Below are 72,089 nucleotides of genomic sequence, written 5' to 3' on the forward strand. Positions count from 1 at the left end.
CTTTGTGTGGTTTCTTTGACCATTTTGGTTGGAACGGCACATGCAAAAAAAATTTGGTTTCACCCATATTTATGGCCCACATTGCTCAAATTTTTTGAGTCCGTAGTTGCAAGTGGACACCAGTATTGCATAATATGTTCAAAAAATGCAAAAAAACAAACTTATCTATAACGGGGATTAACACTGTTTTGCTATCCCGAACTAATAACACAATGACACGTGGAAAAATTATCCTACATGTCATTGCATTATTGACCGGAGATAGTAAAAAGTGTTATTCCCGTTGCATGAGAATTTCTCATCTAAAAATGAATTATCATTTGGGTAAGAGCACAAGCAATTTCAAACTACTATTTGCTGAGGTATTTCTTTCCAAAGTAAGTCTAGTGTCTACATAAGATAGTTGAAACTTAATCACTCTATTATTTAAGTATAGGTGTTAGTGATTTGCTAGCTCCTCCTTTTTGTCTTTTTGGTCCACATGATTTCCTTTTCTTTCTCAAGAAAATGTTGAAGAAAGTGACTACTTAGAATATATACCATATGTTGAAAGTTGGAGTCTGCCATTACATGACATTCCAACTTCAAAGATATCGTATCAGGTTGGCATGGCTTCAGCGGCGGATCCAGGAATTTTCCTGGGAAGGGGCAACATTTAAAAGGTTAAAAACTCAAAAGAAATACATGAATTATTCAAAAAAGGAGTTAGGGTTTATGGTTACACAAAGATAACCAAATCAGAAAACAAAAATAATATCTCTAAAAAAAACAACAATATTAAAAAACATATTATAAAATATTATATAAAAAAAAAACAGAAGGAAAAAAAACCAGAAGAAAAAAAGATGGGAAAAAAAAACATTCAAACTTGGAGAAGAGGGATGGATCTGGAGCAAAGACTCAGGAGCACGCAAAGCTGAGTGAAGAATAAGACTTCAACAGAAGGCATCCCTTGGTCCATTTAATTCCTACTTGGACTCCAAGAACACGCTCCTCTGTTCTGTGGAAATAAGGCTTCAGGTTTGCTATTTAATTTTTTTTTTTTTTTTTTTTTTTTTGCCTGACCCAAACGACATCGTTTGGCCAGGACTTAAAAAACAGAACACGCACTGCACTCAGTGCAGCATCGCAACAAAGAAAAGGATGGTCGCTGGGTTGCTGAGGCATTTATTCGAACAGGTGGTGGGCACCTCCAAGGTAGAGCTGAGGGGCAAACTCCGGCGACTTCAAAGCTTTTTCCGGCGACCTCCTTGCGCCTCTGTAGATCCGCCAGTGCATGGCTTGGCAACCAAGATATACATCTTGTGGTCAGAGAGCCATAACTTAATCTTTTCCTCTGGGATTTGTTTGTCTGTTTACTTTTCTCCTGCACAATAATGAATATTCGAAAAGCATCAAAGTCCAAATATATCAGGCAGGCGCATGGAATTTGGAATCGGACTATAGTCAAAACATGTGTTGGGATTTAAAAGAGTACAGTGAACTCTTTTTGAATTTTGAAGTTCTTGTCGAATGTTTTGAACTTTTGTCCAATAGGGGGGAGGGTGTGATGTGGACTTGTTGCCCACCGATAATACACAAGAAGATCCAAAATTGTCAATTTTCTTGCTGTGCACGCAAAACCATTTTCACCACCCCACTTCGTGGAGTGCTCGATTAGTTTTTTGAGTTTTAATAATAGCTTCCTTTGTAATTTACTTCAAACCATCGTAATTCTAATATGGACTTCTTAGATATAGGTTTAATTTCATTAAGTATAATGGACGCAGAACATCAATTGTGTTCTCTCAATTGCAGTTCATAGATCTAGTTAGTGACCATTTAAGCAGTTTTTATGTCCATGATTTTTAAAATATTTACTTTTAGTGCCACTGAATAAAAATGAAAAACAGAATAGACACATCCCACAAATTTCTCCTACAATCATGCTCATTTCAAGCTAATCTCTCATAATTTCTTGCTTTTTAATGCCGAATCTCTTAGAGTCATACAACCCTACTGCTAAAAGTCCTCATCTGCGAAAAAATTTCAGCAAAAACTAAACTATACAAAGAATCAACTATGATTATAGGTATGCAAAAATAATTAACCACCTCCAAAAGCACCTTCCGTGAAGGTAAGTTATATTTGGTAAGTTATATATATATTTGCATTATAGGGTACTACAACAGTTTATTACCTACTCTGAAGGCAAAAATCTGCACCCTATATTCACCCTCCCTCTAGTATACAACCAGGGGCGGAGCTGGAATTTCAAGGTAGGCAAGGACAATGTATAAAATACTAGTATAGAAGATATATAAGTATTCAAAAATTACATGTTAAAACTAAACATAATTAAGTTATTCACATATACTTTGTGGGAGCGGGGTCATACTCAAAATTAACAAGGCCTCTTTAAGTTACTATTTGCATATTATAACATGTGAATATAGAGTATAATTTTAAAATGGGGTGGCCTGGCCAAGGCCACCCTTCGTCTAAGAGTGGCTCCGCCACTGTATACAACGTATATACTTGGCAAAATATATACCTGCGCTATAGGTAAATATATAATAGTTCATTGCCTGCTCAAAAGGTAACACAACTTGCACCCAAGACTTATCTTCCCTCTAGGTATGAAAAATAATGATCAATTTTCTAGTGCAGAATAATCTATGCCATGCTTTCTTTGTAGAATAATCAAAACGTATATAACAAACGAAAAACCCTGTCAAGTATATTATCAATGCCAAACGATAGCTTCCCCGTCTTCCGTATTTGCTTTTTCTATTCAATGTCAAATATTGTATGGCTAATTATTATGACATAAATCACTATTACTGATTTAAGTCAAAAAGGGCATCATTGGAACAAAAATAATTTAAAAAAAAAAAAAAAAAAAAGATTACATCAAATATAGTAATGTAATCCTATGTGGCACAAAAGTCAAAGGGCTTAGATCAAAGTCATCAAATCCGAGGATTAAACCTAACTCCTCAATAAGAATTTGGATCTATATAAACTTTTCATTTCTAATTTTCATATTATAATTAAAAAGAACCGTTCTTGGCGCTTCAAAAAAATCATCATGTATTTTTCCCTAATATAATTATTACAAATGATGAGTGCAAGATGACATTTTTGGTTGTCACTAACAGCTCCCATTGACAAAATCTTATTTATCAATTTTCTTATTTGATCAATATCTCATTCATCATTTAAGAAATGAAAAACAACAAACTTACCTTAACATTTTTGTTAATTTTGATCTCATGCCACCCACCCCTTTAATTACAGTCCCGAGTGCCGACCATGGCTATCCATTCCTGAGGCCTGGCATGCCCAAACCTTAACTCCCCAAGTCACTTTGGCAACGCATATAAAATGATTGTTTTGTGATTACATTCCTGCCATGCCCAAACAATTTTACATAATAATTTTCCTAAAAAGTAAACATATACAGAATAATATTAATAATGGATTGAATTTGGAATCTCGGAGTGTACCACTTCACATACTTAGTCAAAACATGTGTTGGGATTTAAAAGATGACAGTGAACTCTTTTTGTTTAAATAGAGTAGTGCATGACCAGTTATAACATACATATCTCCAGTTGGCCAGTGATTTTAACATTTCCATAATTCTGATGCAACTTATTTTTTTGTTCAAATTTTGAACCTACCTCTAAATTCTAATTCTATGTTATATATTGAGGGATCCTTCAAATTATGGAGCTTTTTGATTCTTCAAAGCACGGTACTCTCTCAGCCTTCTTCTCACACTACTCACCATCATTCATAACGTATCCAGGTACCCATTTTCTTCTCAAACCGGTTTTCATACGTGGGTTTTCTGGCTCATTACACCTAGTTTTGATATTTGTGTTGCTCGTCTCTTGGGTGTGGAAGAAATTCAAGGTGGGTGAAGGAGAGGGTCCAAAACAGAGGTTTGGGAGTATTCAAAGTTGGTATTATAAGCTAACTTTACTCTGTTGTCTTGGTGTTTCTGGGCTCAGTCTTGCTTTTTGTTTATTGAACTACTTCTATTGGCATAGAAATGATTGGTCTGAGGAAAAGCTAGTGACCCTTTTTGATTTAGCCATTAGAACACTTGCTTGGGGTGCTCTTTGTGTCTACTTGCATACCCAGTTCTCTAATTCTTCTGAATCAAAGTTCCCAAATTTATTGAGAGTTTGGTGGGGTTCCTACTTTTCTATCTCTTGCTATTCCCTTGTGATAGATATTCTTCTTTACAAGGAACACGTTTCCTTGTCCGTTCAATCTTTAGTTTTTGATGTTGTCTGCGTCATCTTGGGTTTATTCTTTATATATGTGGGGTTTTTTGGGAAGAAAGAGGGCAGAAATACCGTTCTTGAGGAACCCTTTTTGAATTGTAATGGTAATGCAGAGTCAAATAATTCCAAAGGGGGTACACCTGTTACCCCTTATTCAAATGCTGGAATTTTCAGCATCCTTACTTTTTCTTGGATGGGTCCTCTAATTGCTCTTGGCAATAAGAAGACATTAGACCTTGAGGATGTTCCTAAACTATACAAGGATGATAGTGTAGTTGGGTCCTTTCCAAATTTTAGAAATAAACTTGAGGGGGAGTGTGGTGCGGATGGCAGAGTTACCACATTTCATCTGGTGAAGGCATTGATATTCTCAGTCTGGAAAGAGGTTGGCTGGACAGGGTTTTATGCTATATTTTACACATTGGCATCTTATGTCGGTCCATATCTAATCGACACATTTGTTCAATACCTCTATGGGCGGAGACAGTTCAAAAATGAAGGCTATGCTTTGGTTTCTGCATTTATGGTTGCGAAGCTGGTGGAGTGCCTCTGTCTAAGGCACTGGATCTTTAAGGCACAACAGGCAGGAGTAAGAATCCGAGCGGTACTTGTTACAGCGATCTATAATAAGGGTTTGACCCTGTCATGCCAGTCCAAGCAAGGCCACACTAGCGGTGAGATTATCAATTTTATGACTGTTGATGCTGAGAGGGTTGGTGACTTCCCTTACTACATGCATGATCCATGGACGGTCATTCTACAAGTTGGCTTGGCCCTAGTGATTTTGTACATAAATCTTGGTCTTGCAGCCATTGCAACTTTAGTTGCAACAATAGTTGTTATGTTGGCAAATGTTCCTTTGGGGTCCTTGCAGGAGAAGTTTCAGGAAAAGTTAATGGAGTCAAAAGATAAAAGGATGAAGGCAACATCTGAGATCTTGAGGAACATGAGGATTCTCAAGCTTCAAGCATGGGAGATGAAGTTTTTGTCTAAAATTAATGAGCTCAGGAAGACCGAGGCAGGATGGTTACGAAAGTTTGTTTACACGTCTGCCATAACCTCATTTGTTTTCTGGGGTGCCCCCACATTTGTGTCAGTGGTCACTTTCGTCGCTTGCATGCTTTCGGGGATCCCACTTGAGTCGGGGAAGATCTTATCTGCACTTGCAACATTCAGGATTCTTCAAGAGCCTATCTACAGTCTTCCAGACACAATTTCAATGATAGCACAAACAAAGGTATCCCTTGATAGAATTGCATCATTCCTTAGTCTTGATGACTTGCAGCCTGACGTTATAGAGAACCTTCCAAGAGGTAGTTCTGATACAGCAATTGAGATAGTCGATGGGAATTTCTCTTGGGATTTATCATCCCCTAGTCCAACATTGAAGGATCTAAATTTCGAAGTGTGCCAAGGTATGAGGGTTGCTGTTTGTGGTACTGTTGGCTCAGGCAAGTCTAGCTTACTTTCTTGTATTCTGGGAGAAGTTCCGAAGATATCGGGGACTCTTAAAATGTGTGGGACAAAGGCCTATGTTTCTCAGTCACCATGGATACAGAGTGGCAAGATAGAGGAAAACATATTGTTTGGTCAAGAGATGGACAGAGAAAGATATGAGAGGGTGCTTGAAGCATGTTCATTAAAGAAGGACCTGGAAATTCTATCGTTTGGTGATCAGACAATTATAGGGGAGAGGGGAATCAATTTAAGTGGTGGGCAGAAGCAAAGAATACAAATTGCACGTGCTCTGTATCAAGACGCTGATATTTATCTGTTTGATGATCCTTTTAGCGCTGTTGATGCTCATACAGGATCACACCTTTTTAAGGTATTTCATTTCCCTCTTGTAGTGTGATTACATCTAGTTTAAATTGAGTATCCAAAATTATTTACATCATAGAATTATTGGCATATGCATCCGTAAAATTGACACTTCATTATTAATTTGTTTGCTTGATAATTGCACTACAGGAATGCTTGCTGGGTCTCTTGGGTTCAAAAACAGTAATCTATGTTACTCATCAAGTGGAGTTCTTACCTGCTGCTGACCTCATCTTGGTAAAAAATCCAGAGCTTTTCTTAGAATTATATTTTATAAGATGTGTTATTATCTAGTTAGTATCTGTCTGCTTAAACTTATTGTTTGTGATTAGGTCATGAAAGACGGAAGGATTACTCAAGCGGGAAAGTTCAATGACATTCTTAATTCAGGAACTGATTTTATGGAACTTGTGGGAGCACACGCGGAAGCTTTGTCCGTGCTTAATTCTGCAGAGGTGGAGCCAGTTGAAAAAATAAGCGTTAGCAAAAAAGATGCAGAATTTGCTAGTACTAGTGGGGTTGTCCAAAACGTAGAAGGCACTGATGTTCAAAAGTCTAAAACAGATGATTTACCAAAAGGGCAGCTTGTTCAAGAAGAAGAGAGAGAGAAAGGTAGAGTTGGGTTGTCAGTCTACTGGAAGTATATCACCACAGCATATGGAGGTGCTCTTGTTCCGTTTATCTTGCTTGCACAGGTTCTCTTTCAGGTCCTTCAAATTGGAAGCAATTACTGGATGGCTTGGGCAACTCCTGTTTCAGAGGATGTGAAACCTGCTGTTGAAACCTCTACACTTCTAACTGTTTATGTTGCTTTGGCCGTTGGAAGTTCTTTTTGTATCCTCTTCAGATCCATGTTTCTTGCAACAGCTGGGTACAAGACAGCCAGTCTACTCTTTAGTAAAATGCATTTATGCATTTTCCGTGCTCCCATGTCTTTCTTTGATGCCACTCCAAGTGGACGAATCCTAAACAGAGTAAGCAAAATATATTTCTAATGTAGTGCCCTACTGGGATATTCAAAAAGAATTAGATGACTTTTATGTACTTTCCTTCTTTGCTTTAAACAGCTACCACTCCCTCTGCTGCTGTACTGAATGCAGTAATCTCATTCAGTGTAGCTAATTGATTTCTTGTAGGCTTCAACAGACCAAAATGTAGTGGACTTGAACATGCCGGGTCGAATTGGGGCCCTTGCCAACTCAATGATCCAGCTTCTGGGAATTATTGCAGTGATGTCGCAAGTTGCATGGCAGGTCTTCATCATTTTTATCCCTGTGATTGCAATCTGTATCTGGTTACAGGTAACACTTCTTTGTCCGACTGCTCCTATATTGTATGTTGTACCGATACATGAATTTCCACATGAAATCTAATATGGAAATGTTAATGTCCCTTTTGTGTTAATTCTTTGTTGATCATGCACTGTTGATGCTCGTTATTCATGCCTATACATGCCTTACCTTCTATTTGATGTGGAAGTGAGGAACTTGGCTTCCTTATTCACACTAAAGTTCACTAAGTTGATATATTAACATTTTCTTCAACCTTTTTCTGCTACAGTTCTTAGAAACTTCTAAATTGACACAACATGGAAAATGATTGACAATATGAATCCATATAAATAAAAAACCTAACTCCTGTTACAGCCAGCCAGAAATCTATATGAACTATGTTAAATGTGAAGAAAGATGCTCAAAAATTTTATATTCATGCAGCAATACTACATATCTTCAGCACGAGAACTAGCACGGTTGGTTGGAGTATGCAAAGCTCCAGTGATACAACACTTTGCTGAAACAATTTCAGGGTCGACAACTATTAGGAGCTTCGATCAAGAATCAAGATTTAGAGATACAAACATGAAACTGATGGATGGTTATGGTCGGCCTAAGTTTCATACTGCGGCTGCAATGGAATGGCTATGTTTTCGCTTGGATATGCTGTCATCCATCACTTTTGGGTTCTGTTTGGTTTTCTTGATCTCTATTCCAGCGGGGGTGATTGATCCAGGCAAGTGGTATTCATTTAGTGTGTTACTAATTATTCTTTTGAAAGCAAATTGTATGAATTCTCTGTTTTCTTATTTGTTTTTGGTATTTTACTCTGAAGGTGTTGCGGGCTTAGCTGTCACATATGGACTTAATCTAAACAGAATACAAGCGTCGGTTATATGGAATCTTTGCAATGTGGAGAACAGAATAATATCAGTGGAGAGATTACTACAGTACACTACCATTCCCAGTGAGCCTCCTCAAGTATATTATCAATGCCAAACGATAGCTTCCCCGTCTGCTGTATTTGCCTTTTCTATTCAATGTCAAATATTGTATGGCTAATTATTATGACATAAATCACTATTACTGATTTAAGTCAAAAAGGGCATCATTGGAACAAAAATAATTTTAAAAATAAAAAAATAAAAAGATTACATCAAATATAGTAATGTAATCCTATGTGGCACAAAAGTCAAAGAATTTAGATCAAAGTCATCAAATTTGATGATTAAACTCAACTCCTCAGTAAAAAATTGAATCTATGTCAACCTTTTCTATTCTAATTTTCAAATTATAATTAAAAGGAACTGTTTTTGGCGCTTAAAAGAATCATAATATATTTTTCCCTTCTATAATTACAAACGATGAGTGCGAGATGACATTTTTTATTGTCACTAACAGCTCCCATTGACAAAATCTCATTCATCAATTTTCTTATTTGATCAATATCTCATTCATCATTTAAGAAATGAAAAACAACAAACTTACCTTAACATTTTTTTTAACTTTGATCACATGCCACCCACCCCTTTAATTACTGTCCCGAGTGCCGACCATGGCTATCCATTCCTGCCATGCCAAAACCTTAACTCCCCAAGTCACTTTGGGATCGCATATAAAATGATTGTTTTGTGATTGCATTCCTGCCAACTTGCCAAGCCCAAACAATTATACATAATAATCACTACCAAAAAAAAAAAAAAAAAGCGCTGGGCCAAAACGGGCCAGTGTGTTTTAAAAAAGAAGAAGCACGCTTCGCTTCTTCTTCTTCCTCGCACTAACAACCCTTTCCTTCAGTCCATTTATAGGGTCACACAGTCAGGTCAAGAGGACCTTCTAACTTATTTTCATGGAGTTCATAGGGTCGTTTGACCCCCATTGACCCCACTGTGGTACGTCCCTGATGGGGAGTGAGTTCGATGGCTTTATCAAGAAAAAAAGGTTCTGTTAGCTTATCTTCTCTTTTCCTGTAATGTGCATATATAGAGTTAAATTTATTATCTTCCCTGTGGCTCTGATCATTTCCAAGATCCACACAGATGGACTCAATATTCAAGGAGTATCCATTTGTCACGAGGCTACTACAATAATAATAATTTTTTTTTATATAAGTGATATTTTATTTTAATCTAATTTAAACTATGGGAGAGGGATCGAACTCGGGTGAAGAGTGAGGAGCACATCCACTCTAACCAACTTGGCTAAGCATGTCTGCATACAATAATTATTATTCCAACCCTTCCAACCCTAGCCACTCTATCTTGTTTAGTAGCAATATTCCAACCCTACAATGGGAAGGCCTAAATATTTCTTGGGTTTGATATTTGTTTGTCTGCCGTGATAGGCAAATTCAAAGTTTTTCTCTTGTTTCAAGGCTATATCCTACCTTTTGTAGTTTATATATGTTATCAATTTTGGTCAACTTATATATTTCATTGATCTAACAGATCAACTGGTTAATTTAAAATTATAATTAATTAAAAATCTTATTGCCTTTTCTTTTTCTTATAAATCAGTTTAACATTACAAAGTGAGATTTAAAAAAAAAAATCTAAATGGTTAATTAAATTGTAGCAATGCTCTATGAATTATATACCTCTATTTTCATTTTCAAATCTGAGTTCTAATAACAGTTGTTATTGTTCGCGTTTTCGCATTGTATTCTGACATCTTTCACTTAACTTTGTCAAGTTCCGACTTTGTGTGGTTTCTTTGATCATTTTTGCTGGAACGGCACATGCAAAAAAAATTTGGTTTCACCCCTATTTATGGCCCACATTGCTCAAATTTTCTGAGTCTCCAGTTGTAAGTGGACCCCAGTATTGCATAATATGGTCTAAAAATACAAAAAAAACTTATCTATAACGGGGATTAACACTATTTTGCTATCCTGAACTAATAACACAATGACACGTGGAAAAATTATCCTACGTGTCATTGAGTTATTGGCCGAAAATAGCAAAAAGTGGTATCCATGAGAATTTCTCTCCTAAAAATGAATTATCATTTGGGTAAGAGCACAAGCAATTTCAAACTACTATTTGAGGTATTTCTTCCCAAAGTTTTTAAGTCTAGTGTCTACATAAGATAGTTGAAACTAATGACTCTATTATTTAAGTATAGGTGTTAATGATTTCCTCTTCTTTCTCAAAAAAATATGTTGAATGAAAGTAACTACTTATATGCGTGATGACAAAGAAAAAGGATAATTGGCATTATTACGAATTTAGAATATATAAAATAAGTCACCATATGTTGAAAGTTGGTGTCTGCCATTAAATGACATTCCAACTTCAAAGATATCGTATCAGGTTGGCATGGCTTGGCAACCAAGATATACATCTTGTGGTCAGAGAGAGAGCCATAACTTAATCTTTTCCTCTGTGATTTGTTTGTCTGTTTACTTTTCTCCTGCACAATAATGAATATTCGAAAAGCATCAAAATCCAAAATATCAGGCAGGCGCATGGAATTTGGAATCGGACTTAGTCAAAACATGCGTTGGGATTTAAAAGAGGACAGTGAACTCTTTTTGCATTTTGAAGTTCTTGTCGAATGTTTTGTCCAATAGGGGGAGGGTGTGATGTGGACTTGTTGCCCACAGATAATACACAGGCTTCTAGATTTCTTGTTTTCTTATTTTACTTTAGGAAGTCCAACATATGATGATAACACAAGAAGATTCAAAATTGTCAATTTTCTTGCTGTGCACGCAAAACCATATTCACCACACCACTTCATGGAGTACTCAATTAGTTTTTTGAGTTTCAATAACAGTTTCCTTTGTAATTGTTGCATTCCTAAAAGGACACAAATTAATGTGCAAACAACCAATTAAAAATACCCGCAAGTGCACGAATCTATTGAAGTATAGATTATGTAAGTACGGGGTCGATCCCACGAAGAACTTGTCGGCTTCCTATAAGTTCTAATTTGAGTACAAAGAGAACACTTAATTAACACACCACAAATGCACAAATGAAAGAGGGAAACTAGAAATGAGTAAAGAAGTGTAAAAGAAATAAAACAACACAAGAAAACTAAAGAAAAACACAAACAGCACTTTTTATCACCCTTTTATCACCTATGAACAGTGCTAAAGCGACCGGTCGTGAGGTAGAAGCGACCGGTCGTTTTTGGGCAGAGTCGAAACTCAAATTTTGACGTGAAAAGCGACCGGTCGTCAGGTAAAAGCGACCGGTCGTTTTTGGGCAGATTCGTTTTCTCTGTTTTTCAGTTTCGACCTCTGTCCAGTGTTTTGCCTATAACTTTCCAACCGTACGTCCAAAATTCACGTTCTTTATACGGTTGGATTCAGTACAGAAAATTTAAGAACACAACGCGGACCAAAAGTCCAAAACAGTTACGAAAATAAACAGAATTCAGTAAACAAGACACACAATGTAACAAACACACAACTCACACACACATTGGGGGGGGGGGGGGGGGTTTGGTTTGGTTCAAGTGACCTAATTCTATTGCATGAAAGTAAATGGACTTTGAATTTAAATGAGAATGGCAGAGATGAATTATCAAAATGTGAAAGTACCAAGTAACAAACACTAGGGTTTCGGAATCCACCCTAAACAATTCTACCTATGTTCATGGATACTCAAGTGATGAACTCTAAACTTGTTGATGAAGATGTTCGCAATCAAGACCATGGGTCGTGGCTCAAGACGCATTGATTCTCTCTAATATACGTAAAGTGCATGGTTCGTGCCACAATACTTGTGCCCTCCCCATAACCGAACCTAGGTATGGTTCGTACTTCGATTCAATTACAAGGAGAACCCATTAAGTTCAAAGAGAATATGAACATCACAAGAATCCTAATAGCATGGTGTTTACATTAGGTATTCAAGAAACCAAATCACATGGATGATTCTTACTTCATCCATTTATTGCTTAGGATAACATGAAGATACACATAATCCCAACAATCTCAAGAAGCATGCTTTCAAAGATGGCTAACCAAGGAAAAACACACATCAAGGATAGATTAATTTGGTGAATTGGAATTCATCAACAATATCTAGAAATTCATACACTCAAGTATCAAAACAATAAGGTAATCATGTTTAGGGCTTCAACCTAAGCCCTAGCTTTGGAGTTTAGTTGCTCATACTTATTCCAAATACAAACTCAAAATAAAATTAGAAAGAGTTTACAGATTTTGAGAAAATGATGAAAGCTTCAAGGTCATCAATGGTGGAAGCTTTCTTCTCCACTTTGCTTGGCTGCACCTTGGCTTTCTCCTAGCTCCAAGCTCTCCAAAAATCTGCTCTCAATGTGTAGAATCATAAAATGAATTGATTGCCCACGTTCAAAACCTCTCCCACTTCAGATTGCAATTAACTTTCCATTGCCCATAAATTTCCAGCTCACAAATATAATATAAAACTCATACTTTCCTTAAAGCCTTTGCCCTTGTCCCCTTTGCCATGATGAAGTCTTGACTTCACAAAGATGCCAAATGCTTCAGAAAATATCTCATTTACAAAGGTAATTTCTTGTTACCAAGAGTTATGGTAACAAGAAGAATCAAGATGACACAAAGGAGGTAAAAGCTGGCCAAATTCGGATTTCCAGAGCTGTGGTAACATGCTGGATTGGTTGGATAGGCAATACTTGTCCAATGGAGCTCAAATTTGGATATGTTATAGTTAGCATCCATTGGAACAAGTTTCATGAAGATCTTCACCTCATCCGAGCACCAGAGCATGTTGATCCCAGGCCAAGAAGTTGACCTACGAAAATGAACACAATCAGAATTTATAACCAATAATGCACTTTTAGCTCATTTTCATTCTAACCAAGGTAAAACCTATAAAAACACAAAAAGGAAGTAAAAAGCGATAAAATGTCAAAAACTAACTCAAAATAATGGGTGAATAACATGATAAATCATGTGTAAAAATGAACCGAACAGTAATTTACTTCAAACCATCGTAATTCTAGTTTGGGCTTCTTAGATATAAGTTCAATTTCATTAAGATATAATAGATACAGGACATCAATTGTGTTCTCTCAATTTGTAGTCTATAGATCTCGCCAGTGACCATTTAAGCAATTTTTATGTCCATAATTTTTAAAATTATTTACTTCTAGTGCCATTGAATAAAAATGGAAAACACAACAAACACATCCCACAAATTTCTTCTACAATCATGCTCGTTTCAAACTAATCTCTTATGATTTCTTGCTTTTTAATGCCGAATCTCTTAGAGTAATACAATCCTACTGCTAAAAGTCCTCATCCTTCAAAAATTGTCATAAAAAACTAAACTATACAAAGAATTAACTATATATATATGAACACCAAAAATAAATTTACTCGACCTATCATATAGGTAGATAAGTTTAACCTTTTACTAAGTTACAACAATTTTGACCCAAAAAAAAAAGTTGCAACAATTACACCAGCAACAATAGGAACTATAACCATCAAATAACACATATATACCTCAACTAGAGGTTCTGTATAGTTTATCACCTACTGAAAAGGGAACAACTTGCACCCGAGACTCATCTGCGCTATAGGTTAATATATAATGGTTGATTGCCTACTCAAAAGGTAACACAACCTGTACCCAAGACTCATCTTCCCTCTAGGTATGAAAAATATATGATCAATTTTCTAGTGCTGAATAATCCATGCCATGCTTTCTTTGTAGAATAATCATACCTCCACCCAATACTTACCTTCGTTTAGGAAGGACGATACAAAACAAATTAAAAAGGCTTCCCCCGTCAAGTTGATTGTAATTTTAAAGTTCAAATTTAATGGACAAACTAAAAAAGAAACAAACAATCAATTATATCAATGCCAAACGATATAAATAGCTTCCCCCATCTGCTGTATTTGCCTCGACTAGGGCATGGACAAACACGATTTTATATGATTTTATCTTACGTTTTTTTAGGGGAATTTGAATAGATGGTACAAAGTCCTCCAGCCTTTCATACTTTGGAGAACTTCCAGCTATCAAGGAAACTGTGAAGTAAAAGAAGAAAAGGTAGACCACTAATCTATTCAATGCCAAACGTTGTAAATGACGAATTTTTATGACATAAATCACTATTATCGATTTAAGTCATACGGGGCATCAATGGAACAAAAATAATTTTAAAAATAAAAAAAATGAAAAGATTACATCAGAATATATTTTAAAAGGAATGTAATCCTATGTGGCACAAAAGTCAAATGACTTATATCAAAGTCATCAAATCTGAGGATTAAACCCAACTCCTCAATGAGAATGTGGATCTATATAAACTTTTCTATTCTAATTTTCATATTATAATTAAAAGGAACTGTTCTTGGCGCTTCAAAAAAATCATCATGTATTTTTCCCTTATATAATTACAAATGATGAGTGCAAGATGACATTTTTGATTGTCACTAACAGCTCCCATTGACAAAATCTTATTTGTCAATTTTCTTATTTGATCAATATCTCATTCATCGTTTAAGAAATGAAAAACAACAAACTTACCTTAACATTTTAATACATGTAGAACATATTATAGTAAGAGCAGAACATAACGATAATAAGAATTAAGGCCTTCTAATTTTTTGTTAATTTTGATCACATGCCACCCACCCCTTTAATCACAGTCCCGAGTCATAAGGATAATTAGAATTAAGGCTATCCATTCCTGCCATGCTTAAACCTTAACTCCCCAAGTCACTTTGCCATCGCATATAAAATGATTGTTTTGTGATTACATTCTCGTCATGCCCAAAGAATTTTACCATAATAATTTTCCTAAAAAGGAAATATATACAGAATAATATTAATAATGGATTGGAATTTGGAATTTGGAATCTCGGAGTGTACCACTTCATGTGTTGGGATTTAAAAGATGACAGTGAACTCTTTTTGAATTTTGAAGTTCTTGTCGAATGTTTTGTCCTGTAGGGGGGAAGGTGTTATGTGGACTTGTTGCCTACCAATAATAATACACAGGCTTCTAGTTTTCTTATTTTGTTATTTTACTTTAGTAAGTCCAACATATGATTTAACACAAGAAGATCCAAAATTGTCAATTATCTTGCTGTGCACACAAAACCACATTCACCACTTCACATCATGGTGGGTCTTGATCTTAGAGTTTGGTTGGTAGGATGAGTATGGATGGAAGAACTGTAAACTCAGACATTAGCTGGTTGAATCTCTAATTTACTCGTCACACAAGTTGTAGGGCTAGCTTGTGTGACCGAGATTTGCTTACTATCCTCTCTAGCATCTCTAATTTACCCGTCACACAAGTTGTAGGGCTAGCTTGTGTGACCAAGATTTGCTTATTATCCTCTCTAGCATCTCTAATCCTCTTACTATCCTCTCTAGCATACATTAACTTTAGAATTGTTGTCTTAATCAACTAGCTTAATTTACATGTACTTTTTCCTGTTTCTTTTTATATTTTATTTTTGTTGTTGTTGTGTGTGTCAAAGTTGGGTTCAAGTTCTCATTTCCCCACCACAGATAAAAATATCACATATGGAATCTCTTTAGTCAAAGTCAACTATACAGAACAATTTTATATAATAATTTTCCTCAAACAGAAACATATACAGAATAATTTTGTTTAAATAGAGTAGTACATGACCTGTTATAACTGCTTATACATATCTCTCCAGCTAGGTTATTTGTTGGCCAGTGATTTTAACATTTCCATAATCCTGATGCAACTTTTTTTTTTGGTTGAATTTTGAACCTACTTCTAAATTCTAATTCTATATTATAGATATAATCTTAGTCTATTGAGAGATCCTTCAAATAATTTTATTTGAGGGACGTCATTTAGGGTACCCTACTAATTTTTTTTTCCAACGATCCAAACAATCTATTTTTAAAGTCTTCATTCATAGATCATCCGGTGCTTCAAGATAGTATTAAAATTTCAATAATTTAATTAAGTGGTCAAATAATATCGGCTTTAAGTGATTTTTACAGAGCTGATCTTCAAATGAATATCTAAAGGGCCCGTCTAGTAACGTTTTCGAAGAGTGTTTTCAGAGAATATTTTCAGAGAATGAAAACAAGAAAACGAATTTGCATTTTCAGGAAATGAAAATGCGTCTGGTAGATTAATTAGAAAACATCTTCAGAAAACAAAAACAATGAAAACGTGTCTGGTAGTACAATTGTTTTTCAGGTGTATTTTTTATAATTTCATTTCTAATTTTGTTTCATTATGATATTTTAGAGGAATTATTATATGTGAGTTATTTTCAAGAGTATTTTTGCTAATTTCAGCTTTTTTTTATTTTTAAATTCTGCTATTTTTCAAAGACAAAAATTTATAAACAATAAAAAAATGTATAATTTAACAAATAAAAAATTCTAATGTTTTTTTTTAAAGACAAACATTATCTTTATCTCATTTCTTTTTTCTCTTTCTCTCTCTTTCTTTATCCCTTTCCTTCCTTCCTAGGCCCGTGCCCTTCTTCTTTCTTTTTTTCTTTCTCTTTTCCTATTTTCTTCTTCTTTTCTTTCCCAGACAGTTTCTTTTTTCTTTCTTTCTTCCTTTTTCACTCTTTTCTCTTCTCTTCTTCTTCCTCTCTTAATTTTTTCTTTTCTTCTTCTTCCTCTCTTATTTTTTCTTTTCTTCTTCTTCCTCTCTTATTTTTTCTTTTCTTCTTCCTCTCTCTGATTCTTCCTCTTCATACCCATCCTCTTTCTGTTTTCATTTGTTAATGGTTGGTGGTGGTTCGATTGGATGGTGATAGTGGTTCAACTGGGTTTGTGGCAGTTATGGTTCGACTGCTTTGGTGGTGATCGTGCTTTGGAGGTGCCGGTGCGGCAAACTAGACGATGGGTCTGGATCGGTGGATATGGGTTTCCACAGTGGTGCTCCTCAATTGAATTTTTTTTTCTTGGTTTGGTGTGCTTGATAAGTAAATCAAGATCTCAGATATTTTAGAAGAAGAATAGCTATGGAGAATTTCAAAGACAAGAATCGATGTTGATTGGTGAAAGAGAGATGGAAAAAATGAATTATCGTATGGACTGAAAACGAAAACGTTGAAAACGAAAACAACATATTTTCGTTTTCAACTTTTGTTCATGAATTGGATTTGTTTTTGGAAAACATTTTTAGGGAAAACAAAAACGTTCCACCGAACAGATATTTTCCAGAAAACAGGAAATGAAAACAGAAAACAGGCAGTGAAAACGATACCGAACGCCACCTAAATGGTTTGGATTGATGAAATACAATGTGATGGGCTCTACAAGAGAGAGATTATAATGGATTGGGCTATCCCTCTCTATTAGTTCACATATTTCTTGGAACCAACAATTTTCAGTGTCACTTTGCAGCCATCTATGGCTATCTCCGTCATGTGAGTCTTGGGCACCACGTTAGCCTACTTTCCAGGAAAAAGCCACATTGACATTTGACTCGCCATTCTCTGACTACACTCCCTGAGTCGTCCACAAACTAATTTCTCTCTCTCTCTCTCTCTCTCTCTCTCTAACATACAAAAATCTTCATTTTTTTTTTTAGACGATACAAAAATCTTCATTTCATTACAAAACTCAGACCATTCCAACAAAAACCCCATTTACCAGAATTTCAGAGAGCCCCCAACAAAAAGCTCCACAAATTATGGAGCTTTTTGATTTTTCAAAGCACGGTACTCTCTCAGCCTTCTTCTCACACAACTCATCATCATTCATTAATTATCCTGGTACCGATTTTCTTCTCAAACCGGTTTTCATACGTGGGTTTTCTTGCTCATTACACCTAGTTTTGTTATTTGTGTTGCTCGTCTCTTGGGTGTGGAAGAAATTCAAGGTGGGTGATGGAGAGGGTCCAAAACAGAGGTTTGGGAGTATTCAAAGTTGGTATTATAAGCTAACTTTACTCTGTTGTCTTGGTGTTTCTGGGCTCAGTCTTGTTTTTTGTTTATTGAACTACTTCTATTGGCATAGAAATGATTGGTCTGAGGAAAAGCTAGTGACCCTTTTTGATTTAGCCATTAGAACACTTGCTTGGGGTGCTCTTTGTGTCTACTTGCATACCCAGTTCTCTAATTCTTCTGAATCAAAGTTCCCAAATTTATTGAGAGTTTGGTGGGGTTCCTACTTTTCTATCTCTTGCTATTCCCTTGTGATAGATATTCTTCTTTACAAGGAACACGTTTCCTTGTCCGTTCAATCTTTAGTTTTTGATGTTGTCTGCGTCATCTCGGGTTTGTTCTTTATATATGTGGGGTTTTTTGGGAAGAAAGAGGGCAGAAATACCGTTCTTGAGGAACCCCTTTTGAATGGTAATCGTAATGCAGAGTCAAATAATTCCAAAGGGGGTACACCTGTTACCCCTTATTCAAATGCTGGAATTTTCAGCATCCTTACTTTTTCTTGGATGGGTCCTCTAATTGCTCTTGGCAATAAGAAGACATTAGACCTTGAGGATGTTCCTGAACTATACAAGGGTGATAGTGTAGTTGGGTCCTTCCCAAATTTTAGAAATAAACTTGAGGGGGAGTGTGGTGCGGATGGCAGAGTTACCACATTTCATCTGGTGAAGGCATTGATATTCTCAGTCTGGAAAGAGGTTGGCTGGACAGGGTTATATGCTATATTTTACATATTGGCATCTTATGTCGGTCCATATCTAATCGACACATTTGTTCAATACCTCTATGGGCGGAGACAGTTCAAAAATGAAGGCTATGCTTTGGTTTCTGCATTTATGGTTGCGAAGCTGGTGGAGTGCCTCTGTCAAAGGCACTGGTTCTTTAAGGCACAACAGGTAGAAGTAAGAATCCGAGCGGTACTTGTTACAGCGATCTATAATAAGGGTTTGACCCTGTCATGCCAGTCCAAGCAGGGCCACACTAGCGGTGAGATTATCAATTTTATGACTGTTGATGCTGAGCGGGTTGGTGACTTCTCTTGGTACATGCATGATCCATGGATCGTCATTCTACAAGTTGGCTTGGCCCTAGTGATTTTGTATATAAATCTTGGTCTTGCAGCCATTGCAACTTTAGTTGCAACAATAGTTGTTATGTTGGCAAATGTTCCTTTGGGGTCCTTGCAGGAGAAGTTTCAGGAAAAGTTAATGGCGTCAAAAGATAAAAGGATGAAGGCAACATCTGAGGTCTTGAGGAACATGAGGATTCTCAAGCTTCAAGCATGGGAGATGAAGTTTTTGTCTAAAATTAATGAGCTCAGGAAGACCGAGGCAGGATGGTTACGAAAGTTTGTTTACACATCTGCCATGACCTCATTTGTTTTCTGGGGTGCCCCCACATTTGTGTCAGTGGTCACTTTCGTTGCTTGCATGCTTTTGGGGATCCCACTTGAGTCGGGGAAGATCTTATCTGCACTTGCAACATTCAGGATCCTTCAAGAGCCTATCTACGGTCTTCCAGACACAATTTCAATGATAGCACAAACTAAGGTATCCCTCGATAGAATTGCATCATTCCTTAGTCTTGATGACTTGCCGCCTGACGTTATAGAGAACCTTCCAAGAGGTAGTTCTGATACAGCAATTGAGATAGTCGATGGGAATTTCTCTTGGGATTTATCATCCCCTAGTCCAACATTGAAGAATCTAAATTTCAAAGTGAGCCAAGGTATGAGGGTTGCTGTTTGTGGTACTGTTGGCTCAGGCAAGTCTAGCTTACTTTCTTGTATTCTGGGAGAAGTTCCGAAGATATCGGGGACTCTTAAAATGTGTGGGACAAAGGCCTATGTTTCTCAGTCACCATGGATACAGAGTGGCAAGATAGAGGAAAACATATTGTTTGGTCAAGAGATGGACAGAGAAAGATATGAGATGGTGCTTGAAGCATGTTCATTAAAGAAGGACCTGGAAATTCTATCGTTTGGTGATCAGACAATTATAGGGGAGAGGGGAATCAATTTAAGTGGCGGGCAGAAGCAAAGAATACAAATTGCACGTGCTCTGTATCAAGACGCTGATATTTATCTGTTTGATGATCCTTTTAGCGCTGTTGATGCTCATACAGGATCACACCTTTTTAAGGTATTTCATTTCCCTCTTGTAGTGTGATTACATCTAGTTTAAATTGAGTATCCAGAATTATTTACATTATAGAATTATTGGCATATGCATCCGTAAAATTGACACTTCATTATTAATTTGTTTGCTTGATAATTGCACTACAGGAATGCTTGCTGGGTCTCTTGGGTTCAAAAACAGTAATCTATGTTACTCATCAAGTGGAGTTCTTACCTGCTGCTGACCTCATCTTGGTAAAAAATCCAGAGCTTTTCTTAGAATTTTAATTTATACGATGTGTTATTATCTAGTTAGTATCTGTCTGCTTAAACTTATTGTTTGTTATTAGGTCATGAAAGACGGAAGGATTACTCAAGCAGGAAAGTTCAATGACATTCTTAATTCAGGAACTGATTTTATGGAACTTGTGGGAGCACACGCGGAAGCTTTGTCCATGCTTAATTCTGCAGAGGTGGAGCCAGTTGAAAAAATAAGCGTTAGCAAAGAAGATGGAGAATTTGCTAGTACTAGTGGGGTTGTCCAAAAAGTAGAAGACACTGATGTTCAAAATTCTAAAGCAGATGATTTACCAAAAGGGCAGCTTGTTCAAGAAGAAGAGAGAGAGAAAGGTACAGTTGGGTTGTCAGTCTACTGGAAGTATATCACCACAGCATACGGAGGTGCTCTTGTTCCGTTTATCTTGCTTGGACAGGTTCTCTTTCAGGTCCTTCAAATTGGAAGCAATTACTGGATGGCTTGGGCAACTCCTGTTTCAGAGGATGTGAAACCTGCTGTTGAAACCTCTACACTTCTAACTGTTTATGTTGCTTTGGCCGTTGGAAGTTCTTTTTGTATCCTCTTCAGATCCATGTTTCTTGCAACAGCTGGGTACAAGACAGCTACTCTACTCTTTAGTAAAATGCATTTATGCATTTTCCGTGCTCCCATGTCTTTCTTTGATGCCACTCCAAGTGGACGAATCCTAAACAGAGTAAGCAAAATATATTTCTAATATAGTGCCTTATTGGGATATTCGAAGAGAATTAGATGATTTTTATGTACTTTCTCCTTCTTTGCTTTAAACAGCTACCACTCCCTCTGCTGCTGTACTGAATGCAGTAATCTCATCAATGTAGCTAATTGATTTCTTGCAGGCTTCTACAGACCAAAATGTAGTGGACTTGAACATGCCGGGTCAAATTGGGGCCCTTGCCAACTCAATGATCCAGCTTCTGGGAATTATTGCAGTGATGTCGCAAGTTGCATGGCAGGTTTTCATCATTTTTATCCCTGTGATTGCAATCTGTATCTGGTTACAGGTAACGCTTCTTTGTCCGACTGCTCCTATCTTATACGTTTTATCAATACATGAATTTCCACATGAAATCTAATATGGAAATGTTAATGTCCCTCTAGTGTTAATTCTTTGTTGATCATGCACTGTTGATGCTCGTTATTCATGCCTATACATGCCCTACCTTCTATTTGATGTGGAAGTGAGGAACTTGGCTTCCTTATTCACACTAAAGTTCACTAAGTTGATATATTAACATTTTCTTCAACCTTTTTCTGCTACAGTTCTAAGAAACTTCTAAATTGACACAACATGGAACATGATTGACAATATGAATCCATATAACAAACCTAACTCCTGTTACAGCCAGCAATCTATATGAACTATGTTAAATGTGAAGAAAGATGCTCAAAATTTTTATATTCATGCAGCAATACTACATATCTTCAGCACGAGAACTAGCACGGTTGGTTGGAGTATGCAAAGCTCCAGTGATACAACATTTTGCCGAAACAATTTCAGGGTCGACAACTATTAGGAGCTTCGATCAAGAATCAAGATTTAGAGATACAAACATGAAACTGATGGATGGTTATGGTCGGCCTAGGTTTCATAATGCGGCTGCAATGGAATGGCTATGTTTTCGCTTGAATATGTTGTCATCTATCACCTTTGGGTTCTGTTTGGTTTTCTTGATCTCTATTCCAGCGGGGGTGATTGATCCAGGCAAGTGGTATTCATTTAGTGCGTTACTAATTATTCTTTTGAAAGCAAATTGTATAAATTCTCTGTTTTCTTATTGTTTTTGGTATTTTACTCTGAAGGTGTTGCGGGCTTAGCTGTCACATATGGACTTAATCTAAACAAGATACAAGCGTCGGTTATATGGAATCTTTGCAATGTGGAGAACAGAATAATATCAGTGGAGAGATTACTACAGTACACTATCATTCCCAGTGAGCCTCCTCTTGTAATAGAATCGAATCAGCCAGATCGTTCTTGGCCATTACTTGGAAAAGTTGACATACATGATCTTCAGGTACTTGCTGTTCTGGTTTATTTCTTTCATAACATATGGGGTCGGTCATTCATGTGTGACTCGAATTTCATGTTTATATAGGTCCGGTATGCCCCACACATGCCGCTTGTGTTGCGAGGTATCACATGTACCTTTCCTGGAGGAATGAAAACTGGGGTTGTGGGTAGAACTGGCAGTGGCAAATCGACTCTCATACAGACCCTTTTCCGAATTGTGGATCCTGCTTCTGGCCAGATTTTGATAGATGGTATTGATATATCTTCAATTGGACTGCATGATCTAAGGTCTCGGCTGAGCATTATCCCTCAGGACCCAACCATGTTTGAAGGGACTGTAAGAAGCAATCTGGACCCACTTGAAGAGTACACAGATGAGCAAATTTGGGAGGTTGGTTGGTTTTACACTGATGAAAGGAAGCTTCTTCCTACTAAATCTTTTTCGTGGGACTAGTTAAAACATCTTTTGATTTTTTCAGGCCCTGGATAAGTGTCAACTTGGAGATGAAGTTAGGAGAAAGGAAGGAAAGCTGGATTCTACAGGTTTGTTCTATGGCTACTTTAAGATACAGGCTATATGATGCACTAGATTCCATTTTACGTCTTGAAAATTCTTTTGTTTAAGTTCATATGGTTGCTGCAGTTAGTGAGAATGGAGAGAACTGGAGTATGGGTCAGAGGCAGTTGGTCTGCCTTGGCCGTGTGCTGCTCAAGAAAAGTAAGGTCTTGGTGCTTGACGAAGCTACCGCGTCGGTCGATACAGCTACAGATAATCTGATCCAGCAGACCCTTCGCCAACACTTTACTGACTGTACAGTCATCACTATTGCACATCGTATAACTTCTGTTCTTGATAGTGACATGGTTCTGCTTCTGAGTCATGGTTAGTATTGCCAAATGAATGCATTCAACATCAAATTCTTATTCATTTTTTAATGTATCTTTGTTCTGGTTGTAGGGCTTATTGAGGAATATGATTCTCCTGCAACATTGCTAGAGAACAAGTCGTCATCTTTTGCTCAGCTTGTGGCAGAGTACACTATGAGGTCGAATTCCAGTTTTGAGTAGTTTGACTGACAATTGAAATTCCAAATCTTCTTTATGAACTACTCAACTGGTTAGCTGTTTTGATAATGACGAAACATAGGCGGTGAGGTGCAAAGTGATAGAACCGGGTGATCAAGTGCAAAGTGTATTTTAGGATATATTCTGCTGCAAATATTGTATGGTTACGTACATTCAAGTAATATATATATATTATAGGGTACTACAACAACTTATTATCTACCCTAAAGGCAAAAATTTGCACCCTATATTCACCTTCCCTCTAGTATACAACATATATTGATGTAGAACAGCCCGTAGATTTAGAGTAAATACTTGAGTATTAGAACAGAGAAGAAATAAGGGATCGAGGAGAAGAATTAGAGATCGAAGAGACGAAGGGAAAGGGAAGAAATCAGAGAGTTTAAAGTAAGGAAATTTATCATTAATCAAGTCTGCCTTAAAAGATTACAAACAACTCTATTTATAGAGGCAAAACCCTTTTTAGTCTAGGAAAAGGAAAAGTAAACTTTACGAAATAGGAAAGCAAATTAACTAATAAGAAATCCTTTCCTAGGAAGGAATATTTAAGAATTAGGAAAACTAATAATAGGAAAACTAATCCAAGTAGAATTATGAACTAATAATAGGAAAACTAATCCAAGTAGAATTAGGAAAACTAATAATATGCATTCTGCATCATTCTCCCCCACCGAAAAAGAACTCGACACCGGCGAGTAAACCAAGATTAAGGATGATGACGACGTTTGTAAGTATGGATGATGGGAGGACGGGATGTAGCCAAATCAAGATCATGAAGAGCATCTTGATAACTGTGCAGAAGAGTGGAATCCAACTGGCGAAATGCAGCTTCTGTAATCCAAGTATCCTCAGTAGCAGGCCTTCCAACCCAACGAACCAGATAACAGGTAGAGCCTCCAGTAGATGAGGCCATAACTTCATGATCCAAGACGTCCTCAATCTGGTCTGTAGGGGCAGAACTAGTAGAAGGAATATGCCGTACCATAGGAGTGGAACCTTGAGCAACATCCATAGAAATAGGTGGAGAAAAGGTTCCTCGATAAGGAGATAAATCAGAAACATTGAAAATGAGACTTATATGCATATCTGCGGGCAACTCAAACAAGTAAGCATTGGACATGCCAAAGGGCATAACAAGCCACTCATATAAGCCATCAGGGGTTTTAAACGCAGTTTTCCACTCATCTCCTTCACGAATGCGGATTTGATGGTAGCCACTGCGAAGTTCTATCTTAGAAAACCATTGGGAACCAGCCAAATCATCCAACATATCTTCAAGTCGCGGTATGGGGAAACGATACTTAACTGTAATTCTATTGACGACGCGACTATCTACACACATTCGCCAGGAGCCATCCTTTTTGGGGGTAAGGAGAACTGGAACAGCACAAGGACTTAAACTATGATGAATAAAGCCCTTAGCCAACAACCCCCGAATTTGTCTATTCAACTCTGCTCGCTCAGGTGGGTTCATACGATAATGGGGAAGATTAGGAATCTGCGAACCAGGAACAAGGTCAATGGCATGCTGAATCTCTCTCGCTGGAGGTAAGTCATCTGGTAAATCATCAGGTATGACATCAGAGAATTCAGTGAGCAGCTGTTGTATGGGTTCGGCAAGTGGAGTGGGGATGCAATCAGATGCCGGTTTAAGCAAGAGAGCAAAGACCACACCAGTGTCTTGCAGTTCGTATGCAAAGTCTACAGGTGATAAAATACTCAATCGATGCTCCGAAGCCTTCTCTTTCATTGACAGTGTTGGTTGACCATCCTTAGTTGGTTTGATGGCCGAATTGGAAGGCTTTAGCGTGATGTTGACCATCCTTAGTTGGTTTGATGGCCGAATTGGAAGGCTTTAGCGTGATGTTCTTTCCCTCATGTTGAAAAGTATAAGTGTTCTCTCTGCCGCAACTTTTCACATGACGGTCATAAAGCCAAGGCCGGCCTAGTAGCACATGTGCGACACTCATGGGTAGGATATCACAATAAAGTTGCTCGTGACAGGAACCCAATTGAAGAGGAACAAGGCATCTGTCGGTGACAGGTAACCTGGTTTTATCTACCCAGCCAACATGAAAAGGATAGGGGTGTGGCTCGGGCTGTAGGTGAAGGCGATCGACAGCAGTTTTAGAGATAACATTCAGCGTACTTCCCCCATCAATAACTAGTTGGCATCTATCGGTACCGCAAGGGACATAGGTTTGAAAGATACTTGTACGCGTCCATGAATCAGGAGGTGGAGATGTAGGTGCGGAATAAATACAACGCAGAACACTCAGTTGGTGAAACGCCTCTTCCTCACAACAATTATCAAGTTCTGGATCATAAACAGGTTCAAGGGGCTCCACATACTCGTCCACACAAGAGTCCTCATTGAGGGAGCCAAGGGTTAAAGTTCTGTGGGGACAACGGGAGGCAATGTGGCCCTTAGCATGGCAGCGATAGCATTCGATGTGAGCAGCCGTGAATGGGGCTGGTCCTTTTTCTGTGGTGGGTATCGTAGGAGCAGGTGGACCGGAAACGCCATATTTAGAGTTAGGAGTACTACGGTTTGGAGTAGGAGTGGAAGAGTGCCCAGAATGCCCTGTATATCTATGTTGTGGACGCAAAAAAGTTTCAGCTTCCAATGCGTGGCAATATGCATCTTCCAAAGTATGTGGACGGAACCGCCGGACTTCACGTTTGATATCATCACGAAGACCATGGAGAAAGCGAGACATGGTGATGTCAGGTTCTTCACGAATTCCCGCACGTATCTTGTGTTCGATAAAACGAGCGTGGAATTCAGTAACGGTCAAACTTCCTTGCGAAAGGGTCCATAATTGTTCATACAATTGCTAGCGATAAAAGGTGGGAAGATATTGTTCGCGAAGCTTTAATTTCATCTCATCCCAAAGAGTCACAGGCGGCTGTCCAAATTGGTATAGTTGCTCCTCCACAGAATTCCAATATTGTCTAGCTGCTCCTTGTAGCGTCATCTTACCAATGCGAAGTTTATGAGCATCCGTCAGGTTGTACCAGGCGAAATAATCCTCCATGGCCTGAACCCAATCAAGAAACATCGTAGGATCCCCACGGCCATCAAAAGTAGGAGCGGTAGGCTTGATGTGGCGGATGACATCGTTGTCAAAAGGACGAGGGGGATGAGTGTACTGATCATGTGGAACGGGTGGCAGGTTAGGAACTTGAGAAGTCACTAGAGGAGGGCCCATTGTGTGTTGGGTATAATGGGGCTGTGGCATAGACCCAGTTGAGCCATGCGACATGCCATATGGTACGGTCTTAAGTTTTTGATCCATTGGTGGATTGGGCAGAAGGCCACTTGTCTGCGGTGGCGTAGACGAGCCTGAGAAAACCGCTGAGGTAGAAGGTTCAGCAGGTCCAGTCCGAAAGTTGTTGATAAGCAACTGAACAGAGTCTTGGAGTTTGGCGATGGCGAGGTCCGTCGTCGCACGATGTTCTTTGATGTCAGTGCTGAGCTTGGAAAGCTGGGTTTCTATGCCAGCGATGTCGTCAGAAACCTTGTCTTGGAATGCACGACATTGTTCCGCAAGGCTGGCCACGGTTTGGGGGGCCATGGTAGAGAGCAAGCGCAAAACGAAAGTGAGGGTAGGCTCTGAATACCAATTGATGTAGAACAGCCCGTAGATTTAGAGTAAATACTTGAGTATTAGAACAGAGAAGAAATAAGGGATCGAGGAGAAGAATTAGAGATCGAAGAGACGAAGGGAAAGGGAAGAAATCAGAGAGTTTAAAGTAAGGAAATTTATCATTAATCAAGTCTGCCTTAAAAGATTACAAACAACTCTATTTATAGAGGCAAAACCCTTTTTAGTCTAGGAAAAGGAAAAGTAAACTTTACGAAATAGGAAAGCAAATTAACTAATAAGAAATCCTTTCCTAGGAAGGAATCTTTAAGAATTAGGAAAACTAATAATAGGAAAACTAATCCAAGTAGAATTATGAACTAATAATAGGAAAACTAATCCAAGTAGAATTAGGAAAACTAATAATATGCATTCTGCATCATATATACTTGGCAAACTGTATACCTGCCCTATAGGTTATTATATAATGGTTGATTGCCTACTCAAAAGTCCTTCCTTGTCTTTTTCTTGTTCATTTTCTCACCATTAATAATGGGCCATATTGCATGCAATTATGCAAAGAGCAACCACACATCTATTTATACTTGCAAGAAAATGATCAAGGGCATGATACTAACGTAGCTCTCACAACATCAACCCATCTTACTCATCCTGACCAAGCAACCAAAAACATAATATCAATTAATAGACAGATAAGAAAGCACAAGGAAGAATCAGAAATGGAAATGTTCAACTATTATACAATGGTCATGCGCTTTCTCCACCATCTGGGTTCTCAAGGCTGTTGCCTCCTCCAATAAACCATCTCTTGCATAACCTGATATCAGTGAATTGTAAGACACAATACTTGGAGAAAAGCCATTAAACTCCATGTCTTTCAATACCTCCATTGCTTCCTTAGTCCGCCTAGACTTTCCATACACATCCAACAACGCATTATACGTAACCTTATCGGGTACAAACCTTGCTAATTTCGTCTCCTGAAAAACCTCAGCTGCCTCCACATGCAAAGACCAGCAGCGATAACAAGTTATAAGTGTATTATAACTCAACAAGCGCTCTAATCTTATTCCAAGGCATACCCATTTTCCCATACACATTCAAAATCACATTGTAAGTTATCAAAGTGGGCCTACAGCCCTCTTCCTCCATTTTTTTAAAAACAGTAACAGCCTCCCTATATCTCCCATTACTGGAACAAGCAATAATCAGAGAAGTGTAAGCATAAACATCAAGCGCAAACCCATCCTTATGCAAACTCTGAAACAAAGTAGTTGCAGAAGAAACCCTGCCCACTTTTCTCAGAATACTAAACCACTCAGGATTGAATCACAATCTTCACGTTTCTTAAACCATTCAAACACATCTATTGCCAAGTCGAATTTCTTGGGAAATCCTAAACCTTTAACCATAACCAGGACGTCCAGAGACAGAGAGTCCAACCTAGAACCAAATTCATCTCTATGCAATGCAACTAAACCCATAAGCTGCTCATCTAGTTTAGATAGAATCAAATTGTGGGTCGAGAAAGGAATGGAGGATATGCTGACCTTGAGAGGAGAGGCGGTGGTAGGACCAGGGCTTGCCAGGGTTGGAGTCACGTGTTAGACCCAATCCCATTTGGGCCTAATACTCTTTCCAGCCCACTTACTATCACCTTAGTATTGCCTTAGTATCATCACCTAGCTATTCCCACACAGAATAACAACTTTGTCCTTTCCCCATTTGTAGGAAGTTTTGTTAGAACCTTTGTTAGATCGTAGCCAGCTGGCCACGATCAGGAATTGTATAAACTCTCTTTCTCTTTTGCTTTAGAGGAATGAACTAAATGAATTGAATTTCCTTTTCTCTTTTCTTTGTTTTTCTACAAGTTTCCTTTTTCAGATCTAAGGTTCTACCATCACGTGACTTGCCGATGCAAGTGCATGCTCTGGCAAGGGTGGGAGGGGAGGTGGGGTTGAAGGGTTTGGGTGGAGGAGGAGCTCTTGGAGAAGAGGGGTTATCGGCGGCGATGGAGGTGGAGGTAGTGGCGGTGGTGTTGGTGTGGTTGGGTTTTGGTTTTGGAAGAAGAGTCTTGAAGAGGGTGATCCAGTGGTGGTTACAGGATTTGAAAGACCGGAGAAAATGTATATACTAAACTCAATGGTACGAGTGAATTTCATTAATAAACATTAAAAAAAATTACATATAGTGAAGAGGGGGGGCGTAATGAGCCTTACCCTCAAATGCTTATATATCTACAAATACAAAAACTAAAATAAAAACCAAAAGTAAATGCAATACAAAACAACACTATTTAAATATAAAATTTAACCCTACGAGGCTTAGAACTCTTAAATTCCTCAATTATTAATGCATTGTAGATAGTATTGGCAAACTCTCTTTCAATATGGAGGATCATACAATCAGCAAGAAATTCATCAGCTATGGTGCTTCGAAGTCGATTCAATAATTCTCATACATGAGAAAGCTCGTTGCGTTGTTTCTGTAGATAAACAAGGCTGGAAATTATTGATTTCTATCAAATAGGAAACAAGAAAAACAAAATGCCTTGTTCTTAGCAACTGAATACTCAAGCCAAGAGAATTGGTCAAACCACTTTTTATTAAATCAACGTAAGATTTTCCCTTCTAAGTGGCTTGGATAATCTTCTAACTCGGGTTGACATGGCCCTAAAAGAATATATGCTCTTTGCACATTATCTTATTCCTTCACCGAATATTTGCATATTAGATGACGTACTCCTGGATCACGTTCAAGATAATTGATATTTGTATTAGATGATGACCCATCATTCTTTTTCTTAAAAAAAGACAACAAGGTCTTTATTTTCTTGGGGTTCTGATTGTGATCCAACATAATAAAGGATAACCTATAAAATAAATAATATGTAGAAATGATTTTAATCAAACATTTCAACAAAAATACCAACACACAAATCAAACATCTCAACAATACCAACAAAAAATTAATGCATTTAATCAAACATACCAACACACAAATCAAACATCACAACAATACCAACAACAAATTAAACATCTCAACAAAATTCCTAAAATCAAAGCCCTAATTAATTTCAACAAAATCTCCAAATTATAAGTCATTCCTAATTATACCCTAGAACATTTTATATTCAAATTAAAGATGCATATGATAATTTAAAAGGAGAGAATGAGAAGAATACTTGCTGTTGCCAAGAAGAGAAGTTGCTGGCTGCAAAGAAGTTGAGCGGAGTTGCTGGCAATGGTTGTAGAGAGGAGTTGCTGGCTGGCTGCAGAGAAGTTGCTTATGTCTGTTTTGCAGAGGACGAGAAGAATTGCACAGGAGGATGGGATGGTATGTTTGATAGGTTTGTATAGGTTTAATTTAAGTGGGCTGGACATATGTAGTGTAGGTAATATTTTTTTAACAAAAATTTGTGGTGGGTTGTGAAGGAGCAGAGGGAGAGCTATTTGCTCCGCCATTAGAGATAGAGTGAGAAAATTGGAGTTCAGCAACTGGGTGTGAGGCTTTGGTACTACAAGCAACTTCTCTTCGCACAATTGGACGACAAAACCCCGCATACGAGAGATGCAAAGAGAGAAGCCTTTTGTGCATGTAAGTTCATCTTTTCCAGAGAAAAAAAAAATTCCATGTGAAAAATCTCATAGGTTAGGGTGAGATTGGAGATAGGATTTGATTATCTCCCACTAAAAAGTCTCACACAATTCCATATTTTTAAAAATCCTTCGAAATTAGCAAGTTTTTGAATACCATAAGACTTTTTGTTACCTGTTTAAAGTCTTGATTGAATACCACATGATTTCGACACCCTCTTTTAAAAATCCTAATCCTCCGTTTGGATGAAGAAATTGAAAATTACATAGAATTCTAAAATGACAAAATTTCGATTTCCATCATTTCAATTTTTGGCAATTGAAGATTTCGATGTTTGGATTTATGTATGTCGAATTTTGTAAATGACAACTTGGAAATTGTGAAATGACGCATATTTTGATGGAAATTAAACTTGGGAATTTGATGCTCCAATTTCCACGATTTTTTTCGTACGTCATTTAATAAATTATGGGCTTAACTTGCCAAACAAGGGAATTGTCAATTTCTCCTCTTAAATTCCCGACTTTTAGCTAAATTCTGAGTTGTTTTCCCTCATCCAAACGGAGAGTAATAGTCTTAATGGAATACCACAAAACTTGTTTAGATTATTTGAAAGTCTTAATTGAATACCAAAAGACTTTTTTTATCCCAAAATAATCTTTTAAAATCTCAATTGAATGCACCCCTAATGGACAAACTAAAAAAGAAACAAGCAATCAATTATATCAATGTCAAACGATATAAATAGCTTCCCCCGTCTGTTGTATTTGCCTTTTCTATTCAATGCCAAACGTTGTAAATGGCTAATTATTATGACATAAATCAATATTACTCGATTTAAGTCATAAGGGCATCATTGGAACAAAAATAATTTTAAAAATAAAAAAATAAAAAGATTAGATCAGAATATATATAAAAAGGAATGTAATCCTATGTGGCACAAATGTCAAAGGATTTAGATCAAAGTCATCAAATCTGATGATCAAACCCAACTCCTTAATGAGAATTTAGATCTATATCAACTTTTTCTATTCTAATTTTCATATTATAATTAGAAGGAACTGTTTTTGGCGCTTAAAAGGATCATCATATATTTTCCCCTTATATAATTACAAACGATGAGTGCAATATGACATTTTTGATTGTCACTAACAGCTCCCATTGACAAAATCTCATTTATCAATTTTCTTATTTGATCAATATCTCATTCGTCATTTAAAAAATGAAAAACAACAAACTTACCTTAACAGTTTTGTTAACTTTGATCACATGCCACCCACCCGGTGCCGACCATGTCTGTCCATTCCTGCCATGCCCAAACCTTAACTCCCCAAGTCACTTTGGCATCGCATATTAAATGATTGTTTTGTGATTACATTCCTGCCATGCCCAAACAATTTTACATAATAATCACTACAAAAAAAAAAAAAAAAAAACAATGTGCCAAAACGACGCCATTTGGCTAGCGTGTTTTTAAAATAAAAAAAATTAACTGTTGAGCCAAAACAACGTCGTTTTGGCCAGGGTATTTTAAAAAAATAATAAACGCTGGGCCAAAACGACACCGTTTTGCCTAGCGTGTTTTTTTTATAAAAAAAACAAACACACACACACACACACACACACTGCGCTTCTTCTTCTTCCTCACACCAGCAACCATTTCTTTCAATCCATTCATGGGGTCACACAGTCAGGTCAAGAGGACATTCTAGCTTGTTTTCATGGAGTCCATAGGATCGTTTGACCCCATTGACCCCACTGTGGATCCGTCCCTTATGGTGAGTGAGTTCGATGGCTTTATCAAGAAAAAAAGGTTCGGTTAGTTTATCTTCTCTTTTCCTGTAATGTGCATATATAGAGTTAAATTTATTCTCTTCCTCGTGGCTCTGATCATTTCCAAGGTCCACACAGTTGGACTCAATATTCAAGGAGTATCCATTTGTCACGAGGTGTTCGGTTCATTTTACACATGATTTATCATGTTATTCACCTAATATTTTGAGTTAGTTCTTGATATTTTATAGCTTTTTACTTCTTTTTTGTGTTTTCATAGGTTTTACTTTGGTTAGAATGGAAATGAGCTAAAAGTGCATTATTGGTTATAAATTCTGATTTTGTTCAGTTTCGTAGGTCAATTTCTTGGCCTTGGATCAACATGCTCCAGTGCTCGGATGAGGTGAAGATCTTCATGAAACTTGTTCCAATAGATGTTAACTACAACATATCCAAATTTGAGATCCATTGGACAAGTATAGCCTATCCAACCGATCCTACATGTTACAGCAGCTCTAGAGAATTGTCTTGCTCCAGTTTTTACCTCCATAAGTGTCATCTTGATTCTTCTTGTTACCATACCATTTGGTAACAAGAAATTACTTTGGTTGAGAGATATTTTCTGAAACAAAGAGCATCTTTGAGAAGACAAGAACAAAAGAACCCCATCATGGCAAGCGGACAAAGGCTAAGGCTTTAACAAAGGTGGTAGTTTTATATTAAAAGTAAAGCTGAAAAGCAAGGAGAAGGGAGCAAAGAAGGAGGCAACCATTGGAATCTGAAATCTGTAGGGGTCTTTTTCTTCCGGCGGCAGGTGGGCTTAGCTGATGAAATTGTTCCCTTTGTCTGAATTCGAAAATTAAGCCCCAAAATGCTTCGAAATGGCAGCAGGGCCTTAGGAAGTATTTTGGTTACCTTCACCAACCAAAACAATAGCAACTTACAGATAATTTCTTCATGCTTACAGATAAAATCTTGGGCTTGGCATGAGAGGCATGTGGCATGGAAGCAAAATCAACATGAGTTTAGCACTGAGGGAAAATTAAGTGTTTCTAGGGGAAAGATGGGGTATTAAGGTCGGAGAGGAAAGGGTTTTGCAGAGAGGTTTGGTTGAGATTGAGGGAAAGAGAGAAATGGGTGACTTGAGTATCACTTCCGGCAGCTCGTCGGTGACTCTGAGCAGCCTGCCAGAAGAGGAAAAAAAGGGAAATAAGGGTGATAGACCAGCAAAGCACGAAAATTACTGAGCTTGCAGGTAGGAGAGGAAGCTTGCTCTCCCAAGTGTGTTGTGTTGGGTAGAGAGGGGTCCTATTTATAGCTGCTGGGATTTGCTCTTCTCCAAGAAACCCTAATGGTTTCCTCCCAATCTAGCTAAGCTTTCCTCCTTCTTTCTTCTCCTCCCTCTTGACTTACCTTATGGTGGCAACAATTAGCTCTGCCCAATCCCACAAAATCAAAGACTTTTGGGGGCTCAAGGCTCCCTCCCTTGGCTGCTTCAGAGGAAAGCCTCTATTTTCACCCATCTTCTTTCTCTTCTTTCTTCCTTTTTCCATGGCCAAATTTGATGAAGGAAAGAAACTGGGTTCGTATGCTGGTTCAAGGGATGGCATCCCTCCTTGCGTGCTAATATCCCTTGGTTCCTTGAAGGATTTTTGCTTGGAACTTGCTCCCCCATGTGCTGGAACCTCCAGCAGCTTTATTCAATAAACCTTCAGACCTTCCCCTTCGTGGCTTTTGTTCTCCTAGCCAGCTGGGGTAATTGTATGGGCCAAGATGGCTCATTAAGTAAGTGGGCTTTTTGGTTGAGTCAATAGGCTACTTTTTGATTGGGCTATTTTCATTAAACGTTTGGGCTTTTGGTAAGGTTCATAGGCTATTTTGACTGGGCTATTTCTTCCTCTTGTGCTCACCCACATGTTTGGGCCTAAGAAATGGGCTTGAGCCCTGAGGCTCCCAAGCGACTCGGGGCTTCCATTTCTCGGCCCATCAATGGGCCTCATGTTGATTTATTACCATCCATACCACAATCCACTCAAGCAAGCCCCGACATTTGAGTGGCTTGGGCCCACTTAAGCTTGTAGCGCGACGTGTTGCTTATTTGCTTTGCGTGGCATGTGTGCAAGCGCGTATGATGAACTTTCGCGTGCCCTAATCGGGCTTCTCCTCGGTAAGGTATTGCATTGGGCCGAGAATTTATTTGGGCCGAACCGTGGATTTTTTGGGCCTCAACAAAATCAATTCTATCATTCTACAACTTTGCAGAGATTTTTGGGAGCTTAGAGCTAGGGAGCTCAAGGAGGAAGACAAGGGCAACAAAGCAAGAAGTGGAAGAGATTTCCACCATTGAAGACCTTGAGCTCCCATTTTCACAAAATCTATAAACTCTTTCTAGTTTTGTTTTGAGTTTGTATTTGAAATAAGTATGAGGAACTAAACTCCATAGCTAGGGCTTAGGTTGAAGCCCTAAACATGAATACCTTATTGTTTTGATGCTTTGAGTGTATGAATTTTTAGATGTTGTTGATGAATCCCATTCACTAATTGAATCTTATGATATGTGTTTGCTTCCTTTGATTAATCACCTTAGGTTGTATGCATGTAGCTAAAGTTGAGAAGTTGTGTAAGATACCCAATAACATAATTTCTAATTAGCAACAAATGATTGAACTTGTTTAAGTGAGCATCATGTGAATTCGTTTCTTGACAACAATTGATGAATTCCTCTTCACTAAAATAATCTATCATTGATGTATGTTTTCATTTGATTGATTACCTTTGAAAGCATGCTTTTTGAGGTTGTTGGGATTATGTGTTTCTTCATGTTTTCCTAAGCAATAAATGGTTGAAGTAAGAATCATCCATGTGAATTGGTTTCTTGAACACCTAATGTAAACATCATGCTATTAGGGTTCTTGTGATGTTCATATTCTCTTTGAACTTAATGGGTTTTTCTTGTAATTAAATTGAAATACTAAGCACACCTAGATTTGGTTATAGGGAAGGCACAAGTATTGTAGCACTAGCCCTGCACTTTACGTATATTAGAGAGAACCAATGCGTCTTGAGCCACTAGTCCCAGTCTTGATTGCGAACATCGTCATCAATATGTTTAAAGTTCATTACTTGAGTATCCATGAATATTGGTAGAATTGTTTAGGGTGGATTCTGAAACCCTAGTGTTTGTTATAATTTAATTTCACATTTTGATTTTCATTCTTGTCATTCTTGTTTAAATTAGAGTTCATTTACATTCAAGCATTAGAAATAGGTCACTCAAATCAACTCAATCCCCCCCCCCCCCCCCCAAATGTGTGTGTTTGTGTTGTTGGAAACGTTGTGTGTTTTCTTCATTGAATTCTATTTATTTCTGTAACTGTTTTTGACTTTTGGTCCGCATTATAGGTCAAAAACTGGACAGAGGTCGAAACTGAAAAACAAAGAAAACGAATCTGCCAAAAAACGACCTGTCATTACTGTTCAGAAGACCGGTCTCCAGCCAATCTGCCAGAAAATGACCGGTCGTCACTATTCAAGACCGGTCGCCAGCCATTGTTCACGCACTGTTCACAGGTGATACAGTGGTGATAAAAGGGTGATAGAAAGTGTTGTTTGTGTTTTTCTTTGGTTTCTTATTTTGTTTCTTTTCTTTTACCTTTCTTTACTCATTTTTAGTTTCCAATTTTTTTTGTGCATGTGTGGTGTGTTAAATAAGTGTTCTTTACGTACTCAAATTAGAAAATGTTGTTTGTGTTTTTCTTTGGTTTCTTATTTTGTTTCTTTTCTTTTACCTTTCTTTACTCATTTTTAGTTTCCAATTTTTTTTTGTGCATGTGTGGTGTGTTAAATAAGTGTTCTTTACATACTCAAATTAGAAAATGTAGGAAGCCAACAGTTCTTCGTGGGATCGACCCCGTACTTACATAATCTATACCTCAATAGATTCGTGCACTTGCGGATATTTTTAATTGGTTGTTTGCACATTAATTTGTGTCAATTAACAATACAACACGAGGCTCCCTTTTTTTGTATAGTAATTATTTTTTTATATAAGTGATGTTCTATTTTAATATAATTTAAACTATGGGAGAGATATCGAACTAGGGTGCAGAGTGAGGAGCACATCCACTCTAGCCAACTTGACTAAGCACGTCTGCATACAATAATTATTATTCCAACCCTAGCCACTCTATCTTGTTTAGTAGCAATATTCCAACCCTACAATGGGAAGGCCAAATATTTCTTGGGTTTGATATTTGTTTGTCTGCCGTGATAGGCAAATTCAAAGTTTTTCTCTTGTTTCAAGGCTATATTGTGCGTGGTAAGTTATTTGGCCAAAAGTTCTCTTGTCAATCCTACCTGTTGTAGTTTATATATGTCATCAATTTTGGTCAACTTATATATTTCATTGATCTAACAGAACAACGGGTTAATTTAAAATTATAATTAATTAAAAATCTTATTGCCTTTTCTTTTTCTTATAATTCATTTTAACATTACAAAGTGAGATTTTAAATATAAAAAAAATCTAAATGGTTAATTAAATTGTAGCAATGTTCTATGAATTATATACCTCTATTTTCATTTTCGAATATGAGTTCTAATTCTAATAATAGTTGTTATCGTTCGCAGATTAGGTTTCGCATTGTATTTTGACATCTTTCACTTAATTTTGTCAAGTTTCGACTTTGTGTCGTTTCTTTGACCATTTTGGCTGGAACGACACATGCAAAAAAAATTTGGTTTCCCCCTTATTTATGGCCCACATTGCTCAAATTTTCTGAGTCCGCAGTTGTAAGTGGACCCCAATATTGCATAATATGGTCAAAAAATGCGAACAAAAATTTATCTATAACGGGGATTAACACTGTTTTGCTATTCCGAATTAATAACATAATGACACGTGGAAACATTATCCTACGTGTCATTGCGTTATTGGCTGGATATAGCAAAAAGTGTTATTCCTGTCGCATGAGAATTTCTCTCCTAAAAATGAATTATCATTTGGGTAAAAGCACAAGCAATTTCAAACTACTATTTGAGGTATTTCTTCCTAAAGTTTTAAAGTCTAGTGTCTACATAAGATAGTTGAAACTAATCACTTTATTATTTAAGTATAGGTGTTAGTGATTTGCTAGCACCTCCTTTTTTTGTCTTTTTGGTCCAAATGATTTCCTCTTCTTTCTAAAAAAAATATGTTGAATGAAAGTAACTACTTATATGCGTGATGACAAAGGAAAAGGATAATTGGCATTATTACGAATTTAGAATATAAAAAATAAGTCACCATATGTTGAAAGTTGGTGTCTGCCATTAAATGACATTCCAACTTCAAAGATATCGTATCAGGTTGGCATGGTGTTGCATTCCTAAAAGGACACAAATTAATGTGCAAAAAACCAATTAAAAATACCCGCAAGTGCACGAATCTATCGAAGTATAGATTATGTAAGTACGGGGTCGATCCCACGAAGAACTTGTCGGTTTCCTATAAGTTCTAATTCGAGTACAAAGAGAACACTTAATTAACACACCACAAATGCACAAATGAAAGAGGGAAACTAGAAATGAGTAAAGAAGTGTAAAAGAAATGAAACAACACAAGAAAACTAAAGAAAAACACAAACAACACTTTTTATCACCCTTTTATCACCTATGAACAGTGCTAAAGCGACCGGTCGTGAGGCAGAAGCGACCGGTCGTTTTTGGGCAGAGTCGAAACTCAAATTTTGACGTGAAAAGCGACCGGTCGTCAGGTAAAAGCGACCGGTCGTTTTTCGGCAGATTCGTTTTCTCTGTTTTTCAGTTTCGACTTCTGTCCAGTGTTTTGCCTATAACTTTCCAACCGTACGTCCAAAATTCAAGTTCTTTATACGGTTGGATTCAGCACAGAAAATGGAAGAACACAAAGCGGACCAAAAGTTCAAAACAATTACGGAAACAGATAAAATTTAGTAACAAAGAACAGAAAATGGAAGAACACAAAGCGGACCAAAAGTTCAAAACAATTACGGAAACAGATAAAATTTAGTAACAAAGACACGTAACACATTGGGGGGGGGGGTTTGATTTGTTTGAAGTGACCTATTTCTATTGCATGAAAGTAAATGGACTTTGAAATTAAATGAGAATGGCAGAGATGATTATCAAATTGTGAAATTAAAATGTAACAAACACTAGGGTTTCGGAATCCACCCTAAACAATTCTACCAATGTTCATGGATACTCAAGTGATGAACTCTAAACGTGTTGTTGAAGATGTTCGCAATCAAGACCAGTACGAGTGGCTCAAGACGCATTGATTCTCTCTAATGTACGTAAAGTGCAGTACGAGTGCTACAATACTTGTGTCTTCCCTATAATCGAATCTAGGTGTGCTTAGTACTTTGATTCAATTACAAGAAAAAACCATTAAGTTCAAAGAGAATATGAACATCACAAGAACCCTAATAGCATGGTGTTTACATTAGGTATTCAAGAAACCAATTCACATGGATGATTCTTACTTCATCCATTTATTGCTTAGGATAACATGAAGATACACATAATCCCAACAATCTCAAGAAGCATGCTTTCAAAGGTGATCAATCAAAGAAGAACATACATCAAGGATAGATTAATTTGGTGAATTGGAATTCATCAACAATATCTAGAAATTCATACACTCAAGCATCAAAACAATAAGGTAATCATGTTTAGGGCTTCAACCTAAGCCCTAGCTATGGAGTTTAGTTGCTCATACTTATTCCAAATACAAACTCAAAATAAAATTAGAAAGAGTTTACAGATTTTGAGAGAATTGTGAAAGCTTCAAGGTCATCAATGGTGGAAGCTTTCTTCTCCACTTTGCTTGGCTGCACCTTGGCTTTCTCCTAGCTCCAAGCTCTCCAAAATCTGCTCTTCAATTGTGGAATGATGTAATGAATCCAATACCCCCGTTGAAAAACCTCTCCAATATCAGATTGCACTTCCCTTTTGCCTCCCTCTCTCCTCCTTTCCAGCTTTGCTTTTAGTATTATATTTCCAAAATCTTCACCCATCATCCTTTGTCTCCTTTGTCATGATGAAGCCTTGACTTCACAAAGATGTCAAATGCTTCAGAATATATCTTTTTTACAAAGGTAATTCCTTGTTACCAAGAGTTATGGTAACAAGAAATTAAGATGACACAAAGGAGGTGAAAGCTGGCCAAAATCGGATTTCCAGAGCTGTGGTGACATGCTGGATTGGTTGGATAGGTAATACTTGTCCAATGGAGCTCAAATTTGGATATGTTGTAGTTAACATCCATTGGAACAAGTCTCATGAAGATCATGACCTCATCCGAGTACCAGAGCATGCTGATCCCAGGCCAAGAAGTTGACCTACGAAAATGAACAAAAACAAAGTTTATAACCAATAATGCACTTTTAGCTCATTTTCATTCCAACCAAGGTAAAATCTAAGAAAACACAAAAAGGAAGTAAAAAGCTATAAAATGTCAAGAACTAACTCAAAATAGTGGGTGAATAACATGAAAAATCATGTGTAAAAATGAACCGAACAAACTTCCCAAACTTATCTTTTGCTAGTCCTCGAGCAAAACAGAAACTAAAACAAGACTCGAAACAAACTTTCCGAACACTTTCCAAAGAGAGAGCGACTCATGCAAACGACTCAAAAGTTTTCACAAGAAAAACTCAGTTTAGACATTAGTCACAAGGCGGCAAAGTTCAGAACACAACATGCTCAAGTGTAGTAGTGTGATGGCCAAATGAAACTCATTCTCCAATTTCAGTTTTCACACAACTTCAAAAATCATACCAAGCACAAATGTAACTTCAAATCTCACCAAAGTTGTCCTCTCACAAATGAATCACTCGGAAGAGGGTTACAATGCATCACTCAATAGTAAATATGAGAATAAAGTTAAACCATAAGGGACTTAACTCAAAATTAGCAAGATGAAAAACATGCATGAATATGATCTCAAGAAGGATGCTAAACACTTAAAAGCTGAAAAATGTGTGCAAATCAACTACATGACATTTAGGATCAATTTAGGTCTTTATTATAGGTTGTAATGGGGCTAAGGGTGCAAGGTGAGTAAGAAATGAAGGATATGGATACAACAAAGTCCAAGGAACTCACAATGTAAGAGCATATAATCGTTGACTAAAAGACTTTGAAACATCACGCTTGAGATTTTCACTCATTTTTTGGTGATCAAATAGACCACAAAGCCTTATACCTCCACTAATTATGATTCACACTCCTTCCTTCCATTCGAACAACCAAGAAACATGGAATTGAATTTGAAACCATTGCCACTTAACCACAACTTTTCTCTTTTCTTTCACCCTTTGAGTGAAGTACTTTTTTTTTTTTTTTTTTATAGAATGTAATAACCCTTCCCAAACTTAGCATGAAAAACACATCTAAATTAAAGCTCACGAGTTCCTTAGAAAGGTAAATTCTTGTTTTTCAGTCTAAGGCTAGAAGTAATAATTGGTTACTTGAAAGAAAAGGCATACATATAGGCTCAAGGTGGTTAACAATGGAAAATCATGCTTAAGCATGCATAGGGTTAGCTTGAAAGGCACAAACGGTCCAAAGAGGGCCTTAATATCATTTCTCAAATGTCATGTAATCAAATTGCACAAGAATGAGTGACTTTTAAGTGCTCAACCAAATCAATGAATAATGAGATCAAACAACAACTCAGATGACAAGAAAAGTAGAATATGTGTATAACACTCATGAATTGAAGCACAAGGCTCAAAGCTCACATTATATGGTTATACAAGTCTAATTCATGCTTGATACAATTCTTTGGATCATGCAAGTCCCTCAACTAGATAATTATGAAACAAATGGCAAGTGCGTAGAGGGTTTCAAACATATCATGCTAGAACGATGCCATTTAGTGAATAACAATTTTTTATTTTTTATTTTTAAAATTTTTTTTAAAATTTTTTTTTTTTTATACAAAATTTTCAATCAAGTCATGTAAACATTCATCACAATCTCATCATATATGTCCGGAAAGTGACTTGAAAACAAAAAGACTCAAAACTGAAAAGAAAACAGAACAAATTAAAGCAAGAATTTAAGCGAAACGAAAAAGACTTGCTATCCCTTCCCAAACTTAGAAATAAACATTGTCCTCAATGTTAAAGAATTTAGGCATCAACAACGTTATAACAAGAAATAAAGGGATAAAAGCAATGAAATAATTAACAACAAACAAACAAGTAATAAAACTACAACACAGTTGCAAAACAAAACAAAAACGAAACCAAACATATAAACAAATAAAACAGTAAGCCCTAACAACAGTCTCAGACATGCAGAAACCCAACCCAAAGAAACGCACAAACTAAAATGAAAGCCCAACCCAAACGGAAGCCCAAAAGCGAAGAAAGTAAATAAAACAAAGAAACTAAGTCAGAAGCACAAAGAGCGAGAACTCAGAAAAATAGAAAAAGTGGGCCCTGATGTCTCGGGACCTGTGAGTCACGGGCAACCAAGCGAGGGACGTGTCTCGTGCAGAGGTCCCTCTCACATTCCCAAGCCAGAATTATTGGCTTCGTAGGAAGGCGAGACGACTTTTGTTTCTTGAAAGCGCTGAAAGGCAGAAATGCAATTAAAGGGGTTGGGGAACGGGTGAGCTAACAAAGGGGGATAGGCCGTAAGGGCCGCGCAACACGCAGAAGCACAGTGGCTAGGTTTAAGCAGACTAAGTCTATAAAAGAGGAAGAGAAATAGGGGGAAAAACACACAGACTCAGAAACACACCAAAGAGAAAAGAAAGACAAAAGAAAAGAAAGTTCAAATGGCCTCTTCCTACCCATTCTCGTTGGATCTCAACCTAGCTCCACCGACTCAGACTCGGGGCCAAGCAGTGGCACCAGTGTGGATGCCCTACTTTGCCTCCGCACGGGGGCACGTGACAGTGAATGACTCGATTCTGCTGGACAACGATGTTGCCCTTGGAGTTGCTAAAAATCTAGTGACTCCCAAGGATATACGGGTGCTGGGATCAAGGGATGACAACCGGGTCGTGAGCGATGCTCTGGCACTAAGCGTGCAAAGCACCGCAACAGTCGCAAGTGTGGGTCATCGCCTACTTGCGAAGTCCCATGAGGTGGAGGTGCTAAGAGGTCAGTTGGTGGCGGAGCGAAGTATGGTGGAAGAGTGCCAGAGTATTATTAAAAGTTTAAAAAGGGAAAGAGCAAGGATAGTGGAGGTGAATCGACACCAGCTGGAGGCGTTGCGGGAAGAGAACCAAAATCTCTCAAAGATGGTAAGTGTTTATGCCCATGACATGAGAAAGCAGCTGGAGGACCTGGACCAACCGGGTAAACGCAAGAAAACAGATCGCGAAAGTAGGTACGCTCAAGCTAAGAGTGCGATCTTTGGGAGCTCGAGTGATGAGCCCCAAGAGGCTGTGCGTGAAGCCCCGGAAGAGGATAGCTATAGGGCTAAACTCAAAGGTCCAATGGCCGAGACACCGAGCACTGTGAAAGAATAATTTCTAATGTATTAGTGGTGTGCCTGGTTGTCTTTGCCCTTTCCGTGTATTTTATTTTATTTTATTTTTTAAATTTTAAATTTCTCGTTTCCGGAAATAAAAAGAAAAGAAAGTTGCAAAAGACAAAGAAGAAAAACAAAACGCACTTCCCCAAACCGGAATAAAAGGAATGCGACAAACGAAAAAGACACAAATCACACTTCCCCAACTGAAATAAAACAAAAACGACAAACTGAAAAGAAATCAAAACATAATGCACCAGAAAACAGGGAGGAAAAGAAAGCAAAGCGAAAGTAGAAATGCTTCCCCTTTTAATTGGACGCAACCGCAAATTGCGCAGGAAATGCAAAGTGGTGTCGGCTCCCTTATGAGCATATGTCTATTTAAACCACTTCTCAGTTGAAAGAAGGAGCATCCTGCATTTCAACCTGCAAACTCAAGAAAAACCATCAAAAAGCCCAGACAGAAAAATCAATGGCATCCCCAGATATTCTTGTTGATGACCTTAACCTTGAGTTGTCCCTTGCACCACCAAATGCCCAGACACGGGCTCCTCCAAACCCTATCTTCCCAAACTCCTCATACCATCATGGCTCGGCCTCAAACTTCTCTGAGGTGGTGCCGCGAAGGGCAGTAATGCCGGAGGGCATGACTGTCAGCAGACTCACAGTTGCAGATCATCTGCATGTGGCGCAGAGGTCTGACCAGATGGCAGTGGACGAGTCCCACAATCTAACCGTGCTCAACGCGGTCTCGGCCACAAATTTGGGCATGCGCCTACTGGCGAGAACACGAGAGTGCGGGGCACTGAGTGAGGAGGTGGCGGCCCTGAAAGCTCTGGTGGCGGACCTGCAGAAGCGGCTCTACAGCGCCAACCAGCATGTAGAGATGCTGCAGAAAAGGAACGAAGATCATGTAGAGCTGCTGCAGATTCTACAAGCAAGAACAGACAGAGGCAATTAGCAGAAGCCTCTGGGGGCGCAGAATGCAACAATGAACATGTGATTAGGAATTTAATGTACGCAATTTCACTAGGTGTATGTAATCACATGTTATGAAATGAAGAAGCATTCACGCCCAATTTCTGATTGTGCATTAATGAATTGAAAACACTTCCCAAACTTATAATATGCCACAATTATACCAAAAATTAACCACAACGCCAGAATATTAACCACAATTATGCACAAATATGCCACAATTCAAAAGAAAAAAAAAACAAGTTAGAAACAAGAAAAAGTAATAAGAAAAACAATTAGAGTTAGAAAATCAAAGAGAAAGAACAAGAAAAAAAAAAAAAAAAAAAAAAAAAACGAAAATTTACCTTGGTTGGCTTGGAACCCTAACTGCAAATCTCTCAAGAATTGATGAAATACTTGAGGGAAAAATGTGAGAAGAGACAAGAGGGAAAAGAAGAAAAACATAGGTGGTTGTAGAAAAATAAAATTAAAATCGCAACGAGCGACCGGTCGCAAGTGCAAAGCGACCGGTCGTTTTGAAACAGATTCAAAATAAGAGAATTGCGCGAAGAGCGACCGGTCGCAAGTGAAAAGCGACCGGTCGTTTCTTCACAGATTCAAAAATTTTTAAAATACCAAATGAGCGACCGGTCGTTTGTAGGCAGAAGCTAAAAAAATTTTATTTGCACGACTCGCGACCGGTCGCAAGACATGTACGACTGGTCGTTTTCCTTTTTTTTTTTTTTTTTTTTTTTTTTTCTTCTTTTTTTAGGGACTTACCTTCCCAACTCAGTGTTGCATCCCAGCAGGTACATCAATGAAGTGGAGCACTTCATCTTCTTGATGCAAAGCATTTTCGTGGTAGACTTTCAACCTATGCCCATTAACCTTCAATTCATTTCCCGTGCTAATATGTCGGATATCAACTGCACCATAGGGGTAGACATTAGTAATAATATACGGGCCCGTCCAACGGGATCGAAGCTTACCTGGAAAAAGCTTGAACTTAGAGGTAAAGAGTAATACTCTTTGCCCTATTTCAAACGACTTCCTAATGATATGCCTATCATGAAACGCCTTTGTTTTTTCCTTGTAAATTTTTGCGTTCTCATAAGCATCATTGCGAAGCTTGTCCAGTTCGCTCAGTTGTAACCTTCTGATATTTCCTGCTTCCTTCATGTCGAAGTTGTACTTCTTAATTGCCCAAAGGGCCCTGTGTTCAAGCTCGACAGGTAAATGACAAGGTTTACCAAAGATTAAGCGAAATGGAGACATACCGATTGGAGTTTTGTAAGCAGTTCAGTAGGCCCAGAGAGCATCGTTAAGGCGCAAAGACCAATCCTTTCGAGTAGGACCAACAGTCTTCTCTAATATATGCTTCACCTCTCTGTTAGAAATCTCCACTTGTCCACTAGTTTGAGGGTGATAAGGGGTGGACACCTTATGAGTTATGCCATACTTTTTGAGTAGGGTCTCAAATGATCGGTTGCAAAAATGGGATCCCCCATCACTAATGATGGCCCTCGGTGTTCCAAACCTACAAAAGATATTGGCTCAAAGAAAGCTAAGAACAACTTTCACATCATTAGTCTTGGTTGGAATTGCTTCCACCCATTTTGAAACATAATCAACCGCAAGCAGAATAAATAGATTTCCAAAAGATGAAGGAAATGGTCCCATGAAATCTATTCCCCATACATCAAATATTTCAACAATTAGAATTGGATTTAAAGGCATTTGATTTCGAGATGAAATGTTACCCATCCGTTGACACCTATCACAAGATAGACAGAATTGTGAGGCATCTTTGAACAAGCTTGGCCAATAGAATCCACTTTGCAAAACTTTTAATGCTGTCTTCTTGGCTCCAAAGTGGCCACCACATGCGTTCGAGTGACAGAATGTGAGTATGGACTGAGATTCGGTCTCGGGAACACATCGCCTAATCACGGAGTCCGAACAATACTTCCACAAATATGGGTCATCCCACACATAAGACTTGGTGGTTTTCAGCAATTTGTCCTTTTGACCTCTTGACAAGTCCCTTGGTATATTTCCTGTAGCAAGAAAATTGATAATGTCAGCATACCATGGGTCAGAAATTTGTAATGCAAAAAGTTGCTCATCAGGAAAGGATTCACGAAGAGGAAGAGTGTCTTCTTCGGTATTGGAGTTAGTGATCAATCGGCTAAGGTGGTCAGCTACCACATTCTCCGATCCCTTCTTATCTCTGATTTCTATATCAAACTCTTGGAGCAACAAAACCCATCGTATCAATCTTGGTTTTGCTTCCTTCTTTGCCAAGAGATATTTCAAAGCTGCATGATCAGTAAAAACAATTACTTTAGAGCCTATCAAATACGAACGAAATTTCTCTAATGCAAAAATTACAGCTAAAAGCTCTTTCTCAGTAGTTGAATAGTTCAACTGAGCATCATTAAGGGTACGGCTTGCATAATATATGGCATGTAATCTCTTCTCAACTCTTTGTCCCAATACAGCTCCAACTGCAAAATCAGATGCATCACACATTAATTCAAAAGGTAAATTCCAATTTGGAGGCATAATGATAGGTGCAGTTGTGAGAAGAGTTTTGAGCCTTTGAAAAGCTGCCAAACATTCATCATTAAAATCAAAATTTGCATCTTTGGCAAGCAAGCTACACAATGGTCGAGAGATCTTAGAAAAATCTTTTATGAATCTTCTATAGAACCCGGCATGTCCTAAGAAGGATCGGATCTCTTTCACTGATGTGGGAGGTGACAACCCGCTTATCACATCTACTTTGGCTCTGTCAACCTCAATGCCTTGACTGGAAATCACATGACCTAAAACAATTCCCTGTTGTACCATGAAATGACACTTTTCCCAATTGAGAATTAAGTTACATTCCCGGCATCTTTGCAAAACTAAAGACAAGTTGTTAAGGCATGAATCAAATGAATGACCAAACACACTAAAATCATCCATGAATACTTCAATAAATTTTTCTACCATATCGGAGAAAATACTCATCATGCATCGTTGGAAGGTGGCCGGGGCATTACACAATCCAAATGGCATACGCCGGTAGGCGAAGGTACCATAAGGACATGTGAATGTCGTCTTGTGTTGGTCTTCAGGAGCGATGGCAATTTGGTTGTATCCTGAATAGCCATCCAAGAAGCAGTAGTAACTGTGACCTGCAAGACGTTCAAGCATTTGGTCAATGAATGGTAATGGAAAATGATCTTTTCGGGTGGCGGTATTTAATTTTCTATAATCAATACAAACACGCCATCCCGTTTTGACACGAGAAGGAATAAGTTCATTTTCCTCATTTCTTACAACAGTTATTCCTGACTTTTTAGGAACCACTTGGACCGGGCTTACCCACTTGCTATCGGAAATAGGATAAATTATACCCACATCCAATAGCTTCAGAATTTCTTTTCGGACTACCTCTGTCATGATTGGGTTTAACCTGCGTTGAGCATCTTTTGTGGGTTTGGAATCAATTTCCAATAAAATTCTATGCATGCATCTTGTTGGGCTTATTCCCTTGATGTCCGCAATACTCCAACCAATTGCTCCCTTGTGTTCTCTTAACACTTGCATCAACTTCTGTTCATTTTCCACATTGAGATTGCTAGCAATAATCACGGGCAATGTCTCTGTTTTACCTAAATAAACATACTTCAAGTGGGATGGCAATGGTTTGAGCTCTAACTCGGGTGCCCTGTCAAGAGAAGGAACAAGCTTTTCAGTATTGACTGGCAAAGGTATAAAATTTGGAGTGTACTTACGTGGTATGGCTGGACATGCATCAAGGAATTTCACAGCCTCAAGTAACTCATTATCAACAATATCAGCAACTTGAGGATTTTGTGTCAACACCTTTTCTAATGAATCTGTACCATGAGTACTATTAAATGTATTTTGCACAATATGACACAATGTATCAATACGAAAACATTCATGTTCATCATTGGGGAGTTCGAAGGCATCATATACTTTGAACTTTATTGTTTCCCCTTGAACTGTCATTGTCAATGTTCCTTGTCGAACATTGATCACAGTATCTGCAGTGGCCATGAAAGGGCGGCCAAGAATCAATGGAAGATCCGCACCCGGAATAGGAGCTTCTTCCATTTCTAGCACCAAAAAGTCAGCTGGTAAGATGAGATCATTTACTTTCACAAGTACATCTTCCAAGATTCCTCTTGGATATCTCACTGATCGGTCCGCCAATTGAATGCTGACAGAAGTTGGTTTAAGATCACCTAAGTTAAGGGCTTCAAAAACAGAATAAGGCATCAGATTAATTGAAGCACATAAATCAAGTAAAGCTTTGTCAAACAATTTATCTCCAATAATGCAAGGAATTGTAAAACTTCCTGGATCTTTTAATTTGGGAGGGAGCTTCCTTTGCAAAACAGCAGAAGCTTCTTCCGTTAGTGCAACCGTTTCATGATCTTGGAATCTCCTCTTGTTGGTACAAAGGTCCTTCAAGAACTTTGCATAACTCGGAATTTGCTTGATTGCATCCAAGAGGGGAATATTGACTTGCACTTTTCTGAAGGTTTCCAATATTTCCTTGGCTTGTTGAATTTTTTTGGAACTCATAAGCCTGTGAGGAAAAGGAGCACGTAAGATTTCTTCGTCAGTAGGTTCACGACTTACCTTCTCCTTTCTTGCCCTTCTTGCAAGTTCATGCTTTGGGATCCACTCGGATGAAGAAGCTGCTTGCTTATCTTTCTCTTTGTTGCTTTCATCCTTTCCTTTAGGCTCAGTCACTTGTTCAACCTGCATGTCATCAACATTTTGAATCAAATCTTTAGAACCATCAATTTCACCAATTACCTTACCAGTTCTCAAGGTAACTGCTTGAACATGCTCCCGCCCAGTTGGATTAATCACTGGTTGGCTAGGCATCATACCAGGTTCCCTTTGACTCAAAGCTGTAGCAATTTGTCCCACTTGATTTTCTAGATTGGCAATGCCCTTATCCGTTTTCTGCATGTGGGTGTCATTCCTCTGCATGTAGCTTTTTGTCTCAGTGATGAAACTATCTGTGTTTCTAGCCATGGAAGCAACAAGTTCTTCCAAAGATTTTCCTGTAGATTGTGGTTGAGGTGGTGGTTGTGGTGGATTGTAGTAGTGCATTTGACCATGAGGTGGGCGAGTATGTTGTTGGCCTTGAGGTGGGTGAGTTGGCCCTTGAGGTGGTTGAGTTGGCCCTTGTTGAACATTCGAATTGTCACTCCACCTGAAATTTGGATGATTTCTCCACCCCGGATTGTATGTTTGTGAGAAAGGATCATTCTTAGGCCACTGATTTCTCTGAAATGAGCCCACTGCATTTGCTTCCTCATGTGCCAAGGGACAATCCTCAGTGTCATGACCAATTGTGGAGCAAAATGCACAAACCTTGGATGATCCCGGTGCCAATTTCTTCACCATGTTGGTTAGGTTTGCAATCTGAGCTTCCATACTAGAAATGGTACTTACATAATAGGATTCCCCTTTTCTGACTGGTCTTTGCCTTGAATTATATTGGCGAGCATTTGCAGCAACAAGATCAAATATTGCTCGCACTTCTGTTGGAGTCTTGGTCATTATAGTTCCTCCTGCAGCTGCATTCACATTGTTTTGGTCCGCTTCAAAAAGTCCTTCATAGAAGTGTTGCATTAGAAGCCAAGCTTGTATGTTATGATGCGGACAAGTGATTAGAAGTTTCTTGAAACGGTCCCAATAATCCTGGAAGCTTTCTCCCGGCCTTTGCAGAATTCCTGTAATCTGACTTCGGAGTTCATTTGTCCTTTGTGCTGGGAAAAAATGTTGCAAGAACTTTGAAGCAAGATCCGTCCATGTTGTGATGGAATTTGGAGGTAGATAGTGAAGCCATTCCTTTGCTGTATCCTTCAAACTAAATGAGAAAAGTCTCATTCTTATCTCGTCACTATTCATGCCTTCAATCTTTATTGTGGAACACACTTCCTCGAAGTCTAGGATATGTGCATTAGGATTTTCTCCAGGATTTCCTATAAGTTCTAATTCGAGTACAAAGAGAACACTTAATTAACACACCACAAATGCACAAATGAAAGAGGGAAACTAGAAATGAGTAAAGAAGTGTAAAAGAAATGAAACAACACAAGAAGTCTAAAGAAAAACACAAACATCACTTTTTATCACCCTTTTATTACCTATGAACAGTGCTAAAGCGACCGGTCGTGAGGCAGAAGCGACCGGTCGTTTTTGGGCAGAGTCGAAACTCAAATTTTGACGTGAACAGCGACCGGTCGTTTTTGGGCAGATTCGTTTTCTCTGTTTTTGAAATTGATACTTAGGTGACGAGGGGTAAATTTAACTAAACAAACAAGACACAATAACTCAACAATCAAGAGAACACACAGAGTATGCCACAGAGTACCTGCAGTCCTAGAAGATTACTAGTGACAACCTAGGCACTCAGAAGGACCCATCAATCTAGGCATCCCCTGTGCTAGCAACAACTATGGTGAAAGTGTGTGAAGTCATCAATATCAAGTAAACAGCAAACAGCAGATATAGATGACTAGTCAACCACCAAGAACAGAAACCCAGATAAATTTACAGATATGCAAAACAGGTTTTGTTTACCCAGAAACCCACCATTGGGAAAAACTGGGAGTCATCAACCGACTAGGCAATCCACTAAGTAGAAAAAGATTCTTACAAAGGAATACAAGTAAGCTCAAGCAAAACCTAGATCTATTTAGGAAGATGAGCTTTACCTCCTTTGTGCAATCTTCTTCTCCAACTTAGCAAAGCTCCAAGCTTAGTTCTTCATGGTAATGGCAGCTCCTACTCCAGCTCGATCATCCCATGGCACTAGCTTGCAAGCTCCAACTCAAAACGAAACCAAACTTTGGATTCAAGGGAGAAAGACCAATTTCTTCAAGAAACCATACTCTTGAAGAAATCAGTCACGAATCCGATCTAGATCTATATGAGAGAATGATTTAAAAGGCTAGATGCAGATTCATATTTCAAAAGCAGTTTTTCAAAAAGAAATCAATTAGAAAAACTCATAGATGAAATCAAATGGTTTACTCTTGAGAAGGAAGAAGAGAAAGATGGCAAACCAATCTTTCCAAAACTTCCACACAAAAGAGACGGCTTCCAAATTGGGAATGCACTTGCCTTTACAGACAAAAGATTCCCTTAGGTCAGACTGACACATGGCAGCTGGGAGAGAAAAGTGAATAGGACAAAACAGATATTTAATCAGCTGGAAATCGCACTGAACAAAGATGACTAGTCAACTTTTATGAAAACAGTTTTAATGCATGATATGCAATGCATGATTTTACCTTTGTCAAATAGCTTGAACATCAATAGGATAGATGAGATTTTAGAACACTTAGAGATGCTAATCTTAATCTATCCTTGAGCTTGATAAATACATATAAAAGTCCTATTACAAAAATGTCAAGGGAAGCCAAAAGAATTAATCAAAATTCATACATTAACAGTTTTTCAGTTTCGACCTCTATCCAGTGTTTTGCCTATAACTTTCCAACCGTACGTCCAAAATTCACGTTCTTTATACGGTTAGATTCAGCACAGACAACGGAAGAACACAACGCGGACCAAAAGTCCAAAACAATTACGGAAACAGATCAAATTTAGTAACAAAGACACGTAACGTGTCAAACACGCAACTCACACACACATTTGGGGGGGGGGGGGGGGGGTTGATTTGTTTGAAGTGACCTATTTCTATTGCATGAAAGTAAATGGACTTTGAAATTAAATGAGAATGGCAGAGATGAATTATCAAATTGTGAAATTAAAATGTAACAAACACTAGGGTTTCGGAATCCACCCTAAACAATTCTACCAATGTTCATGGATACTCAAGTGATGAACTCTAAACGTGTTGTTGAAGATGTTCGCAATCAAGACCAGTACGAGTGGCTCAAGACGCATTGATTCTCTCTAATGTACGTAAAGTGCAGTACGAGTGCTACAATACTTGTGTCTTCCCTATAATCGAATCTAGGTGTGCTTAGTACTTTGATTCAATTACAAGAAAAAACCATTAAGTTCAAAGAGAATATGAACATCACAAGAACCCTAATAGCATGGTGTTTACATTAGGTATTCAAAAAACCAATTCACATGGATGATTCTTACTTCATCCATTTATTGCTTAGGATAACATGAAGATACACATAATCCCAACAATCTCAAGAAGCATGCTTTCAAAGGTGATCAATCAAAGAAGAACATACATCAAGGATAGATTAATTTGGTGAATTGGAATTCATCAACAATATCTAGAAATTCATACACTCAAGCATCAAAATAATAAGGTAATCATGTTTAGGGCTTCAACCTAAGCCCTAGCTATGGAGTTTAGTTGCTCATACTTATTCCAAATACAAACTCAAAATAAAATTAGAAAGAGTTTACAGATTTTGAGAGAATTGTGAAAGCTTCAAGGTCATCAATGGTGGAAGCTTTCTTCTCCACTTTGCTTGGCTGCACCTTGGCTTTCTCCTAGCTCCAAGCTCTCCAAAATCTGCTCTTCAATTGTGGAATGATGTAATGAATCCAATACCCCCCCGTTGAAAAACCTCTCCAATATCAGATTGCACTTCCCTTTTGCCTCCCTCTCTCCTCCTTTCCAGCTTTGCTTTTAGTATTATATTTCCAAAATCTTCACCCATCATCCTTTGTCTCCTTTGTCATGATGAAGCCTTGACTTCACAAAGATGCCAAATGCTTCAGAATATATCTCTTTTACAAAGGTAATTCCTTGTTACCAAGAGTTATGGTAACAAGAAATTAAGATGACACAAAGGAGGTGAAAGCTGGCCAAAATCGGATTTCCAGAGCTGTGGTGACATGCTGGATTGGTTGGATAGGCAATACTTGTCCAATGGAGCTCAAATTTGGATATGTTGTAGTTAACATCCATTGGAACAAGTCTCATGAAGATCATGACCTCATCCGAGCACCAGAGCATGCTGATCCCAGGCCAAGAAGTTAACCTACGAAAATGAACAAAAACAAAGTTTATAACCAATAATGCACTTTTAGCTCATTTTCATTCCAACCAAGGTAAAATCTAAGAAAACACAAAAAGGAAGTAAAAAGCTATAAAATGTCAAGAACTAACTCAAAATAGTGGGTGAATAACATGAAAAATCATGTGTAAAAATGAACCGAACACATGGCTTGGCAACCAAGAAATACATCTTGTGGTCAGCAGAGAGCCATAACATAATGAATATTCGAAAAGCATTAAAGTCCAAAATATCAGGCAGGCGCATGGAATTTGGAATCGGAGTATATACCACTTCACATACTTTTAGTCAAAACATGTGTTGGGATTTAAAAGATGGGCACCTTCTACAGTGCACCAGGTGCACCCATGCACCATTTGTCCTTTATGATGCTCCTAGATTTTTTTAAAAATTGGTTACCGGTTATACAAGTTATCAAGTTTCCACTTTTTGAAAATGCAATTACATAAGGGTCATGCAATTATGCCCTTCCTGTTTGGCAATTGGCATATGATTGGATAGTGATTTACAGTAGTTTGGATATGAGAATACCATAACATTGTAAGAGGATACTAAAACTTATAAGACGAGATATCTAACTAGAACGTTACAAAAGACGACGTCTTAGATCATGAACTCGTCCGTAACAACTGAAAAATCGTCGTCTTAAATTTTACCACGTCACTTGTTATCTCATAAACAAAGTGGGAAAAGAACAATTCACGACGTTATTTGAAATCCAGAGGTAAATTTTTCGACGTAAAGTAATATTTGGGCGTCGTTATTTTACAAAAACAACGTTATATGGGAATATCTGCGTCTCTTTTTTATTCTTATGTCGTTAAAAATATTTTCCACGGTGATTGGCTGACAAACTTTGTCGTCTCAGATAGATTAGACAACTGCCATTTTGGTAAAGACGGCGTATAAATTTCAAAGCACGGCTGTCTTTTACATGATGACGACGTTGTCCATCAAATACAACGTCGACTGTAGAAATAAATGTGTCGTACGTCATGACCCTAACATATTTTCCATGTCATTTATGTTCAGATCATGTCGTTAATATAAATTTATACGGCGATCGACTGAAAATTTGTGCCGTTTAAAATACATTAGATGACGATTGTGTTTTTAAAGATGACGTATAAATTCTGAAACACGGTTGTCTTTTATTTGTGGACGACGTTGTTCATAAAATATAACGTCGTCTATAGAAATACATGTGTCGTAAGTAATTACCCTAACCGCTATTTCCAATTCAATATTATTGGAAAAAACGAAGTGGAAAATATATTTCACGACGGTTATATAAATAGTGGTGACGTAGTACGAGTTAATAACGTCGTCTTTTATTTATTTAAAGACGTCATAACTGTATTTCACGTTTCTTGTTTGATCATGTGTCGTGAAAGGTTTATGTAACGGTTGTGAGTTTTAGTTTTCGTCATGGTATGAGTCTCTTGCGGCCATGTTTTGTTAAAATATGTCATGCGTTGACTTTTAAATGACGTTTGTTTGTTAAAATAGGTCGTCTATTCTTATCCTTGACCATTTTTTTGGCTCATTTTTCAGTACACAGACGTCGGTTGTTATTTATTAATGACGTTGTTTGTTATAACAACGATGGGGATTTATCGTCATGGTTTTATTTTGGAAAAGATGTCGGTCGATTTCACGACGGTTTGAAAACCGGATACACGACGGTGAATTCCCGTCGTCTTTTGCCTTTTTTGTAGTAGTGATATCTCCCATTACTAGAACAAGCAGTAATCAGAGAAGTGTAAGCATAAACATCAAGCGCAAACCCATCCTTATGCAAACTCTAAAACAAAGAAGTTGCAGAAGAAACCCTGCCCACTTTTCTCAGAATACTAAACCACTCAAAATTCAATCACAATTTTCACGTTTCTTTAACCACTCAAACACATCTATTGCCAAGTCAAATTTCTTGTGAAATCCGAAACCTTTAACCAGGACGTCCAGAGACAGAGAGTCCAACCTAGAACCAAATTCATCTCTATGCAATTCAACTAAACCCAGAAGCTGCTCATCTAGTTTAGAAGAATCAAATAGTGGGTCGAGAATGGAATGGAGGATATGCTGACCTTGAGAGGAGAGGTGGTGGTGGGACCAGGGCTTGTCGCTGTTGGAGTCTGTTGTTAATTATTATGTTAACTCGCAATTGTACGGGGCAATTAGTAATATAGCAAGACAAGTACGAGGTCGTACCCACGAAGACTGAGAAGTTCAAATTAGTTATGTACGTAGATTACCGAATTCAAGAAGTTAGGAAGTTAAGTCTAAAACAGAAATTAAAGTGAGAGTGATTGTGATTGTGATTGTGAAAGGAAGTGAGCAAACTGAAATTGCAAATGAAAGCAAATAAACAAGTGTAACAAAGAGTGGTTTTAAGAGTTGGAAAACAGATTTGGAGACTAGGGCATTCGAATCACCATAACAATTCAATTCTGGGTTATATGGAGTCAAGTAACAAGTCTAATTCAGATTCAAAGATTGATTCTAGCTAAAGTATGATTAGGCCATGGTGTTTGGTCCTAACCTTGTGTTCCTAATTCCCTAATTTGATCATTTGTTGTCTAACCTAAAATTAAGCATTAGGAACCCATTAAGCATAGAAGAACAATTTAAACAACCAAGCATGTATCTAATCCCTGTTGTCGAATGTCCATACATACTCTTCCTATTCATAGTTCAATTCGAATTAAAGCATGGTGTCTACTCTTAATTCAAACCAAGATAGTTAACAAACAAGTTCTAATGGTGATCAATCATTCAAACAAGCATGTTAACTTATAAGCATAATGAATAAGAACATGAATCATGAATCAAACTTGAAACTCCAAACTTATAAACCCAGAATATTCATGTTAGGTTACATCGAAGCCCTAGTTATGGATTTAGCTACTCATAATGGAAAAGAAACTAAAATAGAAATGGGAAAACATAATGAATGCCATAAGAGTAGAAAAACCCTTTTCTGAAGTTCTTGTAGTGTCCAATGCTTCTCCAAGAGCTTCTCCACGTCTAGAAGGATGTATGAAGGATATGGAGGTGATTTGAGATGAGCTTGAGTGAGTGGTGATGGCTGAGAAAGAGGAAATTCGTAGGGAAATGGAAGGGAGGTTTTCTGGAGCTGTTTTGGTGATTTTGGGGCAGTTTAGAGTATTGGGTTGATTGCTTGAGTGTTTGGGGTTGTGGGAATGTATGAGGATGATTTCTGGATGATGGAAGTGTGGAGGATGGCTGAAGTGAATTTTGTAGCTTGAAGACTCCTCTATTTATAGGGCTAAGAGGGAGGAACATCATGATGAAATCCAACACCACCATTCCTCATTTAATACAACCCATAACTCCCACTTCATCTTGTCTATGTTAGTGTGGTTGGAATCAATCCCATCCCATACTTCTTTTGCTGCACCTCAAGCTTTCTTCACATGGGATCAAAGGTGATCAATTGTGGCTGCCTTTTGCTGCCAACCCATGTGGTCTTCTTTTGGTTGTTGAACAAAAACGAGTCTTCTGAACCAGACTTGGTGTAGGAAGGCCAGAGGTTTCAAAACTTATCCAATGGGGCTCAAATTTGGATATGTTATAGTCGACACCCATTGGAACAACTTCTATGAAGAAAGTATTCCCATCGGAGCAGTCGAAGTATGCGTTTTGGGCCTTACAATTTGGCTGCCGAACAGAGACTGGAGTTGACTTCATTTCATTTATGCTTTACATGCATGCACATGCTTTCTCTATAATAACTCCAGCATATACCAACTTGATCCTTTAGACTTTCATAGCTGGAATGCCTCCCCACTTCACTCATTATGTTGGATCCAAAGTCAGTTGCAGCATGGGTGAGGCACATGGAGGCACATGACAAAGCTGGCAGCTGCAAATCCTCCTGAGCAGGGTTGAGTGTTGGGTGGGCTGAGCACTCCACAAATGTCCAATTGGGCTGAAATTTGGATATGTTGTACTAGACACCCATTGGAACAAGTTTCATGAAGATCTTCACCTCATCCAAGCCCCATAGCATGCTGATCCAAGGCCAAGAAGCTGACCTACGAAATTGGGCTGGAAAGGAGTTGTAGCCAAAATGTGTTTGTCTTTAAGCCCTTCTTCCATTCACCCAAATCAAGCCTTAACATGCATGGATTGCATCATTTCCTATCCAAAGTCATCATTGTTACCTAAATGTCAATTAACTGAAAGATAAACACAAAAAGGATTAAAAGCACAAGTTTAACTCAAAAACATAACCAAATCATAAGCTAGAAGGGTACAAAATGATATACAATTATGAACCGATCAGAGTCACATGTTAGGACCCAATCCCATTTGGGCCTAATACTCGTTCCGTTGTTGCTGTAGATAGGAAACAAGGAAAACAAGGCCGGAAATTATTGATTTCTATCAAATAGAACAAGAGAAACAAAATGCTTTGTTCTTAGCAACTGAATACTCAAGCCAAGAGAATTGGCCAAACCACTTTTTAATTTTATTAAATCAACGTAAGATTTTCCCTTCTAAGTAGTTTGGATAATCTTCTAACTCGGGTTGACATGGCCCTAAAAGAATATATGCTCTTCGCACATTATCTTGTTCCTTCACCAAATATTTGCATATTAGATGATGTACTCTTGGATCACATTCAAAATAATTGATATTTTTATTAGATGATGACCCATCATTCTTTTAAATAAAAAATAAAATAAAAAAAGACAACAAGGTCTTTATTTTCTTGGGGTTCCGATTGTCATCCAACATAACAAAAGATAACCTATAAAATAAATAATATGTAGAAATGATTTTAATCAAACATGTCAACAAAAATACCAACACACAAATCAAACATCTCAACAATACCAACAACAAATTAAACATCTCAACAAAATTCCTAAAATTAAAGCCCTAATTAATTTCAACAAAATCTCCAAATTATAATTCATTCCTAATTAAACCCTAGAACATTTTCTATTCAAATTAAAGATGCATAAAATAATTAAAAAGGAGAGAATGAGAAGAATATTTGTTGTTGCCAAGAATAGAAGTTGTTGGCAGCTGAGAAGTTGAGCGGAGTTGCTGGCTGTGGCTGCAGAGAGGAGTTGCTGGCTGGTTGTAGAGAAGTTGATTATGTCTGTTTTGCAGAGGAGGAGAAGAATTGCACAGAAGGATGGGATGGTATGTTCGATAGGTTTGTATAGGTTTAATTTAAGTGGGCTGGACATATGTAGTGTAGAAAATTGTGGTGGGCGGTGAAGGAGCAGAGGGAGAGCTATTTGCTCTGCCATTAGAGATAGAGTGAGAAAATTGGAGTTCAGCAACTGGGCCGAGCACTAACCCAATCTTGAAAACCTCCCCGATTTCCAGAGTCTGATGACTCACTTAAGGACGGCGTTAGGCGAAGATATTTCCTATGACTTAATAGAAAGAGGTCTTCCTTCTCATCATAGTGAGCCTCATCTTCAAGAGGCTTTGGTACTACAAGAAACTTCTCTTCGCACGATTGGACAAAACCCCGCATACAAGAGAAGCAAAGAGAGAAGCCTTTTGTGCATGTAAGTTCATATTTTCTAGAGAAAAAAAAAATTCCATGTGAAAAATCTCATAGGTTAGGGTGAGATTTGATATAAGGTTTGGTATTTATATCACCCATTAAAAAGTCTCACACATCATTTAATAAATTTTAGGCTTAATTTGCCAAACAAGGGAATTGTCAATTTCTCCTCTTAAATTCCCGACTTTTAGCTAAATTCCGAGTTGTTTTCCCACATCCAAACGGAGGGTAATAGTCTTAATGGAATACTACAAGACTTGTTCAGATTATTTAAAAGTCTTAATTGAATACCAAAAGACTTTTTTATCCCAAAATAGTCTTTTAAAATCTCAATTGAATACACCCCTAATGGACAAACTAAAAAAGAAACAAGCAATCAATTATATCAATGCCAAACAATATAAATAGCTTCCCCCGTATGCTGTATTTGCCTTTTCTATTCAATGTTTACGTTGTAAATGGCTAATTATTATGACATAAATCACTATTACCCGATTTAAGTCATAAGGGCATCATTGGAACAAAAATAATTTTAAAAATAAAAAAATAAAAAGATTACATCATAATATATATAAAAATGAATGTAATCCTATGTGGCACAAAAGTCAAAGAATTTAGATCAAAGTCATCAAATTTGATGATTAAACTCAACTCCTCAATAAAAATTTGGATCTATATCAACCTTTTCTATTCTAATTTTCATATTATAATTAAAAGGAACTGTTTTTGGCGCTTAAAAAAATCATCATATATTTTTCCCTTATATAATTACAAACGATGAGTGCGAGATGACATTTTTTATTGTCACTAACAGCTCCCATTGACAAAATCTCATTCATCAATTTTCTTATTTGATCAATATCTCATTCATCATTTAAGAAATGAAAAACAACAAACTTACCTTAACATTTTTTTTAACTTTGATCACATGCCACCCACCCCTTTAATTACTGTCCCGAGTGCCGACCATGGCTATCCATTCCTGCCATGCCCAAACCTTAACTCCCCAAGTCACTTTGGCATCGCATATAAAATGATTGTTTTGTGATTGCATTCCTGCCATGCCCAAACAATTATACATAATAATCACTACCAAAACAAAAAGCGCTGGGCCAAAACGGGCCAGCGTGTTTTAAAAACAAAGATGCACGCTTCGCTTCTTCTTCTTCCTCGCACTAACAACCCTTTCCTTCAGTCCATTCATAGGGTCACACAGTTAGGTCAAGAGGACCTTCTAACTTGTTTCATGGAGTCCATGGGATCGTTTGACCCCATTGACCCCACTGTGGTACGTCCCTGATGGGGAGTGAGTTCGATGGCTTTATCAAGAAAAAAAGGTTATGTTAGCTTATCTTCTCTTTTCCTGTAATGTGCATATATAGAGTTAAATTTATTCTCTTCCCTGTGGCTCTAATAATTTCCAAGATCCACACAGTTGGACTCAATATTCAAGGAGTATCCATTTGTCACGAGGCTAAAGACTACAATAATAATAATTTTTTTTTTATATAAGTGATATTTTATTTTAATCTAATTTAAACTATGGGAGAGGGATCGAATTCGGGTGAAGAGTGAGGAATACATCCACTCTAACCAACTTGACTAAGCATGTCTGCATACAATAATTATTATTCCAACCCTTAGCCACTCTATCTTGTTTAGTAGCAATATTCCAACCCTACAATGGGAAGGCCTAAATATTTCTTGGGTTTGATATTTGTTTGTCTGCCGTGATAGGCAAATTCAAAGTTTTTCTCCTGTTTTAAGGCTATATTGTGCGTGGTAAGTTTTGGCCAAAAGTTCTCTTGTCAATCCTACCTTTTGTAGTTTATATATGTTATCAATTTTGGTCAACTTATATATTTCATTGATCTAACAGAACAACGGGTTAATTTAAAATTATAATTAATTAAAAATCTTATTGCCTTTTCTTTTTCTTATAATTCAGTTTAACATTACAAAGTGAGATTTAAAAATAAAAAATAAAAAATCTAAATGGTTAATTAAATTGTAGCAATGTTCTATGAATTATATACCTCTATTTTCATTTTCGAATTTGGGTTCTAATTGTTGACGCCAAAAAGTGGTTTCCTGGCTTTGAGGGTCAACTTAGTAAATTTGTGTCTTCGGTAGACTCGATGCTTCGGTAGGCTGTGCGATCTGCAATAAAAGCAAACGCGCGGTAAGACCTAGGGCACCGGTGTGGTACCGGCCGAAGGCTCTCCGATGCTTAAGTAAGTTCGGGAATAGAAAGTTCAACTGACAGATCAATAGGCTTGTATGCCGTGAGTTCTGATTACCTCTACTTTGGGATAGTTGGCCTCCTTTTATAGGCCTTGGGAGGTGTGCATTTTGTTGATAATTTCGATGTGGGACTGTGGGCGTCACTTGGGAGCGCGCCACGTGTTCCTGGAGAGGGCGTTGCCCTAATGGAGAGATCGGTAGGTAGGGTGCCGAGGGCGCCTCTGACCAAGCCCAATTTCCTCCACGTGTCTTGCCCTTATTGGCTGTTTATTTTGGGTGTAAACACTAATAACAGTTGTTATTGTTCGCAGATTAGGTTTCACATTGTATTCTGACATCTTTCACTTAACTTTGTCAAGTTCCAACTTTGTGTGGTTTCTTTGACCATTTTGGCTGGAACGGCACATGCAAAAAAAAAAAATTGGTTTCACCCCTATTTATGGCCCACTTTGCTCAAATATTCCGACTCCGCGGTTGTAAGTGGACCCCAGTATTGCATAATATGGTCTAAAAATGCAAAAACAACTTATCTATAACGGGGATTAACACTATTTTGCTATCTCGAACTAATAACACAATGACATGTGAAAAAATTATCCTACGTGTCATTGCGTTATTGGCTAGAAATAGCAAAAAGTGCTATCCCTGTCGCATGAGAATTTCTCTCCTAAAAATGAATTATCATTTGGGTAAGAGCACAAGCAATTTCAAACTACTATTTGAGGTATTTCTTCCCAAAGTTTTTAAGTCTAGTGTTTACATAAGACAGTTGAAACTAATCACTCTATTATTTAAGTATAGGTGTTAGTGATTTGCTAGCTCCTTTTTTGTCTTTTTGGTCCACATGATTTCCTCTTCTTTCTCAAAGAAATGTTGAAGAAAGTGACTACTTATATGCGTGATGACAAAGAAAAAGGAAAATTGGCATTATTAAGAATTTAGAATATATAAAATAAGTCACCATATGTTGAAAGTTGGTGTCTGCCATTAAATGACATTCCAACTTCAAAGATATCAGGTTGGCATGGCTTGGCAACCAAGAAATACATCTTGTGGTCAGCAGAGAGCCATAACATAATGAATATTCGAAAAGCATTAAAGTCCAAAATATCAGGCAGGCGCATGGAATTTGGAATCGGAGTATATACCACTTCACATACTTTTAGTCAAAACATGTGTTGGGATTTAAAAGATGGGCATCTTCTACAGTGCACCAGGTGCACCCATGCACCATTTGTCCTTTATGATGCTCCTAGATTTTAAAAAAAATTGGTTACCGGTTATACAAGTTATCAAGTTTCCACTTTTTGAAAATGCAATTACATAAGGGTCATGCAATTATGCCCTTCCTGTTTGGCAATTGACATATGATTGGATAGTGATTTACAGTAGTTTGGATATGAGAATACCATAACATTGTAAGAGGATACTAAAACTTATAAGTTACAAGATTTGGGTAGCGGTTTACAAATTTTTGAACCATGATTACAACATTAGGGTTCACCTAATCCATAATGTTGTAAATACTCATTTACAAGGATATGGATCCACATTACAAGGAATTGGTAACTCCGGACCATGAGGATGTAAATTGGGTCCTTATTCTAGTAAAATGAGGGTTTACAAGATTAAGGGCTGATTTTACAATTTTGGGATACGAGGGTACCAAAACATTGTAAAAAGAATCCCTAAACTCGTAACTTATAAGTTTTTGGTAACAATTTACAAGGTTTTGCTCATGGATTACAATGTTAGGGTTCACCAAATCCATAATGTTGTAAATCATATATTTACAAGAATATGGATCCATATTACAAAGGATTGGTAATAGTGGACATTAGGGATGTAAATTGGGTCCTTATTCTAGTAAACAATGGTTAAGGATGGATTTTACAATCTTATGGAACATAAATGTCCAAAATAGAGTAATACGAGACCTTAATATTGTAAATATTTGAGTTTACAAGTATAATGACCTAATTTACTTTCCTAAGATCCCTAGTTACCTTAATATTGTACTAGATGTCTTTATCCTTGTAAATTACGATATTACAAGATTACGAATGAGTTTTACAATCTTCAGGAACATAACTATCCATAAAAGAGTAATACAAGACCTTAGTATTGTAAACATCCGAGTTTACAAGTATAAGGACCCAATTTACCTTCCGAATGTTCCCATTTACCTTAATATTGTACTACATGTCTTTATCTTTGTAAATTACGATATTACAAGATTAAGGATGCATTTTACAATTATATGGAACATAACTGTCCAAAACCAAGTAAAACAAGATCTTAATATAGTAAACGTTTGTGTTTACACATATAAGGCTCAATTTACTTTCCTAATATCCCTAGTTACCTTAATATTGTACTAGACGTCCTTCTCTTCGTAAATTACGATATTACAAGATTAAGGATGAGTTTTACAATCTCCTGGAACATAACTATCCAAAATAGAGTAATACGAGACCTTAATATTGTAAACATCCATGTTTACAATACTAAGGACCCAATTTACCTTCCGAATGTTTCCATTTACCCTAATATTGTACTACATGTCTTTATCTTTGTAAATTACGATATTACAATATTAATGATGCATTTTACAATCATATGGAACATAACTGTCCAAAACCGAGTAAAACAAGACCTTAATATAGTAGACGTTTGTGTTTACACGTATAAGGACTTAATGTACTTTCCTAATGCCCCTAGTTACCTTAATATTGTACTAGACGTCCTTCTCTTTGTAAATTACGATATTACAAGATTAAGGATGAGTTTTACAATCTTCTGGAACATAACTATCCAAAATAGAGTAATACGAGACCTTAATATTGTAAACATCCATGTTTACAATACTAAGGACCCAATTTACCTTCTGAATGTTCCCCTTGACCCTAATATTGTACTACATGTCTTTATCTTTGTAAATTACGATATTACAAGATTAAGGATGCATTTTACAATTATATGGAACATAACTGTCCAAAACCAAGTAAAACAATACCTTAATATAGTAAACGTTTGTGTTTACACATATAAGGATTCAATTTACTTTCCTAATGTCTCTAGTTACCTTAATATTGTACTAGACGTCCTTCTCTTTGTAAATTACGATATTACAAGATTAAGGATGAGTTTTACAATCTCCTGGAACATAACTATCCAAAATAGAGTAATACGAGACCTTAATATTGTAAACATCCATGTTTACAATACTAAGGACCCAATTTACCTTCCGAATGTTCCCATTTACCCTAATATTGTACTACATGTCTTTATCTTTGTAAATTACGATATTACAAGATTAAGGATGCATTTTACAATCATATGGAACATAACTGTCCAAAACCGAGTAAACAAGACCTTAATATAGTAAACGTTTGTGTTTACACGTATAAGGACTCGATTTACTTTCCTAATGTCCCTAGTTACCTTAATATTGTACTAGACGTCCTTCTCTTTGTAAATTACGATATTACAAGATTAAGGATGAGTTTTACAATCTTCTGGAACATAACTATCCAAAATAGAGTAATACGAGACCTTAATATTGTAAACATCCATGTTTACAAGTATAAGGACCCAATTTACCTTCTAAATTTCCCACTTTACCTTAATATTAGACTACATATCTTTATAATTATAAATTACGATATTACAAGATTAAGGGTGAATTTTACAATCTTGTGGAACATGACTGTCCTAAACAAAGTAATACGATACCTTAATAATGTAATCATTTGTGTTTACACGTATAAGGACCCAATTTACTTTCATAATGTTCCTAGTTACCTTAATATTGTACTAGATGTCTTTATCCTTGTAAATTACGAAATTACAAGATTACGGATGAGTTTTACAATTCTATGGAACAATTTACAACAAATTGTTTGTCAATTGCATTATTTGTTTGCAATTTCCAACTAACTGTTTGTCAATTGCATTATTTCTTTGCAATTTCCAACTAACTGTTTGTCAATTACATTATTACCTTTTCATCTTAGGTGAGCCAATCTATCAGTGCCCTTTCCATCTTATGGTCACTTCCTTTGGAATTAACTCATTGAACCCATTGAGATAGAACAATACACGATCATATTTGACATCATTATATAATAAGTCTATAGCATCAAACAAATTACATAAGCTAACACTTAACATCTACCACAAAGAAAGACAACAATAGTGGAGTGGTTAGAAATTCAGAAAAGCTAGTCAACAATAGTGCTTAATCAGTAAGCAAAAGCTAAGAATATATAAGCTTACAATTGTACTGCTCAGATGATTGAGAAATATACAGAAGCTTTGATTTCTTTCTTCTATTGCTCTCTTTGTTCTCTCTCTCTCTCTCTCTCTCTCTCTCTCTCTCTCTCTCTCTCTTCCCTTCCTTTCTTCTATTCTTGAATAATCAAACCTTCATTTTAACAAGCCCAACTAAAGAAGAGAGAGAAGCAGAGACACGAGTCGTGCGAAGAAAAAGAGATAGAAGTGCCAAGAAGAGGAAGAGATAGAAGTCGCAGGAAAGCCTTCTTTCTTTTCAGATTTCTCTTTTTTTTTTCCTTTTTTTAACTTGGAGCAACCCATTTAACCGGTCACTCACTATTAAGCAATGTTTTTATGCATTCTACTAAGTTTTTTTGCACATGGATTACAACCTTTTGAACATACAATTAATTATGAAAGATTTATCATTAGTGAGAGATTCTATCTTTCATAATTGTGCAAAGATAACAATTATTGCAAGACTGAAATGCAAATAGGACTACTTTGATTGTCAATTGCACTACTGGAATGCAAATTACACTACCTGTTTGTCAATTACATTGACAAATCACATATTATATTTACATTTTCAATTAATTGTGCATAGATAATGGCAATTGCTCGACTTGAATGCAAATAGTACTACTTTGTTTGTCAATTGCACGACTGGAATGCAAATGGCACTGCCTGTTTGTCAATTACATTGACAAATCACATATTGTATATACTTTCTCAAAATTGAAAAGACTGTCAATAACATGGCAATATACATACACTAATCTGAAAATACAACTTTATGGTACAATGCCCATTCACAATGCTAATGGGATGATTGTTTCAATTGGCACATAAACTATGATATAACAGTCAAATTTACTTTAAAAGCTTATTCTCAATGGTACTATATCCTCATCAAAGCCAACATAAACTTCATTCATGTAATTGAAAGTATTGTTCAATACATTCACTCTACATTCTATCCTCTGTTGTTGAGCATCTCTAAAACTACATAAGCAGCTTTCTCAACTTGTTCTTTGGCTTCCTCTAAGCCTCTCTTCTTCTCAAGACTCTGCTCTTTGCACTTCTCTATCTCTTCGGTTATTCGGCCAGAGTTCTCATCAATTTCGCTAAAAAAAAAAAAAACAAATCGCCATCAGAACTTTATAATATGCAGAACGATCAAACAGCTCCTTGAAATTAAAATCAAAATTGAAAACTAACTCTCAATCACCTTGACGGCCTTAATTTAACAGAAAAAATCATCTACCTCAACCCCCAATTCAATTTAGAAACCCTAATTCGACAAGCCTAATTTAATAGAAAAAACCCTAAATTTTGAGCAATAAAAATTATATATCCTTGCATTTAGCTCCTAAAACTATAATTGCAGGGTCATGAATCACTTATCCCTCAAATTAAATGGAAATCTCATCATTCACAATTCGAACTTTTAACTGGTTTCGAGCTTATAAATACTTGACCAACTAAAAACAAACCAAATTTATATTCAAAAGAGAAAAAGATGTAATTTCACGCTAAAAACATACCAAAACAGAGAGAGAGAGAGAGAGAGAGAGAGAGAGAGAGAGAGAGAAAATGCAACCAGATTATCATACATTTATATATTGCAGACCCGAAAAAGGGCCACACCATAGAAAACCAATCATCTCAAAAGAAAGCAATTATAATGAATGTATTGCCTATTTCATCAGAATTTATTACAAAAAAATTACATCAACAGCAACCAAACCACTTTTAACATTGTTGAAATAAGCTAATTGGTAGTTTATTACAAGAAGTAACATCACCAATGAAAAACAGAGGAACTAATTTACCCCATCCTTCCTAAGGAAAAAAATAATCTGACCCCCATCAACCAAGATTTCATTTCATCATCACAAGTACGCCCAAAAATGATTCTGAGCCAAGGAGAATGTTAAAAGACCAAGCAGCTGAGATATTTTATAACACAAGGCAAAATAATATCTGCAACATCATGCATCCCCTTAAAATCCTCTATCAAGCATTTCAATTTACCCCACAAACCTCCTACAGCTCAATGAGAACAAAAGCCCCAAATTTACAGCAAACAAAACCTAATTCTATAAATTCAAGTTGAAATACAGAGGAATTGGAGGAAGCAACCACATTCGTAACTGATATTGATATGAGAAAGGGAGCTAGCTGAGATGGAGGAGCGCCTGTGAAGTGAAGTTTTGGATGAGAGAGAGTTAGCAGAGCAAGAGAAGCTGACATTACTAAATCTGCATCTAGTTCAACACTAATATGAAATCCTCACCTTGTCTCCAAATTAAGGGTCCAAATACAAATTAAAAAGATCAAAACTTGCACAGACCATAGCCCAAAATTAAAACCTAAAACTTACAATATAAATTAGAAAACTCAAACCTTGAATAATTAAAACTATCTTTTGGCATAGGGAGAGTGATGCCCATCACTAAACTTTCTGGCTAAGATGGTTTCAATTTAACAAAATTGAAACCCCAAACTTTCTATTTCAAAGGATTCCCATCACGCACAGATTTGTGCCCACCCATGTTTGGTGCTCATATCTAAGAGAGAGAGAGAGAGAGAGAGAGAGAGAGAGAGAGAGAGAGAGAGAGAGAGAGAGCACGCCAGAGCTATAGAGAAAGAGAATCGAGTGAGACGGAGAGTGAAGGCTGAAACGATTGAGAGAGAGAGAGAGAGATAGACGGCAGGTATCAAGCAAAATGGGGGTTTAGATTGGGGCTGAGATTTTTGGTATGGGTTTGGTTTAGAAACGAAGCCTGGGAAGGAAATTGAGAGACCATGAGATATAGAGATGAGAGAGACAATTATGGAGAAGAAAGAGAGAGATACCTGAGAGGAGAGGAGTCGCTGTCTCGTCGTCACAGGAGGAGGAGAGGAAAGAGAGAGAAGAGAAACCTTACCCTAACTCGACTTGAAAAGGAGAGTTTTTGCTTTTTTTTTCTTTTTACCTACAACAACCGATTTATCCAGTAATTAACTCAACGGTGTGGATAACTCCACATCACCAACTATTCATCCAATGGCCTATAACAGTGGGCGCATCCATGCGCCATGCCCACCGTAGAATTTTCCTTAAAAGATGACAATGAACTTTTTTTGAATTTTGAAGTTCTTGTCGAACGTCTTGTCCAGTGGGGGGGAGGGTGTGATGTGGACTTGTTGCCCACCAGTAATACAACATATGATTATAAGTTATAACACAAGAAGATCCAAAATTGTCAATTTTCTTGCTGTGCACGCAAAACCATATTCACCACACCACTTCATGGAGTACTCAATTAGTTTTTTGAGTTTCAATAACAGCTTCCTTTGTAATTTACTTCAAACCATCGTAATTCTAATTTGGGCTTCTTAGATATAAGTTCAATTTCATTAAGATATAATAGATGCAGGACATCAATTGTGTTCTCTCAATTGTCGTCCACAGATCTAGCCAGTGACCATTTAAGTAATTTTTATGTCCATAATTTTTAAAATTATTTACTTCTACAATCATGCTCATTTCAAACTAATCTCTCATGATTTCTTGCTTTTTAATGCCGAAATCTCTTAGAGTCATACAATCCTACTGCTAAAAGTCCTCATCCGCAAAAATTGTCAGCAAAAACTAAACTATACAAAGAATCAACTATATATATATGAACACTAAAAATAAATTTACTCTACCTATCATATAGGTAGATAAGTTTAACCTTTTACTAAGGTACAACAATTTTGACCCAAAAAAAAAAGTTGCAACAATAGGAACTATAACCATCAAATAACACATATATACCACTAATGAAATTACCTACATCATTGGAAACGATACACATTGCTATTGTACACAAAAAATACCTCAACTAGAGGTTCTGTATAGTTTATGACCTACTGAAAAGGGAACAACTTGCACCCGAGACTCACTGCGCTATAGGTTAATATATAATGGTTGATTGCCTACTCAAAAGGTAACACAACCTGTACCCAAGACTCATCTTCCCTCTAGGTATGAAAAATATATGATCAATTTTCTAGTGCAGAATAATCCATGCCATGCTTTCTTTGTAGAATAATCATACCTCCACCCAATACTTACCTTCGTCTAGGAAGGACGATACAGAACAAATGAAAAAGGCTTCCCCCGTCAAGTTGATTGTAATTTTAAAGTTCAAATTTAATGGACAAACTAAAAAAGAAACAAACAATCAATTATATCAATGCCAAACGATATAAATAGCTTCCCCCATCTACTGTATTTGCCTCGACTAGGGCATGGACAAACACGATTTTATATGATTTTATCTTACTTTTTTTAGGGGAATTTGAATAGATGGTACAAAGTCCTCCAGCTTTTCATACTTTGGAGAACTTCCAGCTATCAAGGAAATTGTGAAGTAAAAGAAGAAAAGGTAGACCACTAATCTATTCAATGCCAAACGTTGTAAATGACTAATTTTTATGACATAAATCACTATTACCGATTTAAGTCATACGGGGCATCAATGGAACAAAAATAATTTTAAAAATAAAAAAATGAAAAGATTACATCAGAATATATTTTAAAAGGAATGTAATCCTATGTGGCACAAAAGTCAAAGGACTTATATCAAAGTCATCAAATCTGAGGATTAAACCCAACTCCTCAATAATAATGTGGATCTATATAAACTTTTCTATTCTAATTTTCATATTATAATTAAAAGGAACTGTTCTTGGCGCTTCAAAAAAATCATCATGTATTTTCCCCTTATATAATTACAAATGATGAGTGCAAGATGACATTTTTTATTGTCACTAACAGGTCCCATTGACAAAATCTTATTTATCAATTTTCTTATTTGATCAATATCTCATTCATCATTTAAGAAATGAAAAACAACAAACTTACCTTAACATTTTAATACATGTAGAACATATTATAGTAAGAGCAGAACATAATGATAATAAGAATTAAGGCCTTCTCATTTTTTTTGTTAATTTTGATCACATGCCACCCACCCCTTTAATCACACTCCCGAGGGCCGACGATGGATATCCATTCCTGCCATGCCGAAACTTCTACTCCCCAAGTCACTTTGGCATCGCATATAAAATGATTGTTTTGTGATTACATTCCTGCCATGCCCAAACAATTTTACATAATAATTTTCCTAAATAGGAACTATATACAGAATAATATTAATAATGGATTGGAATTTGGAATTTGGAATTTGGAATCTCGGAGTGTACCACTTCACATGCTTTTAGTCAAAACACGTGTTGGCATTTAAAAGATGACAGTGAACTCCTTTTGAATTTGGAAGTTCTTGTCGAATGTTTTGTCCAGTAGTGGGGAAGGTGTTATGTGGACTTGTTGCCTACCAATAATACACAGGCTTCTAGTTTTCTTATTTTCTTATTTTCTTATTTTCTTATTTTACTTGGGTAAGTCCATCATATGATTTAACACAAGAAGATCCAAAATTGTCAATTATCTTGCTGTGCACACAAAACCACTTTCACCACATCTGTAACATCCCGGTCCTAAAAAGAAGCAAAATAATTAATTTAAGAGGAAATCAATTGGAGTAAACAATAAAATAAAATGATTTGAATTAATTAAGGTTTTTGAAAATTTAAAATATTATTTAATTTAAAAAGGGGCAAAAAAGTCATTTTAAGTTCGGGAAGGAATTTGGGAATTTCGATTGTACCGGTGCGAAGAGCACGTCGAAACGAGTCCGTAGACACGTAGTGGGCTCAGATCAGAGTTATAACGAGGAAAGTACGATCTAACGAGTCCGTAGACACGTAGTGGGCTCAGATCAGAGTTATAACGAGGAAAGTACGATCTAAATACTTGGAGGGGCAAATTTGTAATTTGGAAAAACTGGTTTTAAAACCAGAATTTCTCTCCCTCTCTCTCTCTCCCTCCGGTGCGACCCAGCCCCTCCCCCTCCATTTCTTCAGTTCAGCCGGTGGCCTCCAAGGGCCACCGTCGCCGCCACAGGCCACGGTTGGCCACGGGACCGGACCCAATTTGACCGGCCAGCCTCCCCCGTGCTACCACACCCCTTCGCAGCCGCTGGAACTGCCGGTGTTTGCCGGAAAAAGCTTGTTTTTGGCCGGAAATTTCAGAAACTTTGGATCGCTCGTTCTCCCTCAATTCTCCACCAAATTGGACGAGTGAGGTATGGTTTTTGGACTACTTTTCGTGCTCTAGCTGTCTATGGGATAGGATTCCAGAAATTTTGAGAGTTTGTAGTCCGTTTTGTGATTTTAAATTCTGCCGGTTTTCAGTTAGAATTTCCGGCCACTTCCGGCCACTTTTTGGCCATACCTCAAGAACAAAAGTGACTCCAAATTAGGTGTATTAGCTAAGGTAGGAGTTTGGAGTCAAGATGTTAAGTTTTTCCGGCGAGTGGTTATCGCTTTGGACACCCACGCACTGCCGGCGCGTGGGCACTGTAGCATGGAGACATTTTTTATCCTAAAATGATCCCCTTGTTGTCACGAGCGCGTATAATTTTACGAATCTCAATTCGGATAACGTTTGAACCCCAAACGGATTTTACATATTGTGTGATTTTCGGGTTCGATATGTTAGAACCGTTGGATCGCTTCCCATTTAATATATGTTGATTTAGGAGGATGTATTCAATTAGGATTTTAATAGATTGTAATCGCATGATCTTAATGTAATGGATTTCAGCAGGATTTGTAATTACAAGATTTTACTTAT

General features: G+C 37.3%; 4 protein-coding genes and 1 non-coding gene across 5 annotated transcripts; 3 read left to right on the forward strand and 2 right to left on the reverse strand.

Annotated features, from left to right (window-relative positions):
• Positions 1-3,627: 3,627 nt before the first annotated feature.
• Positions 3,628-8,434, forward strand: LOC110769650 (ABC transporter C family member 3-like). Its single transcript, XM_088252330.1, has 6 exons — positions 3,628-6,105; positions 6,249-6,335; positions 6,431-7,072; positions 7,235-7,399; positions 7,814-8,108; positions 8,208-8,434. Exons 1-6 carry the CDS (start codon positions 3,712-3,714, stop codon positions 8,432-8,434), a joined length of 3,810 nt encoding a protein of 1,269 aa, XP_088108456.1. The 5' UTR covers positions 3,628-3,711.
• An 8,449-nt stretch (positions 8,435-16,883) lies between these two features.
• Positions 16,884-23,976, forward strand: LOC110758275 (ABC transporter C family member 3-like). Its single transcript, XM_088251732.1, has 10 exons — positions 16,884-20,386; positions 20,530-20,616; positions 20,712-21,353; positions 21,517-21,681; positions 22,088-22,382; positions 22,481-22,695; positions 22,777-23,082; positions 23,171-23,234; positions 23,335-23,574; positions 23,650-23,976. Exons 1-10 carry the CDS (start codon positions 17,993-17,995, stop codon positions 23,757-23,759), a joined length of 4,518 nt encoding a protein of 1,505 aa, XP_088107858.1. The 5' UTR covers positions 16,884-17,992; the 3' UTR covers positions 23,760-23,976.
• A 507-nt stretch (positions 23,977-24,483) lies between these two features.
• Positions 24,484-25,805, reverse strand: LOC148294980 (uncharacterized). Its single transcript, XM_088252331.1, has one exon. The coding sequence runs from the start codon at positions 25,597-25,599 to the stop codon at positions 24,484-24,486; it is 1,116 nt and encodes a 371-aa protein (XP_088108457.1). The 5' UTR covers positions 25,600-25,805.
• A 436-nt stretch (positions 25,806-26,241) lies between these two features.
• LOC148294981 (uncharacterized) lies at positions 26,242-27,828 on the reverse strand. The gene has a single exon (XM_088251733.1). It carries the CDS (start codon positions 27,353-27,355, stop codon positions 26,615-26,617), a length of 741 nt encoding a protein of 246 aa, XP_088107859.1. The 5' UTR covers positions 27,356-27,828; the 3' UTR covers positions 26,242-26,614.
• Positions 27,829-49,910: 22,082 nt separating this feature from the next.
• Positions 49,911-50,017, forward strand: LOC148294982 (small nucleolar RNA R71). The gene has a single exon (XR_015835585.1). It is a non-coding gene; the product is annotated as a small nucleolar RNA R71 (small nucleolar RNA).
• Positions 50,018-72,089: the final 22,072 nt, after the last annotated feature.

The sequence above is a fragment of the Prunus avium genome, chromosome 4 (genome assembly GCF_965620075.1).
Source record: "Prunus avium chromosome 4, drPruAviu1.hap1.1, whole genome shotgun sequence".
Taxonomy (NCBI): domain Eukaryota; kingdom Viridiplantae; phylum Streptophyta; class Magnoliopsida; order Rosales; family Rosaceae; genus Prunus; species Prunus avium.

Bases quoted from the DNA above. Each gene is read 5' to 3' on its own strand.
- LOC110769650 (XM_088252330.1), top strand. From the start codon at position 3,712: ATGGAGCTTTTTGATTCTTCAAAGCACGGTACTCTCTCAGCCTTCTTC. The intron at 6,106-6,248 runs GTATTTCATTTC...ATTGCACTACAG, and splicing joins CAGGATCACACCTTTTTAAG to GAATGCTTGCTGGGTCTCTT. The intron at 7,400-7,813 runs GTAACACTTCTT...ATATTCATGCAG, and splicing joins CAATCTGTATCTGGTTACAG to CAATACTACATATCTTCAGC.
- LOC110758275 (XM_088251732.1), top strand. From the start codon at position 17,993: ATGGAGCTTTTTGATTTTTCAAAGCACGGTACTCTCTCAGCCTTCTTC. The intron at 22,383-22,480 runs GCAAGTGGTATT...TTTACTCTGAAG, and splicing joins AGCGGGGGTGATTGATCCAG to GTGTTGCGGGCTTAGCTGTC. The intron at 23,575-23,649 runs GTTAGTATTGCC...TTCTGGTTGTAG, and splicing joins GGTTCTGCTTCTGAGTCATG to GGCTTATTGAGGAATATGAT.
- LOC148294980 (XM_088252331.1), bottom strand. From the start codon at position 25,599: ATGGTCAACATCACGCTAAAGCCTTCCAATTCGGCCATCAAACCAACT.
- LOC148294981 (XM_088251733.1), bottom strand. From the start codon at position 27,355: ATGGCCCCCCAAACCGTGGCCAGCCTTGCGGAACAATGTCGTGCATTC.